General features: G+C 40.7%; 1 protein-coding gene across 1 annotated transcript; it reads right to left on the minus strand.

Annotated features, from left to right (window-relative positions):
- Positions 1-11591: 11591 nt before the first annotated feature.
- LOC308476367 (uncharacterized protein) lies at positions 11592-46111 on the minus strand (the record flags this gene model as incomplete). The annotated part of the gene is made up of 5 exons (XM_081003910.1): positions 11592-11685; positions 22003-22107; positions 37775-37856; positions 38338-38406; positions 46084-46111. 5 exons carry the CDS (start codon positions 46109-46111, stop codon positions 11592-11594), a joined length of 378 nt encoding a protein of 125 aa, XP_080860036.1.
- Between the last annotated feature and the right edge of the window lie 25978 nt (positions 46112-72089).

A 72089-nucleotide genomic window follows, 5' to 3' on the forward strand; every position in this document is an offset into this window, starting at 1 on the left:
ATCAGTAAAAACTTCACGGTTAACTTTGTTGTCCTTGACTTCTACTTTCTGGGTTTTCTAAAAAAAATAATGGAAGGATCAGACTTTATTCAGCTTTAACGGGTATTAAAAAGCAATGTCATAACAGACTACTGTATGATTCTGAAATCAGTACAAACAAGTGGAACCTTAGAAAAAAAATGTTGCTATGTGAAATGCTCCTGTTTAGTTTTAACAGCCAGCCCACCTATCCATTCCTCTTTCCAACAGTTTTGTCTCCCATGTGCCACTCCCAATAGGCACTTGGCATTCTGTGGCTACTAAGCATGCTCAGCCCTCATTGGGATATTTTAGATCTTTTGTTTCATTATCTGGATTTTATTTTATTTTTGGCCAATTCCAAAACAATCCTTTATTTCTGCGTAAAAGCCAACTTCTAATCAAAATCGACCCCCCAGTTCAGTAGGCTTGGCAAACTTACCCTGCTATCAAAGGTAAGGGGTGCATTGAATATATAGCAGGATAGCACCAACATTATTACTGTTAGTGAAATATGGAGGCTGCTGGTATAAAGGAAGTAAGCAGTACTGTGCTTGTCAACCATCAGCTTGAGTAAAATCAGGAAGACCCTCCAATGATAGTCTCACAAATTTGATACTCCTCATTTGTTTGTTCTTTTCCCACCAGACTTCACATTTTAAAGCTGTTTATATTAAAATAGAACATAAAGTTTTCAAGAATGAAAAAAATTCTTAAATGCCACAAACAAGAGAGTGTATGGAACAGTTGAGGTGGCAGAGAAGGAATTATTCTATTTGCGCTTATTCAGTAGACTTTATCTTTTTTTTAATGTAGTTATTCCCAGATGTATCTTTGGTGAAAAGAACGTGAATAGTGAAAAAGCTTGAGAAGTAGGGACAGAGAAGATGACATTGCAATTAGTCTTTCCCCCTCTCCAAATGGCAATTAGTGGAAATTGAATTTTTTTTAAAAAAAATTGTAATTTAATTTCTCGTTTGCAATTGAGTTTCAGCTTCTATATATATAATGGCATCTAGAAGTTTCCAGGTAAAAGAGTATACTATTAGTTAGTAATTACTTCAGAGATCCAACCTTCTTGGTTTCCATTGATATTTGAAGCTCAAACTGTCAGGGCAACTTCTGAGATAACCAGACACCAAATCACATACAACTTTATAGTAGCTTAATCTAATCACTTTGGCAGGGAAGTTAAATTTAAATCCTTAGTATGGGCCAAACCAAGTATCTAGATATCCACTATTGAAATTTGATAGGAAATTCACAAGCAAGGCTTCCTTTCCTCCATTTTGTTCCATCTCTGCTCATTTTGTGGAAGTCAGCAAAGCTGCTTCATGAGCCCCTGGGCTTAATTCTGATTGACTTTCTTGTCACTTAGTGTGCTAAGAGTATGTGGTTTTGGTTTCATAATTTGTGTTATTGTCACTATATAGTGTCATGCTAAAACATTGTTGTTTTGTAGTGTTGGTCACCTTCAGTGTCTCCTCAACCATAGTAAATGAATAAGAAAATAAATAAAACCCTTTGATGAATAGTGAGATATAAATGTTAAAAACAAAATAATTAAACATAAATCATGGGGATCTCTGCAGTGGGATTTAGGGTGTCCACTCCCATTTACCTGTGAATTTTCTCCAATGCTTGTGAGTCAACTTCCATGAGATAGGACTGTTTAAAATATAAAGAAAGTAAAACAACCCAAACCAGAAGCAGCTGAGGAGGCGGGGATGGTAGCAGTGCACATCTGGCCCCCAACATTGGCATCCCTGTGGCTTACTGGGAGGGAAAGTGGTGAGGTTGACAGACATATCAGAAGGAGTAATGGATTGGCTCTTCTGGTGTGTCTATTGAGCACTGGAAAAAAATCAGGATTTGAACTCACAGTGAAGGGACTTCAACCTTTTCATTCATTTTATTAAGCTATTAGTCAGGTGACAAGTGAAAAATGTGACTATCATTTACATCATATGTGGGAAACCTTTTGCCCTCCAGATGATGCTCAACTACACTTCCCAGGCCATCGGCTGGCCATGTTTACTGGGGCTGATGGGAGATGTAGGGCACCATGTGGAGCACCAAATATTCCACACACTTGATTTATATTGAAGAAAGGAAAGTTAATCAAAACTTCCCAAATTCAGCTAGCTTTTGAAAAATATGCAACATAATATGATCCTGCAATGACATTTTTTTAAATAAAGAAAATAACACATTTTGGGATCTGCTCAGAAAATAGTTGTGTAATTCCATGTGAGGAGGGAGCTGTTGGTCCTGAAGTTCCTCTAATAAGCATGGAACACTTCTAAGGAAAGGCAGCAATAACTTGTGATATGTAAGGATAACTGTCTCCTCAAATTCACTATGCTGACTATTGATGTAATGAAATATTACATCTGATTCTTAACCATTGCAACCTATCACAGTAAGTGAGAATGAAGCAAATCTATGTGGCACATTGCATCTGGAAGTGTCAGCCCAGGAACTTGAAAGGACATGTGAAAATGTCATATATTATTGGTTCAAAGATGAAAGATACAAAAATCAGCATTAAAACATTGTTATTAGCGCATGAAGAAACCTCTCAATTTTTACATCCTAGTCAGATGGAATGGTCTTTCTCTCTGAATCCTGACACTTGAGATATGAGATACTAAAATTGTAAATCAGTGTTACTCATCGCATTGGTTCAACAGTACAGGAAACCTACAGCAAGAGTGATGAAGCCTCTCTTTTTTAACCAACTTGATTCTAAAATACAGGAAGTGAGGTTTTGTGCTTTACACTCTTGATCAGGCTTGGGTGTTCTGAACGGGGGGCGGGAAACCTCTGCCGCATGCCTTAGGTTCCCTAAGACAACTTATGAGGAAACTATTGGGAAAGTTTCTCTAGTAAAAATAGTATTTGAAGGCGGCTTTGCGAAGGAGGGGTGGGCAAGAAATTGAGTTTGGTACCTAATTTGCATTTCCCAAAACGATATATGAATTGAATGCAGCTGTCCTTCAAACTTCACACTTTTCCGAATTTCGCAATTCAGTTTTCCAACCCCTGAATGTGTATATCAGGGGACAGAGCACATAAAAGTGCATGCATCTTAGAGAAATAACAAACAGAACTGCATTACATTAGGGGAAATGTGGGAAACTGAATTTAGAATTAGGGTAAAAAAATAAGAAATTGAAACCAAAATTGACAGATGCCCCCAACCCTATGAGGAGTTGCCAACTATGAAGAGTATGCAATGGTTAACCACACCTTTTCATTTTAGGTCTAATGGAATAACATTTCCTGAAGTTTCTTTTTCTTTATCACAAAGTTTCAATCCTCTTGGATAGCAGAGCTTCTAGCTTTGAGTAAGGAAAAAAACTACCCTGCTCCATTTTTTAAAGTGTAATACCTTCGTGATTTTAGAATGAAAACTTGGAACAGGCGAAGCAGACAAAAAAAAAAAGCCATTCATTTTAGTATTCAACATAACCCCCTGGTATTTTATTTAAAACATTTAGAAACCGTGACACTGCTGATGAAAATGAAGCTTTAATCATGAATGTTTGTATGCTCTACAAAAACACCTTGCAACTAGCAATTTCTAATCAAGACAGGGCCAGCATTGAAATACCAAAGGTCTCCTGAGTTTAAATTCACCTTGCTAATGTTTATGTGGACCAAATAATGACAGTAAGTACAGAATCATTTGCTCTGTCTAAACACAACAGGACCATGGCTCTGCAATCATTAATATAATAAATCGGCCACCTTCAAAGCTGGCATCAGAGATTTTTGTGTAGATCTTTACATATTCCTAAGAGAAATTCCATGGTGCCTGTCAAGCCCCCTTGCTCCTCTCATTATTTTTAAAAGAGGTGTGTATATGTGTTTTAGTTGTTGAGGTCTGCCTATTTGGGGGTGGTGATGTCTTGGTTTTTCCCTGCATTTTCATTTTTTTTGGGGGGATGTAAGTTTGTCCATTGTTTGCAGGAATGTCTAATGATTGCCAGTTTTTCTTCTGTTGTGAGTATTTTGTGGTGCCCATGACAGTTCCTTAGACTTCCAAATGTGCCTCTAGATAAAAAAAATGTTCAGAACTTCAATCTAAAGACTAATTAATGCAATGCAGGATGGTTTCTGCATACAGAATTATACAAACTGAAACCAAGATTATCCCATACCAAAACATCCCTTCCACTAAAACAGATTCTACTGGCACAAGATGAGCTGTGGAGACTTGGTGACTTGAATTTCAATAAACCATCAGTGTGGCTCTGGCTGGCAGCACTCAAGTCTTCCTATAGCTGGCAGATCTGAGAGTTTCATGCATTTTTTAGGTGACTGGGCTAACCCAGCACTGGCTTTGCTTATAGAACATATCATATACTTTACAATGTTTCTGAAAGGTAAGGTGCTGGCTGAAATCAGTGGCACCATTTCTGCACATGTGCCTGTGTGTGTCTGTATTTTTGTTTACAAAGTTTGGGATAGCGTGTTCTCCTTCATGGAGAGCACGTGTTGCGGTGGAGGCCGCCAGGACACTCCAAAGTTGGGGGCGGGCTAATTGTTCATTGGCCACTGATGCGATTGGGGCTTCCCTTGTTGTTGGGAAGAAGTTAATGTTGCCATTTGTTGATTGACAGCCAGAAATGCTAAAACTCCTTGCACGAGGCTAGGGCTTCCTCTTTCGACAGTGCATCGGATTGCCCGTCCCCCGCTCCCTAGAATTAGGGTTGTTTGCTTTGACCTTGCTATGCCTCTCATGGGGTCGTCTGCTCTTGGGGCAGGGGCCTGGTAGGAATTTTGTCCATCTGGCTGATTGGCTGGGGCCATTTGGTTTTTGCCTACTGCGTAGCAAATCATCACAACTTGTAAGGTTGCGGTTAGGCATTGGTTTATGGTTTGGTTGGTTGAGGGGAAGTGGTTGAGTGCCTGCCCTTGGTAGGTTGAGTGCCTGCCCCTCTAATGCTGCTGCTGCAAGGGATTCCGTTAAAGGAATTGGGGGCTAACTATTGCTTGTCCACTCTGTCAAGGGGGCTCGGGCCATAGCAATGAACTCCTGGTTGCATTTGGGGTGAGGGCAGGTTCCTTGCTCTGCATAACCCCCAAGTGTATTCCCCTATTCTGACTTTCGCATTGTGCGGAATGTCAGTCTGTCCCCCATGGTGGGGGCAGATAGTCACAACCAATGCCTAAGCAACCACTCACAAATTTGTATTTCAATAAAGTTGTGGCCAAAATTATGCCAAAAATCTTAAACAAAAATTCTGTGTGATGTGTGAGTTATTGGGGTGGCCCTGGGGACCTCGACACACAACTAAGGAAAGGCTCTGTGCACTCAAAATAGAACTTTATCCACAATCAGAACCTCATCTTTGTCTTGCTGTGGCAGTTTTATTAGGAAAATAACTTAAAAAAAATATTTCTTGTTTTTTGGCATGACAAAAACCGGCAACACTCTGGTATACAGTTCTCTCATAAATATGTATATCCTTTTTTTTCTGTGTGCCATTACTTTCAGAAAACTGCTTTTAGAGATACAGAGATCGGGGGGGGGGGAATCTCCATTATATCAAATTGTGCAAACAATAATAACATTTAAGTCAAGGATTTAATGCTTCTTTGGTATAATTATCTCTTTAAGAACTGAAATCAGAAACAATAAAAACCAACTGTGATTAAAAGCAATAAGATGACAGAGGCCAAATAATGCATTATATTTGATTTTGTACAATGTCAAAAGGAAACTGAATTAAACCAACACCTGCAAATCAAATTATGCATGTAAAAATTATATATTAGCATAAATGTGTTGTTAGTATATAATTATGATGGGAGCCATTTGATTTGCCACAGCTCAGAAGTGTGAGGGTTTGGTGAAAGTTTGTCACCTTTCAGATGCATTTTTTCTTCTTCTTTCCCCTGCAATAAGAGACAGGTGTTACATTCAGCGACCAATGCCATTAACAATGGATTTAATTAATTCATCTTGAAAGGTTTCACCCGTGAAATAAGTAACTGTTTACATTGTCTTTGGATTATTTCTGTGACTTTTATACTTTTTAAAAATTCATTTTGACTCATGTTGAATATATTGCACATGTAGTGAGCTAGAATTCTGAACATTATCATCAGCTTAGAACACCAAGAAATATGCAACGAATGGAGTTAGGACTCAGCTCAAAACAGGCAATAACACTGTTGTACCACACAGTGCAAAAGAAGATCACAATGGGGATGTCACATTACTCTGTTCACATGCTCATGAACATGAGGAGAGAGTGGGGTAATACCCACTCTCTATGGATTTGACATAAGTGTGACGGGCAGGGGTGCCATTGAGGGCCCCAAAAAATTCTCAAAGAGGTGGACAGGCTCCCTTAATATTCCATGGTGATGTGCGCATGCCACATGACATGTTTGTGTCACACATGCAAGTCGCGTGGCGCACACGACAAGTCAGCATGTCACGCAGTGTGCGCAAACCTAAGTAGGGTTTGAAAAGTATCATAGGCATGCCTGAGTGCAATTTCTATTATAGTCAGTGACAGTAGGAACTGGTAGACTCTAGTACCTAAAAGCTTAAGCCCTTTGAAATTTGTTTAAGGTGATACAAGACTTTTGGCGATTCCACCTCTGGATGCTGTTAGCATTTGTTTGCAATGGATAAGTAGCATGACACTCCCTCCCCCAGTTAACACACAATTGCCTCACATGCTGTGCTGCAGCAGCTGTCTTATTATATTCCACAGATCTTGCAAGCACTCAAGGCACCATTATGCTTGCAGAAGAGGCTGCCACGGAAAACAATCAGTATGGCAACTCCATATCTGATCCCAAACATAGAACTGCTGAAATTCTGATGTTACATCACATTTTGTGACATGTGGCCCCCTGTGTGACATATCCTAAATAAGCTAGATATGAGCTATTGCATTTTCTAATTTGCTTTCTTCTGGCAACCAGTCCGATAGCTGTGCACAGATTCAAGCGTTACATTATAAAATAAATACTTTGCATGACAAACTTTGACATCGGGAGGTCTGCAAACTATAGGTATTGGGTTAAGTATATATGGACTATATTGTGAACTTGGATACATGAATACAGGGATTATCCTCTACTGTGAAGGTTTCATGCTCTTAGGCGCAAAAATAAACAGTCACAAACATTGCACTGAAAGAAATGAGGTCAAATCTTGCATGTGCATCAGAGCCCCATGGAGACAAAAATCATGCCCAGAAGGTTTAGGTGTGTTAATTTGTTATGCAATCTTCCCTGATTCTGTACAGCAAGGTTCTCTAATCTTTGAGGGTACTTGAAGTTCAAATAAAACAGCTGTAATCCTAAAGGAGATCACCTATTATGAAAGCTGACAGACTAATTTATCATATGCACCCAAAGTACAGCAGAATATTAAGCCCCTTCACCTCTCTGTCATCACCAATTGTATATAATTTCATTGTACTTAGCTGGAGGGGAGATATCTCCCACCCACACACAAAAAAAGTGCCCATAGCTTACATTTTAGAGAGAATTGCTATTGCACTGAGATGTCATAGATTATGGTACTTCACAAATATGCTCCTCAACCCTGGGCTTCTATTTTTAAAGCAGCCCCTCAGTATTCTACTATTGCTTGGTTAAAATGAGATTAGTGGGCAATGTTGTGACATCCTTTGAAAACTTCATGGTCGTCATTGTGATGCACAGCGTGGCTGCTCAGAGCTTCAAAATAGCTCTGTGCAAATGTTATAAGCATATAGAGTGGACAGTCATAGAAAGCTGGAGTTGGAGTCCCAATGAAAAAAGCAGGGTATCCAGCCACTCATTCAAATCTACATTCATAAAATCTGTAAGCATATAAGGACTGAACAGACAAGTTTGTGCCCACCACCATAATCCAAAGAAGAAGGCAGTTTTCTGTTGGCCAAAGCCAAATAACCATCAGATGTAAAAACTGTGCTTCTGTTTAATTTGTTGAACAGTTCACGTTTGTTCCTTATAGGGTGGTTTCTGGGACTCTTATCTTCCTGTGGGGAAAATAAATGGCTCCCAACAACACCAAATTGCCAAGAAGAAGTGTGTACTTACTTTAACTTCCTGTTTTCCCTTTGAGAGCATTAGAAACAGCACATGTCTACAAAAAAGGAAATGCTTGAGTGGTCTTCATGCAATAACCTGCGTGAACATATATAGTGAAGAAAGGACCATTTTACATTAAGGATGGGCTAAGGTACCTATTTCTGAGTCATTTCATATTTGCATGCCTTTCACCCATAATTCTACTCTCTTCCATTTCTTCATTAATCTACATTTTTTCCCCAAAAATGCTTCTCAAGATATTTACTGAAAATATGCATGTAATTAGTTGTAATTAATATAATTAATTCACCCCCCCATGGGTGTGTGTATGGATTTTGGCCGCATACCTGATGAAACACAGGGACTGGGATGATTTAACAGTGAAGTGAGAGGGAGTGCAATTTGCGTGTGTATGTTTCATCTTGCTTTTTTATATTTTCATCTTATCTTTAAACATTTTTTTTAAGCCACATGCTTTGCCAGTGTTGTTGGCAGAGCAACATTACCAGAAAAGCTCTGGTCACTATTAGCACTATGCTTCCTTTCCAGAGTGTCTCTGGAAATGATGTCAGTGTTCCCTCTGCTGTCCTCTAAAACCATTTTAGGAACTAATTGGACCAAGTCCCCTGAAATAGAACCAAAATGTGACTGTGGAGGAAAATAGGGGAAGCCTTCTTTTGGCCCACCTCTGATTTGTTACCTATTTAAATGTTTAATCCCCAACTCCCTAAAAAGAAAGGAAAAGAAAAGAAATTTATTAAATATATTAATTTATAAATTGGGCACTGTATTTTTCCTTCAGGTATTTAACTCTCTCTATTCACTATGTACTTCATTTCCCTATAAATTCACCCAGAAACACAACACACACACACACACACACACACACACCCTTTCAGTATGGATGTTTTCAAAGAATTAATTAAAATATAATTAAATTAACACAATGGTTTAATGGCTTTCCGAGCTAGTTTCATTTTCACCACCCAGAGCTCCAGCAGAGTGCAAATAGTCAGTATCATGAGGCATGAGGAAATGTGAAAGGCAGTTCAATGTATTAATTCTATTTAACTGCAGGGGTCAGCATATCAGTCAGTTATACATCTCAATAAACTTTTCAAAGTAGTTATATAACTCAAACAAATACTCAAAAGAAGCTAATTTCCCCTCTGGAGACAAGGAGATGGAAGTAGCTTTATACGCTATCGACAGCAAGTTTGTAAAAGTTATGAATGCTTCAAACTGTATTCATTCATCTAAAATAGCATCTTGATTACAATAGAAAAATAAGGCCCTTTAGCAGTTATGTCTTCCAGGAAGACAATATTATTTGATATTCCTCAGGCCCCCTTTCAACCTGCGGTTTCAGGTATCTTGTAAAGAAACACATTTTTTTGGCCAGTCTTTTGCTGACCCATAAGTTTGTTTTCTTTTTGTCTGTACGGATTCCCTGAATTTCTCATTTTATTTGGATTATATACCTTTATATGCTTTTGTACTACTTTTTTACTGTTTTATGTTACATTTTCTTAAAAAGAAATTAAGCAGTTTATAAATGCTTTAACTGGATAATAAATATAGAAATTCGCCACTCTCTATGGTTTCCTTTCTATGAGAGGCAATGGGACTCTCCTTCCAAGGTTGATTAGAAAAGAGGAATCAATTCTGCAAATCCGGCAGCATTTTTTATCATTATTTCTCTCTCACTAATACAGCATTGGAAATCATTGCACCTTGGCTTTGTTAAAATCAGTTATCGTTATGCAAGTTGTCATAAACACATAGCACTGTAACTTTTCTTTTACTTCTTTTGACTTTTCAGTTTGCCTTTGACCGGAAGAAACAATTATACCTTATGTATCCTTGATACATTTGACTCATATCAATAGTCCTTGTACAACATCAGCTTTCTTGGATTTACTTAATCATTTGGTGCTGAACTTGATCATTTTTGTAAGGGTGCATTTACACAGCACTTTATTTCATTTTCCTGACATTTCCTTACCTGATGATTTCTGTACTTTCTGTGACCTTTCACACAGCAAGCCAATTTCACATAAAAGTCACTTCTGGGAATCTACTTAAATCTAGTAGAAATTTAGCACTCATTTCTGGGTAAATGGCAGGTGGAATTTGTTCTAGAAACAATCTGCTTAACATGGAAAATCACAGGTGTTTTCCATCGAAATGGTGAAATTCTATGCTATATCCTAGCATATAGTTCTTTCCCAACATTTTAAATTTAGTGCAACATGACAGTATATTGATCCAAAAAGCCAACAGCCAATAATATTCCATATATTCCTTCATGAAGAAACTAAGGTATCAGCTCTGAGAAGACTGGTGATTTTGGAATTTAGATTCTGAGTCAGCTAGATTCAGATTTGTCTTATAAAAAGAACAGATTGCATTAAATATTGTTGCATGCCACCCAAATATCTGAGTGATGTAAAATTCCAGGGATCCCCATCTCTGAATTGTGTGAGATTCCAGGAGTTCCAGGTGCTTATCCAGGGTTCAGTTTCCTTGGAATGAGAGACTGTGGAGTGTGGGAATGTTCAGGGAGGCAGGAAAGGATATATTGTTTAATAATATCCTTTCCAACTTGTGTTAACAAGTACTATGATTTAGCAGAGTAACATTCCCCCTTTTCAAACTTACACAGCTGATAGGTTTGTCAGGCTTGCATAAGCCTCTAAAATAAGTTTCCTGATAATTCCCCTTATATTCCTTCTTAAAAAGAATAGACATGACACAGTCTTGTATAAAAGTATAAAATAGTTTACTCACACATTCTGTTCACAGATGGATCCCAGAAGGCATACATAAGTTACAAAATATATACACCTGGAATCTATCCCATAAGGAGATAGTTCCTTTGTCCTCTCTTGGCTGAAGCCAAGAGAGCATCTCAGGCTGATGCTTCTTTGATGAAAGCAAAATGGAGAAGAGAGACATGTGGTGGCCAGCCCTGTGCTTTTGTTACCTGCACAGGTGAGGTCACGCCCACATCTGGTCACATATAGAGGAAGTTTATCTTCTGGCTGGACAAACATCCCTCTTCATGTCTAAACATGTCCACTCTAGGAATGTTGTATTTGACTGCTCTGTGTTTCACACCCCACATGGAGACTGTGATGTCCTTATACCTGGTTTATTTGCACATATAGACAACATGAGCTCATGATGGAGGGGCTCACGGCATTAACTTCCCAAGACAGTCTTGCTTCTCCCATAGCCATAGTCTTGGATTCAAGCAGAAATCAAGCATGACTCTCAATCTTCTGCCTGCTTCTATCTCAGCTCTCTCACACACTCCATTCTGGCGATTGTCCTTCCCCCTACCAGCCAGTTGAGGGAGGGGTCCCACCCATTTGCCCCCCCCCCGGCAAAAAGCAACTTCCTTTCTTATACTAACCACCTGCACTCAGGGGCATTACCAACAAATTGGACTGACTACTTTAACAATGAATTCCCCAAACCTCACAACGCTGTAGTGGGTTTCAGTTGTCCATGTTCCATGGGATATAAAAAGAAAACAAAAATCCCTCACATTTGTTCCTTGAACTGCTTCCTTCAGACATTCCACTGCCTACCCTGTTGATAAAATCACAAAATTAAAGCCATCAGGAGTTATACTGATATTTTAAAGCCATATGTTTTGTATTAATGCTTATTTTAATTAGCATCCTAAATAGATTAGTTTTGCCTGCTTATATTTAATGTTCACATTTAACTTAAAATGTTATTTTCCCCCCTTTGAGGCCATGCTGATTATTAGCCTAATGTGATTATTATCCTGTTAATGAACCAGTGCATGCCATTTTGAAATCTCTCTCCAAATCGCTGTTTTGAGCTAGAACTTGCTCCTGCCTTTGGCAGCTTCTGACAGAAGGTTATGGCAAAGGTTTCTGAAGTCTAAAACCAATTTATAATTTATCTTAATTCCCAGACTGCAACTGAATCAGTAAAGGGCACTTTCCAAAGCATCATCTAGGAGGGTTGTCTGCTTGTTGCTAGGGTTTCCTTTTGCAACTTTCTCTCCATGCACTGACCAGGCGTGCCCCTGCATGGCTCGGGAGATTTGTCAAGATCAGAGTTTGTGCTGGTAGCGCTGCAGGCAATACATATCGCCAGAGTATTCCCTTTTACTCAAAGCTAGTTGGAATTCTCATTTATGTTAGTGTCTGAAGTTAATTTTTATTTTCTTTATTTAAAAAGAGGTGTAAGAATATGGAAGTAAAGCAAGCATTCAAGGTCCACAGAACTTAAGGTGAATCAAAATAGAGAATGCAGGATCTCCTTTGTAGAGAACTCCATTTCAAAACCAAAAAATGTATAAGTCTTCTCCTTGACCCCAGTATAGGTATTACAGCAGATCAGAAGTTCCTAAAACTCTGCAGCAGCTTCTATTCCCGTAGTGTGTTATGTACTAATCAGAAATAGTGTACCCTTTATAATATAAAAATCTTTACCAAAAATGAAATGGGAAGACATTCTGTGTGTGTGTATGTGTTTGTGTGTGTGCCTGTACACGAGAGAACAATTGGGGACTCTTAACAATACATTTACCCAAGTTCTGCTTACCTCCCCAAACCGCCCACAAAAGGATAAAATACAAGATGAAAAACCCATTTTGAATTCAATACAGAGGGTGTGTGTGTGTGTGTAAGAGAGAGAGAAAGAGAGATTTGGAGCAGAGAAAGAGCAGGCAATTTAAAATGTATTTAGACGCTTTGTCATGGATTTGCTAGTTTCTCTCGCTCTCTGTTTTTCTCTTTGCAAGGAGATTTTTATATGTGGGGGAGCATTCAGGAATGGTGTTTTCCATTTGCAGTCTAAAGTGGAACAATCCACCTGCCACCTTAGGATTTTATTACCTTATTTTCCTCTATGTGCAGACCAGGTCACACTCCCTTTCAGTTCTATATTTCAAGTGTTCAGATATCATTCCTCTCCTCAGGTAGAGGAGTGTTTCAGAGCTTCTTTATTCATTCAGTTGTAAAACCAATTGCTTTTTAGATTTTTTTATTTTATTAATTTTATCAGTACTCAGTAATTTCCTCATTATTCAGAATAAGAGACTTATGTTTAAATTGCTGTAATTGTGCATGTAGAATATTTTGAATTTGATTAATATAATAGGAAATTACTACTGACAGAGATATAGCACACATTTCCCCCCAAATTAGAGTTTGCCAGATTGTAGTGCCCTTTTATTTTTAATCTTCCTCTTCTTTTCAGTTTTTTTAAACAGATGAAAGAGCATAGTGCAAGGTTACCTAATAACACTTGATGCTTCTTTTTTATTTACCATTTGTGCTATGAACAAAAATAGTTAAGGAATCTAAGAATGGAAGAAACAACTAAAATGGTTTCAGCACCAATGGATTAAAATCCCAAAATTAAATCTAGTAAGATTTCAGCTTCACCGTTGATTTGCCCCCAGTCCTTTAATCGAGAAAACCTCATTGGGCTTCTTCCTGGTGGGTGGAGTCAAGCCACTCCATTGGCCAACAAAGTGAAGTCTGAACAAACACAAACCCCTGTGTTGTAAAATGTGACAGTCTACAAAAATGCAAACGCAACACGCTGGCTAATAACTGTTAGTAAATATATAATCGGTATGATGTCATTCAAAATATACGAATAAGCCACTTCAAAATAATATATATAACATACAACACATCTCACAAAATATACAAGTGACTGCAAATTGTTATGTATATCAGAGTCAAACAAAGGTTCAAACAACCAATGAATAGTGAGGAACGCTAAACCGTCTCTCAAAGGAAGACATCTCACACAAGTCTAAAAGGAAGACGTTTCTCCAGAGTCTCAAAAGGACAGTGCATCCAGAATAGTTCAACTGTTTCGAAATAAAGTCTTCATCAGAGAATAATTATCAACGAAATATACACACTAGTGAAGATCATACTAGTGGATCAGTGCTCACTGGATAATGTAGCTGCTGATCAGTATTCTAGCGTGTTCCGTTTGCATTTTTGTAGATTGTAACAAAGTGAGGCCAGCTGCTCCTTTGTAAGGGAGCACCACCCTCAAGGCCTGCTCTTTTGCTTCATTGCAGTGACCCACTTAGTGAGTTATATTAGTGTTGCGTTTTGGCTGGACAGGGAACAAACTTGGGCATAGGGTGAGCACCACCAGGCACCCTCAGGAAAAGGGTCTCTGGCCAACCACCCCACATTGTCGTCCAGCTTAAGGGCTGCTTGGTCTGCTGTTCTTGGACCTGAAGGAGCTGTCCAGTTAAATGTTGGACTGTAGGGACAGGGTGGAGAAACAGCCCACTCCCAGCTCATTTTTATGATGAGTGGAGAATGAGAACCTAACCTTAGTTTAAATTGGCTGAGTAGGTTTGAGCTGTGGTGGCCTGCTCTTTATTCCTCGGAGCCATTTCCAAGTCTGCTGCTATTTGATATGCCTTGCTGCAGACCTTTAAGCTCCTGTTAGCAAAAACTATGCCCTTTACATCAGACACCTACCTCATGAGTCTTCATTCTAGCTATGCTTTCTTTCTTCTCAGTTCACTTTGCATTGCTGTCAGAGACATAGCCAGAAGAGAGGAATCTGCAGAGGGGGAGGAAGAGGCACAGGAAAACAGGAACTTAATTCTTTCGCACAACAAAAGTGAGATAAGCCCTCCTTGCTGCCTGTAAGTTTACGCAGCAGCACAGAGATGAAGGAGCAGGATGCAGGTGGTAGGAGGGGGTTGGATTCAACTCCAGAGGGGTAGGAATTGGCCACACCTGAGTCTCCAAGAAGCAGGAGGTGGAGCAAGCAATGAGAACAAAGGAGGACCAGCAGGAAGGGCTGGGCATATATCTACCCTTGGAAGGGGCCAGAAGCCAATCGAGTCAACTGACTCCGACAGTGAGGAATGAGTTGTGAGAGGCTTAGATTTCTGAATGCCTGTTGTTGATAAATAAACCTCAACTAGTAAAACTGCCAGCGTTTCGTGTCTTGTGTGGGAGAAGTGCTAAACCCGACAATGGCTCTGCTTGGTTGTTAGAAGTAGTTGCTCCTGTTGTCTGACTGCATACATGGAACGACAACCATACCAATATTTTGGTGGGTGCATCTTACTGCCTTTGTGTTCCATTTGATGTCAGAATTTCACAATGTCATCGTTTAGTAACTCTTGGATTTTGTGTCTATTAACATACCAGGAGCTGTGGCCTTGCTCACTACATTCACCTGCCTGCCTCCCCATCAACCCACCTCTCACCAAAACCACCCCCTCCCCTCCATTTATTACTCATCAAAGCCATTCGGCCCTCCCTTTGCACTTCACCAAAGCTTTGTGATAAGTAAAATTACATACAAATGTGCACGGCATAATAACTTCACACTCACAATATGGGACTTGTTCCTAGTGGAAGAGGAAGATGGGGGGGAGGGGGAGAGCTGCCACTTACTAAGCCCTGCTGCCTTGCTCTGGCTAAGACAGAAGCTGAATAGTAGCGTCTCCTCTCCATTCTTTAATTTTTACCGTCCCATTGACCTGAATGGAAGATAAAACAACCCACCAGTTCCAGAGATGGCAGAGTTTCTTGGTCCTTCTGGGGGCATGTCAGGGGTCTATGTTGTACCCATTTTTGTGTACCGCAGAGTACTGCCAATGGTGCAGAAAGAGTGGTGGAAATTTCTGTCAGTGTGCCGGGGGGCTGTATCCACAGACCTTCCTCTCTGTTCCAAAGAGGAAACTCTACAGCAGCCAATGGGCCCTCAGCTGCCTTCCCCAAATGTAGTCTGTGCTAGGCACAGTGATAGTATGAGACAGAACAACTCCAATATAAGCTTTAGTTTTGCTTTGGATCCTTCCAGATAGATCTGTGGCAAAATGAAATTGTTCCTGAGAGCCAGTGTGGTGTAGTGGTTAAGAGCGGTAGTCTGGTAATCTGGGGAACCGGGTTCGCGTCTCCGCTCCTCCACATGCAGCTGCTGGGTGACCTTGGGCCAGTCATACTTCTTTGAAGTCTCTCAGCCCCACTCACCTCACAGAGTGTTTGTTGTGGGGGAGGAAGGGAAAGGAGATTGTTAGCCACTTTGAGACTCCTGAAGGGGAGTGAAAGGCGGGATATCAAATCCAAACTCTTCTTCTTCTTCTTCCATCACAGGAATGTCTCAGGGTGCTCTGCTGTTCTCACAACACAATAATATGGAATGTAGTTTTTGTTTCAAAATAATATTTCATGCTTCTCTAGGATTTTTCTTTGAGAACAATCTGGAGCAGAAAGAAAATGTTTCAAGAGACATGGCTTCATCTGTTGCCCAAATATTTGACACCCATAGCTAACATTTATACATTTAGCAAGCAGGGGAAAGTTGTTGTAGAAGCAGCGATTTGGTCATTGATCCAAAACGTTTTTAATATTCAAGGACAGAGCTGGGCATAGGAAACAAGGTTATAATAAAGAATATTTCTTGTTAAACAAAGTAGCCATGTTTATTCATATTTGCAAGCATACAAATCAAAGACAAGAGCTGTTTATAATGTTTCAAAGATAAACTGAAGTGTGTTCTCAAAACTTGTATTCATGGTTTTGAAAATGTTATATTCATGTTGTATTTTGCATTCCTGTTTATGATCTTCTCCATGAGATAATCCTCAAACCTTTGTTCTCTAATCCTTCTTTATCGTGTCTAATTTGAACTTTCTTTTTGGCCTTCTTAAGGATTTCAGATTCAGAGCTTCCCTTAATAAGATGAGTTTGTTACTTTAACATAAATGAAATTCATTTTTGTACAATGATTTCTCAAATAGGCAATGCCAGCTTAATATTTGGGCTTAGAACTTGCTATATGGACAGAATTGTATTGAATATGCAGTCAGAATATTAAAGAAATTGTTGTTTTAATTCTTGTATTCAAACAACTATTATCATAAAGGCAGCAATGGCTGCTCGTAAATGAAGTATAAGAGGACCTGTTTTTCTTACCTATATATGTTCATTTTGCAGACGTTATTTTGACTGATGGGAAGATCACTTGAACCCCCTGATCTGTTGCACTTGAGTTTAGGAGGAGTGGGAGCCTCCTTCTGTCCTGCCCTGTCCTGCTCTGCCCTTGGTAGGAAAGCTTTATTGGCAGGAAGCACCCTAATATGCTCACCCACATGGCACATGGGCAAGGCTTGGCAGTAACTTCACTGACAATAGCTGACAGAAACTCTATTAAACAAGATGTTTGAGGGATCAGAATGGGGTGGGCAGGTACAAGATCTGCTGAATTCTGCATGGACCCTGCTGCTGTCATGTGACAGCAACAGGTCAAATCTGGGTCTCTTTGCTGTGCCAGCCTGGCAGCAGTGGGACCAATCCAGGCCTCTGGGCTGTGCCAATCTGAGTGGTATAAGCACTGGGAGTGTGAATGCGATGCTAGCTGACCATTCCATTAAACCACTTCTTGTTAGCCACATGCTACGATAGCCTTTTATTGACCTATTCCCAAAAAAATGATAAAGAAAGATTTACTGCTGCATGAATGCTCAAGATCACATACTCTCGCTCCCCTTTCTTGTCTTGATCCAGCCACAAGGAAAAGATGGAAGAAACCTGCTTCCTGTTTTTCACTATTCACAGTTAATTGTTACATTCGAAAAGGATAAACCGTGGTTGGCTAAACTAAATTAAGTAGTCAAGCCTATTAACCAGTATTTGATCCTGGATTATTTCAATAAACATTAGTTTAAACTAACTAGTTTGTTTTCAGATGTAATGATAAACCACCTTTTTTGTGAAAACCAGGAAGCAGACACTTGTGGCACCACTGCAGAGAGAAAGGAGAGGGGCAATATGTAAAACTGAGTGTCATGCCATGCACTGAAGAGACAGAGCTGAGCGCTATCTGCACACTTAACTCCAACTTGCCTGATGGCAGCTCCCAGTGGTTTCAGATAAATGTTAAATAGCCCGGACAAACAATATGGAACCATATGGGACACTAAAGGTTAACTCCCTTGGTGTTAAACAATGCTCCTCTAACTATTTTATGGAATGGCTATAGATGTAGGAGTAGTACTGGTGAAGTACAGTGCCCCACTCCAGTGTGAGCCACTCCAGAAGTATGCCATGATCAATGGTATCAAAATATGAAAGAGATTAAGGAAAATGAGCAGGATCAGTCTTCTCACAAATGTCATCAACCAAGAGAATGAATTTATTAATACGGTCACAGACCAGCGTCTTCAACCAAGAGAGTTTCAGTGCCATGAATAGATCTGAAGCAAGGCTGAAATGGATCAATATCATCATTTCCTCCAAACCTGTCACCACCTTTTCCAAGTACCTTGCAACGTTGTGATGGTTGTTTAATACTTCTGAGTCCTCTTAATATGTGGAAGCCCAATGCACAGTCCATGTCTTTGGGCATCAACACTTAGCTAGTCTATTCATTTTATGTTTTTATTTCAGCACTTAGCTGTTCATAAATATACAGGGGTAATATAGACCAAAACTATTATTAAGCCCATTTTCTTCTAAATAGGGAATAGTTTGGAGATTATCACGCCACAGTATATTTTATTTAAGAGAATGCACAACTACTTATGAGCTTTTAGACCTTTTTTACAGCCTATTTCAGGGAGTATATTGTGGTCAAAATGCTTTTGTTTTCATCTCTTTTATGTCTACTTCATAGCATTATTGGCTTCCTAAGGGCTCAGAAGTGTCTGCATTTAAATCAATATCAAAACTTCCTCTCCTAAAAGAATAAAATCAAACTCTGGGCTTGTCTTTTAAAAATGTTTCTTTTTAAAGAACTATCAATTTAAAGCCACAGTAGTCTGTGTCCTACATAGGAACACCTTCTCTTAACTGTGCCTCAGGGACTATTAAGAGCACCACCCACGGCCTGGCTCACATCCCTGTTTTTCTGCTGTGAGATTTGTTAGGGTTCAAGTGGCACCCAGATAGAGCATTGCTCAGGTGGGCAGGCAGTACATTTGGATCTTTTGTTACTTCTCAGTGATTTCCAATCAACCCAGAAGGGTTTATAGCTCCCAACTGTTTTACAATACCAAAAAATTATTTCACTCTCGCTGCCTTACACTGCTGAAACAAAGCTTGGGGTGCAAGAAAATTTTATATTAAATAATATGTATTTTTATATTAAAAGTCTGTGAGCTCAGCTCTAGAATGGAAAGGTGATTCTTACCTGGTGAATGTACATATGCAAAGTTGCTGTTTGCACCTGGATCCTTTTGGTGGATTTCATATTTCAGTTCGGGGTGGGGGGTGGGGAATAGAACCCACAAAAAAAATCAGTTTGCATGCCTATGGTTTATCCTACCCTTTGTATATTTTTCACCTATAAGCTGAATAATTCTCTGTTTGAGAGTTCGTGGGCTGGCAGAGTTTGAGCTATGCACCTTTTAGTAGTCGGTTGCTGTCTCGGTGTCATCCCCCCGCCCTGCAATTTATTGTTTTTAATCTAGTTTCTATGGTACTTGCATTTTATTGTTATGGGTTCCACTGAGTAATTCTCAGAGTAGATTTGCAACACACAAAGTGCATTCTAGTGCACGAGAGCTCATGTGAAGAGGGAAAGCAAGTAGAAAGAAGTCTCAGGACTATGCTTTTGGCATGGAACCCCACACCCAAATCCTGCACCTGCCACCCAATGGCCACTTAATGCAGATGCTTTGCTGAGTTTGGGAATTCTGTACAGTCAGGTTTCTAGGAATTAGGGAAGCTTCTAGATGAAAAGGTAAGCATTCAAAGACCTCACCTTGCATAGAAAAGCTAACACGTGGATTTCAGACGTGGGGCATGGGATAGCTCTATAGTCTATCTCTCCCCACTTTTTCACTTCATGTGACTAAAACAAGAAGAGAGCTTCTCTCTATCTGCAATCAAGCTCTGCAGAAGGCAGAAACAAAATCCAACCCAAAGAGCTGGTTTTTATATGCTTGTGTTATGTGTGCCTATTCTTCATGCAGCTTGAATTTTATAACCTAATATGCCATGTTGCACTCATAATGATTGTAGCAAGTAGCATTTTGACATTAAAAGTTAGCAACTTGAACAGACCGTGAGCTATTAAATCCAAAATATACAGCATGAGATAGTTTGTCAGATAAACATATATGTCATGGATCCACAATAATGATGCTTACAGAGTTCCCATGTCCAAAATTCTCCCCACTTTCTGATTTTACTGTGATCTAATTCCATGCGTATTTTATTGCCACCACCCACCAAATATTTAGATCCAGGTTAGTAGATTGTCTCATCACACAGACTAATCTGACTGCATATAATGCCCCTAATCCCTTTTTGGCCTAAAGCAAAGAGTCTCTCTCTCTCTCTCTCTCTCTCTCTCTCTCTCTCTCTCTCTCTCTGTGTGTGTGTGTGTACACACACACACACACACACTTGCCCCAACATGAAGATAAAATAATAAAATGAAGGCTGATAGCCCCAAAAACTCTCATTGGCTGTTTATTGGCTGTTTTGCACACAAAACTAATTCACAAACAAATGAATAACTTTCTGTATTATGTATTTATGCCATTTCTATATCACTTTTATGTTAAAAAATATTGTTGTAGAATACAAGAATATCAATTTTGATGTATAATATACAGTGCTTTTTCTGGGGTACGCAGGGTATGCATACCCCCTAAACATTTTGTGAATCTCAGTTTGGCCTCATTGGGGGGGGGTAGTATTTAAATATGAGCAGGAAAATGAGAGTACCCCTAAACATTTTTTTTAGAAAACAGCACTGACAATATACAAGTATGGTAAAACTCAATAGTGACTGTTTCCATATGATACGAGCACATCTTTAACACCAAAAATAGTACTTGAGAAAGGCTTTCAGATTAAAACCCCAAGAAAAAATCCATAACCACTGCTAAGGAGTCGTCTTCTTCTTGGTGATCACTAGTAGCCAAGTAAGATTGTCTTCCATGAACACTGTCTTAACAGTGAGTCTTAAGTGACTGTGGAGGCCAATTCTGGATCCTCATGCTCTTCCACAGTGGAGACATAGGTTTCCAGGCAGGAGTTGATCACGGTGTGGATTTGCCAAGTGGGCCTTCCTCTTAGCAAGTTTTTCCCTTGAGTCCTGAGTTTGAGTGTCTTCAAAGCCCATGACACCTTTGGTAAAGGCTGTTCTCCAACTGGAGTGCTCGCAGGCCAGTGTTTCCCAGTTGTCAGTGTTTATACTACATTTTTTAAGATTTGCCTTGAGACAGTCTTTAAACCTCTTTTGTTGACCACCAGCATTATGCTTTCCATTTTTAAGTTTGGAATAAAGTAGTTGCTTTGGAAGATGATAATCAGGCATCCACACAACATGACCAGTCCAATGAAGTTGATGTTGAAGAATCATTGCTTCAACACTGATGATCTTTGCTTCTTCCAGTACACTGATATTAGGTCGCCTGTCTTCCCAAGTGATGTGTAAAATTTTTCGGAGACACCGTTGATGGAATCTTTCGAGGAGTTGGAGATGGCGTTTATAAGTGGTCCTTGTTTCACAAGCATATAGTAAGGTTGGTAATACAATAGCTTTGTAAACAAGCATTTTTGTTTCCCTGCAAATGTCCCGGTCCTCAAACACTCTGCACTTCAATTGAGAGAAAGCTGCACTCGCAGAGCTCAGGTGATGCTGGATTTCGGCATCAATGTTGGCCCTTGTGAAAAGATAACTGCCCAGGTAGAGAAGTGATCAACATTTTCCAACATTACACCATTGAGTTGGATTTGTGGCGCTGCCAAATGCATTGCTCTCCTTTCCTTTAGACCATATCAGCAAGGCTGAGCAGGGCCGTCTTTAGCATTTGCAGTGCCAGGGAGCAAACATCCTCTCAGCGCCCCCAAATTTAGTTTAGCCACCCCCAAATTAACTTTTATTGAGCTTTTTTGGGAGGGGGGAATCACTCACCTGTAACAACGACGCAAGCAGCCATGTGCTTTTTTGCCACAGCTGAGTGCTGAAGTCCTATCCCAAGTAGTTGGGCTCGGCAGGCGCAACATTGGGATTGCAATCCTGAAGGAGCAAAGTACACACAGATAAACTCTATTTAAGGGCATTTTTTGTGCACGACTGATTTCAAGATACCGTCCTGAATTTGTAAATGCTTTGCACACACTTCACAAGAACTAACTCTAACAAGTGAACAGTTGTGGAAATTTTATGAGTACAAGTGGTGCCTGGAGTGCACCTATTCAGCATGCCAGTCAGCCAACCAGGTCCCTTCCCAGGATATTCTATTCCATCCTCTCCCCAAGGCTCCCTCCCCACCCCAGTTTTTTTCCAGCACTCAGTCATCATTCAGGAGAGCACAGAGTATTCTCAGCTTAGTGGGTTCCCCCACTAAACTTTTTGGTTCTTCTGCTAAAGTTGTTGTGCCATTTTGGGATTGAAACTTGGAGACTGAGTGAGTGGTTATCTGTAGGATACAACCACTATTGCTTCCTTTTTATTTCTCACCTTGAACATAACACTGTTCATTCTCTTCTTTTGACTGATTAACCATTTGTCTAAGGCTTCTCACAAGACAGAGAAAAGGAATGTATAATTTAATTTGGTATATTGGTATTAGAGGTTTGTCTGACTCAGTGTTCCATGTTTTAGCTGGTTTCCTTGCCCCTGACTCCCAGAACTTCCCAGTGCCAAGGATTTTCAACCCAGACCAATGCATCTTATTGCATTCTCATGCACACTTACTTACTGAGTGAGAATAAATCCCACTCCAATCAGTGGAACACACTTCTGAATAAACATGATCAGCCTGCACAAATACTACGCATGCATACAGAGCACATTTTAAATAGTTGCTATACATGGTGTCATTCATTAATGAATTGCTCCAGAGCAACATCCTGAAAAGAAGAGGCAAAGGGGATTTTAAGGCACATGCCCAGAACAACATTTTTAAAAATGCAGCTAAGGCTATGTTTGTACAGTAGAGATTGTCTAATCCTTGGCATAATCTTAATTCTAAAAATGTAATCACAACATCACATGAGACGTTCAGTCAGTTTAGACATAATGTGGAACTCAACCCCAAATAAATATGATCACAAGATTTGGCAAGCCTTAAATGCTGCTGCAGCTAACTAGAATTGTATCCCAAATTGTTGGCGGGAAAGTAGATGGCATCTCTGTGCACTCTGTGCACTCATCATGGTTTCCCATTAGAGCAGAAGCGAGTCATGGCCACATGACTCAGAAACCTGTTGTCTGTGGACAAACGCTGGCTCCCTCGGCCTGAAGCGAGATGAGCGCCACACTCCATAGTCGCCTTTGACTGGACTTAACCATCCAGGGGTCATTTACCTTTACCTTTACCTTACATCAACAGGGCACAGCGCACACACCCTCCACCATTCTGAGAAAACCCCGTGACCTGATTTTTAATTTATTTTATTCTTTGGTAGATTTACAAAAGGAAGAACACATAGCAATAATTTTTTTTTAGAAAGGGGCAAGATGAGGTGCAGATGCACAAAGACTCATTACACTCTGCTTTGCTCCCCCTTCCTTTGCTCCCTTCGCTGCCTGCCTCTCAGAACTGGTGTGTCATGTGGAGCTGGGCCTTGATGGGGGCAGCCTCTCCTCTACTGTCCAGCAACAGCTATGAGCTGCCCAAGGGGGGAAGCTGGCAGCAGCAGCCATGGAGAGGCCATAGAGAGGCCATGGGATGCTCCCTCGCCACTGCCGCCACTTGGTACAAGTGCCAGCTCATCCTCCACCACAAGCTCAATGGTGGCAGCACTGGCAAGGGAAATAGGGACATTCTGGGATCAAATCAAAAGCCAGGATGGCTTTCGTAATTCCAGGACTGTCCCTGGAAGATTGGGACAACTGGAAGGTATGTGCATCTACTCAGCAGGGCTTACTTTCAGGGACATGGCTATAAGAATACAGGCTAAATGGCAATATTGGCACATGACTAGTTAAAGGTAGATTTCAGAGTAAGGGTGGGTTATTATGGAAAATGTATTTTCTCCATTTCCTCTGTGGACAGTTTCTGAGCATGAAAGAATGAGCTGGGATGCAGAATGGAAGCAATGATGGACAACCTCAGGGAAGAAAATGGGATATGGGACCCAATATTAAATGACTATATACTCCAGAAAGGTCTATAAAATTTCAACACTATTTGAGCTAGGTAGAGTGATTTTACAGAAATATTATGACTGTTGGCAGCCAATAGCACTTGCATCCAAATCACTGTCAGATGCAGAAACCAGATATGCACAAATTGAGAAGGAGATGTTGGAAATATTACCTGAGCATGAATGATTTAATCAATACATTTATGGCCAGAAACTGGCTTTGGAATCAGACCACAAACCATTTATTGCATTGCTTAGGAAACCACTGAGTGTGTGTGTTTTACAGATTTATAAAATGATGCTCTAACACTAAAAAAGATGACTAGATTCTGACCTACGTGCCAGCTAAATTTATGCATCTTCTGGACACACACTGGAAGCAGGAAAAAGAGGGACTGCTGGAGCACATGAAAAAGTCCCATATGCACAAAGACATTTTGATTCTTGCTGCCCCTGTGGATCCTGCCATCTGAGACAGTCACCTTGCCTTGCCTCATAGGTGGGTTGGTCCTGCATAGGCCGGTGAAAGGCTCAGTGGATAGCTGCATCCTTTATAACAGAGGTAGAGAACGTTCCAAATGTTCCTAAACTACAACTCCCATCATCCTTTCATCCCATCATCATCATTATTGCCATTGACCATGCTTGCTGGGGCTGTGGGAAATTGCGGTTCAGCAATATTTGTTGGGCCATAGTTTCTCTACCCCACTTTATAATAATGAAGTACAGTGGTACCTCAGGTTACAAACACCTCGGGTTACAAACATGTCTGCTTACAGACTCCTCTCACCTGGAAATAGTACCTCAGGTTAAGAACTTTACTTCAGGATGAGAACAGAAATCGCATGGCAGTGGCGCGGCGGCAGCAGGAGGCCCCATTAGCTAAAGTGGTATCCCAGGTTAAGAACGGTTTCATGTTAAGAACAGACCTCTGGAACGAATTAAGTTCGTAACGAGAGGTACCACTGTACAACCTAGAAAGATTAATAATTGGGGCTGTAATCATGTACACATTAACCTGGGAGTAAACTACACAGAATTCAAGGGGATTTAATTCTGAGTAAACACACAAAGTATTACCGTGCAAGATTTCTAGAACAGACAGATTTCTAGAAAAAGATTGCTGTAGTAATGGATGCATTGTCAAAGACCAGATTTCCATGTTGCTTGTTAGTATACACAGGACCACTGACTGATAAATTTCAGCAATAAATGAGTGCTTCTGGAAAAATGACCAATTTACAGTATTTCTATCATTTACTCTGACTTGGCTATAAATATCCAAAACAAGCTGTGTGGCACAATTATAACTGGCATTTAATTCAAAATTGCAAGGCTAATTGAGTACGTAAATCTGATAAATGTCTAATTGTTATTCACATTTCCTTTATTTACCAATAAAAGGCATTTCATCCTGGTTGCTTAAAATTACCAGTAAAGGTCAACATTTGCCAAATGTCAGACTTTTAGTGTAAAGTATGCAAAATATAAATAAGAAAATGATGCTTTCTACTGGTTAGTTCATGACAGTATGTGCTGCTGTCTTGTCTTTTGCTCACTTTTATGAGCAAGGCAGAAACCTGCTGCCTTCTATCTGCAGAAGGCTGGGTGCAAAATCATTTCCCCCTCCACCCATTCTGCTGCTGCAGGGAAGGACCATCCAATTTCTCTGCTCCTTTCAACTGTCCCTGATTATTCCAGGTGGCCCAAAACTGAATCCAGACCCAGAGCTATCTGGTGCTATCTCAGTCCACCCTAGTGAAATCCTGATGTGGTCCAGGAGCTGGGATTTTGTCAGAGCCAGTGCACAGCCCTACTTTCTGATGCAGAATTCCTATGCTTCAAATTGGGGGTAGCCAACATGTTGACCTTCAGATAATACTGGACTGAAAATGACATAATGACAGGAGTTGTAATCCATCAACATCTAAGGGGCACCACATTGGACACCATTGCCATAACTAAGAAATAAAGTTTGTTGAAACAGATGCTTCGGGTTGCATGTTTTCAGGTTGCACACTGCACCAAACCCGGAAGTACCGGAACGGGTTACTTCTAGGTTTTGGCGCTTGTGCATGCGCAGAAGTGCCGAATCACAACCCACGCGTGCGCAGATGCGGTGCTGCGGGTTGTGAACCCTGTGGGTTGCGAATGTGCTTCCCGCACAGATCACGTTCACAACCTGAGCGTCCACTGTATTATATTAAATTCTTCTTGCTGTATGTATTAGTATTTTTCCACTAGGATCAGTTTTGTGTTTATTTCTTTCATTCTTGGTCAAGTGTGTTTCATGGGGGGAAATGTCACATTTCTATAATACTGCCAAGGTATTTATCTGACAGCTTTTATTATTTGTTCTACATGGGGGAATCTTAGTGCTCTAATAACCAAAGCCTGTGGATTGTGTTTTAAAAGTGTAGCAGAGAAGAATACCCTCTGGGTTATTCCAAGTTCAGAAGGTCTTTCAAATATTACTGAAATAAAAAAAGTCTCTGGAAAAAAATTGGTCAATGGTTTCTGCTCCCTGGGGGACATGAATATCCTAAAACGATTCCCCCCTCCCTTTCAGCTTTATCTAAGGGGGTTCTTTCTCTTATACTACAGTATATTATAGCCTCCATCCAGTATTCTCTAATATGTAGTCTGAAGATTGTTCACCCCCTCATGTTTTTTTTTCTTTTTCAAAAATAAGTTCTGAGAATACAGCATAATGCATTTTATTTTATTGAATAGCTGTTCTAAAAATCCTAGTGTTTATCTAGTTTCCAAAAGCCAGAGGTTTGGGATAATCCTAAAGATGTAGGATGGGCACAATAGGCCTACTTTTCACTCCACCAGGCACCTCCATTCTTCAACAACATTATGTCAGAAGAGGCAGATGGTTAAATCTCTTCCCCTTTCCTCCCATCATTATCTGCTAGCACTCATTTTCTCAACATTTGAGAAAAGTTAAGGGCAGTAACATGTCTTTGACATCCATCTCCACCAGAGCCAGAGTTTGTTTGAAAGGAAGAGAAGCCCAACAGAAAGGGATTACCTCTAAATATTGCTTGTGAAAAATAAGTAATGCACAAAAACAGAGCACATTAGAGTAAATGTGTCCTATAACCAGCTATCTACAGTCAAACTGGATTCAAACTATCAGAGTGAGATGTACAAACAAATACAAATACCTTTATTGGCATTATGAGTTAAAGCATTTCAAAACACTAGGATAAATTTAAAAGGGACAGGAGTGAGGCTGTTGAGGATCACAAGGTACTTGGTTGTTCTGCTTCATCTTGTCTGTTCCCTAGAGGGATGATTAATTAAGAACCCTTTCGGGTAAGATGAAGATTAAAAAGGACGCCACTGGGGCAGTTCCTGTCCACTAGGAGGAACCTCATTTGGCTTTCTCTTGGAGCCATCTGTCGCAGGTCCAACATCTTGCTCAGCATCTGTTTGCGGAGTCTGCTGTGCAAAGGGCAGTCGAAAAGAATATGGTCCAGTGAATCTGGTACTCCCTGATTACAGGCAAACAGGTGAGATTGATAAGGAATTTGCAAGTATCTACCTGTGGGGGTCACTGCGAAGGGGAAAGCATTTAGTCTTGCTAGCATAAAAGCTCTTCGTTGGAAAGGAAGTAGTAGGTCTTTTAGGTGATTGGCACAAAATCCGTCTGTTGTCCAGACATTGCTATGTATGTTCCTTAATTATCTAAGGAATGAGAAGTTCTAGGAGCAGCACTTGTTTATCTTGGGAAGAACCCATCTCTGAAAACTAGAGAGGAGTGAATCAGTCAATTTTGGTCTCTCTCAGTTTCTTATCTTACCAGTCTTAGTTTAGTTATTCAAATTTCCACATCAGTTCATGATTTTTATTTTTTAAAAAAGAAGCTGTCATAAAACTCCATCAGTATTTTAGTGCAAAATTCCCCTAATATACAGATTTTTTTGCCTGGAATTTTACCAAATATACATTATTATTTTTTGCATACAGTTTCCCCTACTGCTATTTTCAGTAATATATGCATATTTATGGACACTATACCCTAGAATACCCTTTTTTTTGGTATACATTACTTGGCTGGTTAAGTGCACATTTTGAAGGTTACCTGTGTTTCAGTTCATGTATTGTTTTAGAAAGTGTGAATTGGGTTTGACTTTGAATGCTAATGGAACTGAATAACTCCCCCATTCCTGGAAACATTGTGCTTTGCTTATGTAATACAGTATTGGGGTTTATTTATAACTGTATAAGCCAGTAGTGGACAGTGTTCTCGAAGCTATCAGCATGAGTTTGACCAAACTGCGGGAGGCAGTGGAAGACAGGAGTGCCTGGCATGCACTGGTCCATCGGGTCACAAAGAGTCGGACACGACTAAACGACTAAACAACAACAAAGCCAGTAGTGGCTAGTGAGGCAGTGTGGATGGAGCTTTGTTGCTCCTCCAGCTTCCCAACTCAGTGGGTCAATGATGCTTACCAAGAGTGAAGGGGCGGCAAGGCAGCAGGTGCTTAGAATTGTGCATGCACAGTGTGGACACTGTGTCAGGTGTATTGGATTGGCCCTGCTGGAGCAACCACAAAATATCAAACTCCTGCTGCCTTGCCCCTGTCCCCCTTGCTAAGCACCAGTGGCCTGCTCTGCTGGGAAGCCAGGAGAGAAGCAGAACCCACCCCCTACAATTGCCTCACCAGCAGCTACTGGTATAAACTGACCACAGATGAAGCCAAAGCACTACTAAAAGGAGCATATCTACTGCTCCGCATCATATTCCGAAGAAAGGCTAGGCAAAACACACAAAAGTTGCCTTCTGTAACTCAAATTTCTTCATTTTTTTACATGAGGAGAGACCTGAATTACATTGCTCCTAGCTAGCGTGGAATAGGTTATACAGTGGTACCTCGGGTTAAGAATTTAATTCGTTCTGGAGGTCTGTTCTTAACCTGAGGTACCACTTTAGCGAATGGGGCCTCCTGCTGCCGCCGCGCCACCAGAGCACAATTTCTGTTCTCATCCTGAAGCAAAATTCTTAATCCGAGGTACTATTTCTGGGTTAGCTGAGTCTGTAACCTGCAGCATCTGTAACCTGAGGTACCACTGTACAAGTGTCCCTAGCTCTTCTGAGTTCTTCCCATAAGGGTTTATCCACCCTTACCTTTTGTCCTGCACTTTCTAGGAACACACCTGAGGTTTAAAGTTCTATGCTTGAGCATATTTCTGCCCCCCCCCCCCCGCTGCTTTCCTTGGGAAAATCTGCTCATTAATGCTGAATTGGAACATACAACAAGTCTGCCTGAATCCTTAGAACAGCCAAGGAAGACCCAGCTATTTCATGACTACTGGGAAAACACTGACCAACCATTCTGGGCCATTAGCCAACAAATTTGCCTGACAGAAGGTATGGTCAGGCTGGCAAGTTAGGCCAGCATCCATAACAATACATGCCGCTCATGGTGAAATAGGGAATGATGGCATAAAACATACTAAATATACCCTCTCAAACACTAACCAGATGGAAAATGGTCTTGCCTGTACTCAATTACTTTTTGATACAGTCAAATTCAAAATGAACAAAAGGAGAGCGAGGGGTAGGGAGAGAGACAGGCAGAGAGAAGGATCACATGAATGAGGGCAGATGAAGTTGGGCACAACAGCAACCATAGTAGCCAAATACGAGGGCTGAGCTTTTAACGAAGCTTTTCACAAAACAGCTTGGCCCTGAAAAAGAGGCATCCATTCCGGTGACCCTTCAGGAGCACACAATGTTTCCTTCCTTTGTGGCAACAATGTTCCGTTCTTTCAAAATCAGCCACTTTAAAGGACAAAATTACTGCATTCTGTGCAGTGCGATTTCCCCTCTATCTAGGCAAATGAGGCAGCAAAAATTATGCTGTGCATAATGTGACCAACTGCCTTCTTTAAAATTACTGTTTCTTTGGCAAAGGAGAACAAGAACACAGTTTTTTAGCAAAAGGCATTTTTGCCCTCCCTCCCGGGGGTTTTATCTTTGAAGAAAACTTTGCATGCACATTACTCAAAATGTAAGCTTTCATGATGAAAAAAATGAAAATTCAGCAAAACCCTATGAAATAACGAGTTCTCTGTTGTCTTCCAGGCACACTTGAAAACCCATGCTTTGGCCTACAGATCTCCAAAGGTCTTGGGATTTACATACCATAGATCAGGGGTGAGAAACATCTGTGGTTTTACAGATGTTGGAGTCCAACTTTCATCATTCCCAGGCTACAGTGAAAGCAGGATGCTAGGCCAGATGGACATTGGCCTAATCCAGCCAATGACTCTTCTTACATTCTTATAGAGTTGAGGTCTCACAACAACTGGAGGGCCACAAGTCCCAGCCCCTAACATAGAGGCTTTCTGTTCCACTGTGTCTTGCCAAGATCTTTAAGAGCATCCAAAAAACCCTGCATTGGTATTTAAAGTTAACCATGGTAAAACAGCTGCAGGTACATATAGAAACCCTCTTTTGGACATTCAGGCTCCTCCTCCTGAATATACTATTGATGAGGAAGAATAGATGCACACACAAGCATACACACTTAGGCATGTTGCAGATGTGCCAATGAGCAAGCTGTACATGGATTCACTGAATAACCACTTGTCAATCCCTTTTATGGCTCTCTCTCTCTCTCTCTCTCTCTCTCTCTCTCTCTCTCACACACACACACACACACACACGGAACAATGAGAGCAAAATCATAGGAACTGATTTATATTGGGTCTAGGAACATGTTGAGAGAGCAGAAAGACATTAAACTCTTCAGATCTGTGCCTTTTCCCTATTCAGTCTGGCAAGCCCACTTTAGACCTTACTGACATAAGAATGCTAATATTGCTTTAGTATTGAGAAGCAGGTATCTGACATCAGATTTCCCTCTCTAAAGTAAAGGATTTCCCTCTGACCATGGATAGGAAGATCTACTCCCCCCCCCCCCGCCAGGACCATATGATTTTAAAAATAATAGTTGTGGGGGTGGTTTAAATAAAAAATGAGCAACAAGAATATATACTTATATCTTTATTTGCCGAATTAATTTCCCTTCCATTTTCTGTATATTCCCAAGCATCACAGCTAATTAGTTTAGTGATAAAAGTACAGAGCTAGTTTATTTTAAAGCCAAATCTTGGAAGAAAAAGGGCTTGATGAAGTCCCCAAGCTTGCAAATACTTCTGCATAAGATTTATTTTACCACTTTGAGGAAGACTATTGAAATTAATATTACTGCTTGGTGTAATGAAAATATGAATGCAACTAATAAATGCTGGAATATATGGCCTCAGAACTGTTTATTCCACAGTTTCAGCCCAGGGTGTGATTGTTTTCATCAAATAATGGTTTCTGATTAATATTTTTGGCAACTTTCCCCCAAGTTGTAGCTGACTAATACAAATGAATTATTTAATGAAATGAGAACAAAACTAATCACATAAACCACATAATAAATAGTGTAGAAATTTAACTAGATCTAGTAACTAATCAGCCTGAATAGAAATCAATACAAATAAATAATAGAGTTTTCATTTTTATTTGTTATTAGAAATTAATATGAATCTTGTGGTATGTTGCAAAGGAATTAATGCATTTTTTTTCCTCTCGTATTTCTAATGGATGGGATGAAGCAAAGATAACCACCTACAATAAATAGCTCAATGCATATACATGGATCTGATACAAGTGAACACCATTTGCATAGCCACCAACATTTCTCTGATGAAAATAGGGATGTCCCATTCCATAATGATAATTTTACTAATTATACCCCACATATTTTACTGGGTTGCCCCAGTCAGTCTAGGCAGCTTTCAACATATATAAAAACATAATAAAACATTACATTTTTTTTGAAAAATTTCCCTATACAGGATTGCCTTCAGACAGCACAGGGGTCAGATAACTCCATACCCTCCAACATTTCTCCAATGAAAATAGGGACATCCTAAGGAAAAGTGGGACATTCTGGGATCAAATCAGAAACCGGGATGGCTTCTTTTAATGAGGGACATCCCTGGAAAACAGGGACACTTGAAGGGTCTGCATTTGTGGTTCTCCACACCTAAGGGCCAAATTAGGAGGTACGTGGGAGATCCATGGGAGATCCATGGGAGATCCTGAGGTTTTGGTTTTAACTTTAAAGAAGCCGTCTGCAAGGTAGGTGAGTAGAGGATTCGTTAACTCTTTGTGGCTGTACTGTTTTCCAGTCTAAGATTGTATTCCTAACCCCACTTGTGCGTAAGACCCAATGAACTCTATAGGACTTCTGAGTTGGCATGGTTTGGAATGCGCTGTTCATCAGGCAGAACTAGCTACAAGAAGCATTAGGACCAGAACTACGGTGTGTGGGACTGTGATGGCCTGGGAATCCGATTCAGAGGCTGAACCGGAGGAATCCCAGCCAGCACAGGAGTCCCCGCCTCCAGGGCCGGCTGAACTGGGGCAGGGCCTTGATTCTGAAGCACTTGCACCTGTGTCGGATCCTCAGGAGCAGGCACCCGGTGAATCCACTCTGGCTCCGGAGGTGGTTGAGGACTCAGTGCCTACAGGTGAGTCTCCCCCTGGGTCCAGTAACCCTTCAGCCTCTCCTGAACTGCAGAGGCTCAGGGCAGAGAGGCGGAGGGAACTGGTTTCTCCCAGGAGGAGTGCTCGCCTTAAGGCCAGGAGAGGCGGGTCTCCTGGGGGCCGGGACCGCCCCTGGCCTCAGAGAAGATAAAGGCCAGTCAGCCCGGTCCCAGGTTGCTGGAGCAACGTCATTGAAGAGCTGTTTCGGCCAGCACCCAGTCCGGTTCCCCCAGAGTTCCTGTCCTTGCCCGGCTCCTCGCTGTGGACCCCGCTTCGCCCGTGGAGGACTGTCTGCCGACCCTCGACTCAGGTCCTGGACCTCGCCCCACGGTAACCTCCCCCCTGGACCAGCACAGGGACACTGCACAAACTTTCCCCTTTCCCCTCCACACCTTCCTCAACTGATATTTGCTTCAGAGAGAAGACGTCTTTGGCACTTGTAAGAGCTCCTCACTCATAGCAAAAAGGTAGCTTTAAGTGGGTGAGGGGGTGGTCATTCTCTCTGTGTATGTAGGCAAGTTATATTCTCTTTTTAATCGCCATGGTCCCAATACTACTGTCCCCTGCATATGCATCTTCTCCCTCTCCCCCACTCTCTTTCCTTCTTTCCACACCACCTGTGAAATGTTGGTCTCTGTCTGAAGCTCCTATTTTCTCTGAAGGTAAAATAATGATAATACCTGAAGAAGCATCTCCACCCCATCGTTCTGCCCGGACACTGAGATCCAGCACCGAGGGCCTTCTGGCGGTTCCCTCATTGCAAGAAGTGAGGCTACAGGGAACCAGACAGAGGGCCTTCTTGGTAGTGGCGCCCGCCCTGTGGAACGCCCTCCCATCAGATGTCAAGGAAATAAGCAGCTATCTTATCTTTAAAAAACATCTGAAGGCAGCCCTGTTTAGGGAAGTTTTTAATATTTAATGCTGTATTGTTTTTAACACTTGATTGGGAGCCGCCCAGAGTGGCTGGGGAAACTCAACCAGATGGGCGGGGTATAAATAAATTATTATTATTTAACAACTATGACCAGAACTACTATAGAATAAACAGCATCTTCTCTGGAAAATTCCATAGGGAATTGGATTGTGCCCATTCCCCAGTGTTGCTAGAATAGCTTTAAAGCAACCACCACAACACTGGGGGATCTAAGAACAGATATCCTGTATGAGATGTAACTAAAATAATTCCCATCCATCTGTATATTTTTATATTTTGTTAGTTGAATTATAGGGGATAAGAGTAGTACCAGCCACTTGATCAATACACAGGAGAGGGAAGCACCAACTGGATTGAATTTGTTCTTCCTAATCTGGGATGCACATAACATAAAAAAACCTTGATGTGTTGGTCTGTCAATATCCTCAGATATCAGACTGGGCAGGAGGTCTTGATGTACCACCAGCAGTGGTAGGATATTAATATTAGTACTGTGACTGCAAAGTAAGGAGCTCATTCTGCAGTTTGTGGTGTGTGTTTTTTGGTTTTTTTAAGTAGACTAATATTTTCCTCCTCTTCCTCATGTTATTTGTATTCTGCTTTCAATAGTCAAAGCCATGCTCAAGGCGGCTTTGCAACATGCAAAAGATTTGCATAATTAGAAAAGTAGTCATAAACAATAAATAACACATCAAAAAGTACACAACAAAATTATTTTTTTATATTTTAGGATTTATATAAATTAAAATGCAAAAAATAATCTCAATAACAGGAACAACAGCAGCAAAAACCCCTAAACAATACCCCAGCCCAAGGGACTGTTCAGCAGTCTCAGCTTTTGTAGCTTGCATCCAGTCAGGATCTCATCCTCCCTGGCCAGGTGGAAAAACACAAGGAAAGCAGGGAGCAGATCTTCCAGGAATTAAAGCCTGTACTTTATAAATGGTATGTGAGTTGCTTTCAGTGTTTTGATTTGTAGCTTACTCCACTCTGGGATCATATGTTGAAAAGCAGGCTAACATGATTGCTATTGCTATAAATAGTTGAAAATAAATAACCTACAACCTAGTTTGGAAGCAAGTCAACAAAGCTTTCTATGACTATTCTTTGCAGCATGAAGAGCAGAGATGTGTGTTTATTCCCTATACTAATCCCCACAGCTTTCTTCTGTGCTGATGAAAGCCTTGTTCTGTCAAATCTAACATTTACCAATTAAGAGTGATTAAACAGAAATGAGAAGAAAAGATTAGCAAACAAAGTGCATCACTCAGCATCTCAAAAGCATAAGGAACTCAGTGGCAGGGGGAAAGAGAACTTGAGGATAAACACGGCGTTCCACATTTGCAATACTCCATTTGCTGGCTCACTTGTGCTTCCGAGAGTGATTATTCATCATTTCTTTACCTATTAAGGCTCTAGCCCTTCATTAACTCCATGACCCAAGCAATAAGTTTTGCACATGTCCTTACAACATTATCAGGAAATTGTCTTGTTGACACACATTGCTTCAGTTGCTCACACAGTAAGCTTTTCGTTAGTTCAGATTCAACTATTAAGTGAGAGACCTCGACCTAGTAGCTAAAAGAGCAGAAATATATTTTTTTCTTGTTGTCTGTTGTTATTGTTCTATCTGGCGGATGAGTAAGCAAACATCACTACAGTTGTAACTGTGACCATAAAAAGTAAGGTAAAGGTAAAAAGTAGGCAACCATCGATAGTAATGGGCATTATTTATCCCAAAGCGGAGCCTTCTGGTTTGTTGTAGAGCCAATCTTGCGTCATATCTGATATCTCCTCAGAAAGTCAAAGATGGCAATGTAGTCAGCAAAGCCCCAGTTGGAGCAACACTGTGATGACTGTGGAAACTATATAAAACACACAAATTGTATTCTTGATATTCGAAGAAAAGGGAGGAATTTGTCATTTTGACAAATGGCTTCCAGGGAACTGAGATGACACTCAACGGAGTTCTGCAGCAGGGCTCCATGGACACAGAAGGGTTGGCCGCTTGTGGATTCACTTGAACTTTGCTTGCTGCAGCTAGTGCTCCTAAGAGCCCCACAGTGGTGGTAGTGGAGGCAGAGGCAGCGTGAGCAGTGGGAATGGTGGCATCCCTGGCTTGGCTCGCATTGTAGGGAAGAAGGTGCAGCTCCACTCCACGCTCCACAATAAGAAGCTGGCCAAACTGGGCCTAGTCCAGCTCCATGCTCCATTTGGCACTTGGCCTCCTCCACCCCCTCAATATTGAGGGGTGAGTCCCCTGCTAAACAATATTGAGGGGAGCAAAGATGCCTCAGCCCTAAGGCGTTGGTGCCAATGCCTCTGACCGCACAGCTCAGTTTGTAATCATTGCAGGGTTTGGTTTTGTTTTTAGTGTGTGTTTTTTTTAAATGATGCTGTTTCTAGGCTATCAGGTGTTCTTGGTTTTAGCATTAACTACAGTTAAACCAATGCCAGACTTCCAGTTAAGCTATGTAGACCATGGGTAGCCAACGTGGTATCCTCCAGATGTTATGGATTACAACTCTCGTCATCCCTGACCGTTATCCATACTGGCTAGGAGTGATTTACACCTTAGCCAGATGGAAATTTACATACATATCAATGTGAAAGCATAAACAGGGAAACAAAGCAAATTGTTTTGCAGCTGGAATTATGACCTTCAAACCAAGCCCACGTAACATTACATTTAGAACTGAAAATAGTTTGAACCACGTTATCTGAAAATCTAAGTAAGAACCTCCACTAAACAGGAATACATTTTGAATTAATCTATTTTTTTGTTTTGTTTTAGATGCATGTAGAAATAGGCAATATGACATAATTTATAATGTATGATATTCTTCAAAGCACGAGAGATTAAACCACACTTCCAATACAAACAATATTTTATCCTAGTTGCTGTGGTATGATTTTCGTCTACTGGTTTGGGGGGGAAATGTCAGGTATCCTGAGTTCTCTTATATTGTGTGAATGTCACATAGTGTTATTTATTTTACTGAGAATGTGTGACTAACCCCCAAATATTCTGTTGAACACCTAGGGCATATATTTGTAAAGCAAAGAAGTAGAAATATTTCAGGTAAAATAGTTTGTGTGCAACACTGCCCAGTGAGGCTTGTAAGGAAAATCAGTCAGCTCATACATTAGGAATAGTTGTTCAAATCTGTCCACATACTTGCTATGTTTTATATGGTAATAAAAAGAGGAAAACAAAAGGTTCAGTAGTTTCCCACTGTTTATATATCAGCTGTCATCTGAACCTCTGTGCCAACAGAGAAAATGTTTAGCAAGATGCAGAAATATGCCAGGAATTTAGAGAACTCACTGAAATGAAACAAATCATATTTATGGTGGTCTGTATATTGCAACCTTCTGAATATACCCTTATTTCTCGAAATCCCATGATACCCTTGCACCTGCAGGCAATGGTGTGGGGTGGGTGTGCTCATCTGCCCAGGTCACTGCTGCATCCTGGGATGGAGTGGGGGAGAAGAGAAGGAATGGTGAGGTGTTAACATATAAGCAGGAGCACTAGATTGGCCGAGCCAGGTGAGAAGAGCCAGCCCACCTTGTTGACTGCTAGTGTGTCCTCAGCTGGGTTTTCTTGTAAACACAAGACTGTGGAGAGGCTGCCTACTGACTGCCCAGAAGTTGTTTGTCAGTTTAGGAAAGTGAGGTCTTCTTACTCTTAAAAAACAACAGTTTCTAATATTTCTTTTTAAAGGTAAAAGCAAGGATTTTCCTTAAAAAGAAAGTAAGCTAGTGCTCTGATCTCATGTATTCAGTAGGCAATTGCATCCTCATCTTAACTGTGCTTCAAGAGAATACGTCATGAAGTAACTCCACCCATGAGGATTTCAGAAAACAGAAGCAGTCGAGAGGTTGCAGAATGCCCAATAAATGTTTAATGCAAATAAAAACACCCATATCCACCTTACAAAGATAAAGTAAGTTCAATTCTGCACTCATCAATGTTCTAAATTCCTTGTCGGTGACTGATCAAAGCGAGTATGGGGAGTGTTGCTCCCCATCTCCTCAAAGTATGGAGTTCATGAAATTTTAAGATAGTAGGAAATGTAAATGATACCTTACCAATTGTAGAAGTAAAGTATGTAATCCAGAGAATAGTTTGCAATTGCAATTTGCTCTGAACTGCAAAGACACAGTGATTCTTCTGAACTGCGAACACAAGATTAGCATTAGACATGGGGTTATGAGCTCTCAGTGTTGCATTCTGTGGCAAAGGAACATTCTGTCCTGGCCTTTAAACTTTTACCACTCAAGCAAATATGAACACCCCAAGTTAATGGTACCAATTTTGAGAAAGATGAATTCTTTCTAGATATTTACAGACAATTTATTGCAACTCCTTTGTCTAAATGGATGATTGTCTCCCATCTGAGGGGCAGCCATTAGGCTGCTCCAGAGATGTAGTTGAATAAGACCAAAACACAAGTGTGAGTGAAAGCAGGTCACAACTTTATGGATTACAAGATAAGCAAGGTTGGCATGACATTTTGGCATGGATCTGTTTTTCCCTTCAAACTTTCATTCTGATGTTTGAGAACACCCATCTCATGCTACCAACCCAGGCTTCATTCTTCTGATGATATCAGGGCCTTCTCTCCTCATCATTTATGTACCATCTCACTCACCTTCCAGGTGGACTGCTGAGTTCAAACAGACCAGTTGCTGCACCTGTTGTTGTTCACACAAAGCGTGTTCTCCATAACAGAGAGCACGTGTTGTGGTTGGGGGAACAAGCCACCCTGCTGTTACTGGGCAGATTTTGGGAGGAACCCAAGCCTTTAAGTGGTTAAATTGGGTTGCTGGGGAGTTTTGATTGTTGCCAATTTGGAGGAGGGGTCAGAGTCTTTAAATACAGGAAGCCCAACGTTGGGCGTCCTCTTGGCCATTTTGCATCGGATCACATGGAGCACTTGGACAATCTTCTCATTGTCTGGTTACATTTCTTTATTTCTTTATTTCCCCTTTCTTTTAATCCTCTCTAGTCCCTTAAATAATTTAATTCCCCCCCTTTTCCTGTTCAATTTCCCACCCCACCCCTTACCCTGCCCTGTGGGAAGATTCTCCCTGTATCTGCGGCTTGCCTTTCCTAATAGGGAGAGAGCCCCATTTAGGGGCTTTCTTTCGCAAAAAGGTTTCCCCCATTTCTCTTGTTGAAATTGTGGGGCTAGTCAGGGCTGTTCCCAGCTTAGCTGGAATCACTTTCGTTTATAGTATCCCCGAAGGTTGGCTTTATTTTGAGTGTGTGCAGCGCTGTTGGCCAAATTTTAAGCTAGCCTTGGGCGGGAGCACTATTTCGAGTTCCTTTAATATTGCTATGAGATTAAGATTTTCAAGAGCAGAAGCTATTCGGCCTGCACATAACTTCCAAGCCTAAGTCTGCTACAGGTAGCAGTTAATTGTTAAGTCTCTGACACGTGACTCATTCTCGCTATAGGAATGTATCTGCTTGCAGGCCCAGTTGCTGCTAATGTATATCTGAGGCAGACAGAGGGCCCCAGAGGCTCTCTGTGCCTCCAAGGACTATGAGGACTCTGTATATGCTCTTGAACTATGCTGTTTCTGAACAAGTTTATTTTCTTTAAGTTTGTTTTGCCCTGATAGTGGCGACTGCCATTTTAGAGATGAGCCATTGTGGCTTAGTGGCTAAAGTGTAGGACTAGGACCTGGGAGACAGGGTTCATATCCCCCTCTAATGACAAGCTCCAAAGCAGATAAGGAAAAGTCCTGAAGCAATAAGCCTCCAGACTCTCAGCCCCGTGCTGGCTCCAATAACCATTTCCCCAACCCTCAGTGCCAAAATGCAATGGACTACTGAAAGGAGTCTCGCCTTGATCTTTAACCAGCAGACAAGTTTTTACTTGTTACAGATACTGCATAGATAAAAATTGACCGACTTCCTGCCCACTGTCCTATGAGGTTGGAGCCTATTCCAACCTTCCAAGGCCCTGCGCACTACAAACTTTATACAAGGGTCTCTGAAAATTAAAGCTTCAGTGTAACAGACATTGCAGCGGACTGAATTCTGATAGTTATAACAGCATGCCCAACCTGCAGCAGGTGGACCAAATACTGCAGGATCTGCTCAGAGGATAGGGGCCAGTTCATCTGAATGGCCGAGGACTGCCAGCTTAAGGCTAAGAAATCCATCCAGGCCTTCCCATAAGAGCTAAAAGCAGAAGGGGAAATGGAAGCTGCTGCTCTCTATAATTACTAATTGTTGTCAAAATGCCACAGGTGGTCTGGAAAAGTCTGCCAGTAGCTGAGTCTGGAGCCCAGGATCTGAAGCGCTTCATCTGAAAATGGGATAGAGTGTCAGCGACATCATTAGAGGATCCCGTAATTTGGAGAGTAGAAGCACAATATTAAACCCGTGCAGCGCCGTGTTTAAAAATAACAAATAAAATAAAATAGGTCCTTGCTTTAGGTGGTTCTGTAATATTCCACCCTGCTATTTTTCTTCAAGGCTGTTGCCCTCTTTAGGGCAGATGAGGTGCATCTTTCCCCTATGGGGAACAACACCTGGCTGGATGCGATTGCCTTGGGATTCATTGCTCCCCCACAATGTTTGCTGGTACTGACGATATGGTGGGGCCCAGTCGTCAGTGCTGCCCTGCTGAGGTCAGGTGCAGCTAGTCGGGAACCAATGCCTAGACAAACTACCACCGAGGAGGCTGGAAAGCGTGTTAATAAGGCAGTGGAAAATAAAATACAGGTTGTTGGAAATCAAATGCATTCAAAGGTTATGTTCGTTAACATTATTGGTGTCTTACAATTTTTGCTTGTTTTATCTTAGGTTTAGCAGCTGTCCGCATCTGGATGGTGGGGCACAGCATCATGCATTGGGCTGGCATCAGTGCACGGCAGTCCGGATTGCGACCGGGTCTCGGCCTTCCTCCACATGTGCAGTTGTCTTGGCTGTCCAGACGGGGAATGCGCTGTCCAGAATTCCTGCCGCTGATTCGGAGGCAGGTGCTGCTGGAAGGGCCGCCCACTGCTGTTGTGGTGCAGCTGGGTGAGAATGACCTGGTTTCCATGGACTGTTTTTCTCTACGTGCTGCAATTTTGAGCGACCTGGCGGAGCTGCGGGCACTGGTGCCGACAGCAAAAATATTTTGGTCAAAGCTTTTGCAACGGCGCATTTGGAGAGGTAGTCATTGCCCAGCTGCCACTGAAAGGGCCAGAAAACGCCTCAATTCTGGGCGGCCCACTGCTGTCGTGGTGCAGCTGGGTGAGAACAACCTGGTTTCCATGGACAAAGCTTTTTCAATGGCGCATTTGGAAGGGTAGTCGTTGCCCAGCTGCCACTGAAAGGCCAGGAAGCGCATCAATTCTGCTGTGTCTAAAAAGATTTTTGAGCTGGGTGGAGATGTGATTTCCCACCCTGAGATTCTTTTTCAGGCTGAATCCTTTTTCAGAGATGATGGCGTGCAGCTTTCTGCCTTAGGGAATAAGGCTTGGCTGGGTGCGGTGGTGGCTAAGCTGAAGGCTTGGTTGGGTCTGTGAGTGGTTTGGCGGTGAGCTGAAGGCTCCATGGCGGTTAGGCATTGGTTAAAATTGGTTCTTGGAGGGGTATGTGCCTACCCCTCCAAATGGTGCGGAAAGGGAATTCCGTTAAAGGAATCCAGGGGGTTGCCATTCTTTTCGTCCTTGTCCCTGGCATCGGACTTGGGCCGTGCAAGCCCCACAGGAACATGAGGGTGAGAAGTGAGGGACTGATGCCCAGCTTCATTTTCTCACCCAATACTTGTTTCCCACGCTGGCTTCCGTTGGTGTCCGGAAGGCCAGCTCTGTCCCTGAGGGCAAGGAGAGATAGTCATAATCAATGCCTAAGCAACCACTCACATTTTTTGTATTTTGAATAAAGTTGTTGCCAAAATTATGCCAAACACCTTAAACAAAAATTGATGTGTGAAGTGTGAATTTTTTAGGAGGTGGCATTGTGGGACTCAACACGCAACACACACACAACTATGCCACTTTGCGGAGTCACCCCAGTGGACCAGTTGAATAAAGTTCATGAACTACTGGTGCTCCACAGACATCACTTGGGACCCTTGTATATATTGGGAGAAATTTGCTGTTGAATTTTCTGAACAGCAATAGTGCTCACAGCCCAGGATATTGTGTTCTGCACTAGCTGCAGTTTCCATACTGTCTCACATAGACCACATTGCAAAAATTATTCTCTTTTGCTTTATTTTTGAAAGCCTTCTTCAAGGAGAAATGCAAGGGGAGGAGGAAATAAACTCATAGTGATCCTTAACAGGAAGATTTTGTGCCTTAAGCTTGAAGATGTTTGAGTAGGGGGTGCAATTATTGTGTGATACTAAGGCCTAACCATTTCTTTCCAATTTCACATCATTATTTCAGAGCTATGACAACAGGGATTCTTTTGTCCAAGCCTTTAAGAACATAGCAAAAATCATCTAATTATTTGTACAACAGTTGTATTAAAATCCATAGCCACCTTCACATGTTGTCATTTTCACCTACATATTTCCTTAGTCTTTTACTTTGGATCATCTTCTTTGTTTAACCACAGAGTTAATGCTTATATCTAGTGGGACTAAATTAAAGCTTTCTTTCCCCAAGTGATCATTTTGATGTCTATGACTCCAAGCTGCATCTAATGATGCTTGGATGTTACATAATCCTGCGCTTCATAAAATGCCTTGATGAGATTGCCTTATTCCATGCACTGATTATTACGGTTTCTAACCATTGTCCCTGTTATAAAGAACGGAAAGAATGGAAATCAGAGGTCAGAGGTTCAAAAGTTGATATGCACAGAACAATCTCCGTCCATCAGTTTCCATATCTGCATATTGGCAAGCGATCTCAGAAAGAGCTCTAATGCTCCACAGGTAATTACTTTCCTAATTTTAAATAGGACCAAAAAAAAGTCATTTGTTTTCTAAGCTGTTTAAATGCCACTGCTTCACGAAGAATAGTGTTTTTTTTGTGTGTGTTTTTTGCAGAATTCCATATAATGCTATGTTTAAGAGATACTCATCCACACATTGCCCTAGCCAGAGGTGCCATCTTCTCAAGATGATTGAGGGGGCCTGACACAATATCCTGAGGTCACGTGTAGAGTCATCAAATTAAATTGATTTGCAATACACCCAGGACAAAGTAATGTTTGTGTGGAATTTGCTGCTACAAGTCCACATCAACGACTTAGGTGGCTTTTAAAAAAGAATGTATCAATGACTTTTCTGTGACTCTTTATCAATGACTTTTTAGCCATGGTAGCTAATTGGAAGCTTCAGCAGATGCAATATGCCTTTAAAGGCCAAACTAGACATGTCATTAATTCAATCAATGCAATTAACATGTACACTTGTTTAAGGTAAATAGCAGTAAATGGAAAACTGAAGCAGCTCAAGGAGCATGGACTGTTCCAAAGGGAAGTGTAAGTTTTCTTTTCCTACCATGATCTGGATAAAAGTGATTATATCGTGAGCCACCACTTGAATTGAAAGTTCTGATTGACACTTGAATTCCGGCTCTTCCAACCCAGCCTAGGAGCTCTTCTTGCAAGAGCTGCTGGCCTATATGCATGCCTTTGAAAGTGTGCTATGCTCTGCCAGCATAGTCGGAGTCAGTATGCTTCTGAATACCAGCTGCTGGACACTGCAGGAGAGGAAAATGCTTTTGGGTCCGGTCATGTTTCTGGACTTCCCACAGACATCTGGTAGGCCACTGGGAGAACGGGATGTTGGACTAGATGGGTCATTGTTCTGATCCAGCAGGACTTTAAGTTCTTATGGGAAAAGATCCCTGCTTTGCATACAGTTTGTGTGTTTAGGCTCTGTCTGAGGATTCAAATAACTACATGCAGGGCAGGGGCAGGGGAATGCTGTTGCAACCCCTTTTTCTCGCCAAGCAAAACCTCTTTGTATGTACAAACATCAGAGGTCCTTGTGTTGTTGTGTTAACCAGGGCACTATTACCAGCTCATATACAGTTCATTGTGCTACCCTGGTATGAATGGAAAGTGCTTGAGTGGAAGCACCTGTACACGGCAATCTGAAGGCAATTTGAAAACCACAGGAGCCACAGAAACTGCTACACAACTAGGCTAGTCCATCAAAATTAAAATTAACTGAGCAGTGCTTGAATTATGGGGGAAAGGGGAGTGACGTTCATGAACCCCCGAAGTCCCATTCCTTGATTCCCCCACTGAAATTTAGTCATCTTATACCCCAGAATCTTCTAAAAAAAATGGTAGCTTAGGGCATAGCCTCTTAGAGCAGAATGCCTCTTGGGTCCCTGTAATTCAAGCACAGGATGAAGTCATTAGAGATTTCCTTCAATGTAGGGCAGAAAGTCTTGGAACAATTGCAATAGCTACTTATACCTTTGCTCCTTCAGCCAATTTATTTGACTGGGGGTCCCAAGATGCACACCACATACGGTTTTAAGACACACAAGAGTTCAATTGATGAAAAAGAATCTATTCTGGGTAGGGGGAAAGGCGGGACTTCAGTTCTTCCAGCATAAGAAGTGCAAGGAACAGTGAAGGGTTTTGATTCATATCAAGAGAATCAGTTAAAGCAATGAAGAGAAGTGGTAGCAATTACTTGGCTTTCTGCAGAGCTGCTGTTGTAAAGCATTGAGTTACTCCTAACAGGAATAAGTTCTTCATTTTTCCCCTCTAAAAAAAAAGTGTCATCAGATAATGGTTCACCGTACATCTATATGATATGATATAGCGGCAAATGTGGTTTCCAAAAGTGACCTTATCTTATTGATACAACACAGGCAGTGTGCACTCTACACTATCAAGACAGCCAAATATCTCCTGATATTTCTTGTTTTCCTATTACTTTCTCCCATTTTATTACTTGCTGTTACATTGTCTGATTATAATCAAAAGCTTTGTGCTAGGGTTGTGAAGAGTTAGGGATTAGATGGTCTTCTCTTTTATTAGCAGCAGCAAATAAGCTCATATGTGTTTGCCGTCTTCTCTTTAATCTCAAATGAGATTGCTAAAACGTGCTGAGTTTCTGTCTTGCTTAATTATATCCACCTTCATACTTGCGCTTTAAGAACAGAATGAAAAAACATTAAGAAAGGGTAGCTTGATAGAAACTGTTTGATAATACATGGTATTCTCAGTAAATTTATGACTGCATTTTTCTTCTCGTTTCAGCAGAAGGGGGTGGGGGGGTTGCTTCCTTAAGGAGTTCTCTTTGGAGATAGGAAAACTTGGTGATTAAAAATACACTTTTCCTGATATGACTTTTCCTTAAATAATGTTATTAACTATAGTCTTGGATCCAAAGTTATGCCAGTTGAACTCTGCCCATGCAATGGGACTTTTGTACCCTCTCCTCCCTTGTGTCCACTGAAATGTTGCTCCAAAGGATTCATTAACCCTCTGCATGAGATTATTGCAGATATAAATATTGCATAGCTTGGAACAACTTCATGCATAAAAGCTTACTCCTATTGGAATAAAACATTGTCCAGACCCATAAGTATTGTTCAAAACTTTACTTGCAGAACTTTCTTCAAAACATAAGAAAAACCCAAAGATACAGCCAAATAATTCCATAAGACATGTCTTTTCAAGACATAGGTTCATCTTCTTAGAAATAAAATAATTTATAATCAGAGCTGACAAACATAGCTCCCCCCCCCCTCATAGCCTGCATTCCAGCCCAAGGCTGTTGAGCTCCTTAGAGTAAGGGTCATTTACACATCCTTCTGCCACAGAGCATGAGAACAAAGACTTAACTCACACAAAATGGAGACCCACAGATTAACATATGCATAGAGTGCAATTCTATCTCTTTCATGTGATCTAAGTCAGGTATGTGACAGAGCAGAGAATGTCAACAGTTAATTATCAACCCAGCTGCAGACTTAGAGGTCTCCCAGTGTGCTGGAAACTCCCAAATGCTACCAGTATATAGGCATTCCCTATTTCAGTGTCAGTTAAACAATTATACTTAACTGGGATGTGGTGCATGTTGGCTGCAGTGAGAGGGATCATTGAGGTAAACTGGATAGGAGGACCTTGCATTAGGAGCAGAATTCAAATAGATAGCACCAAATTCTTCCAAGTTCATGGCTTTCCATTATGGCTTTCCTCACTGACACAGGACAATGAAAGCCTACATAATATATCAAAATTGCTGTAACTTTTAACTCTGATGCCTAAAACAAAGACGAAACATGTCTAGGGACAAAGAATAGCTATTGCCAGTTATCACCCAGGGACAATTACTATATACAATAAATACATTTTTCAACTTAAGAAAAAGTTGCAATATTCAAATCATGGTCCATATTTGGTTTGATAATATTCTGCAAAATGCTTATACTTTTGAAGCAATAGGCCAGCCATGAAAGAAGCTTACCTGCAGCTGAATCACAGCTGGCATGCATACTGGATGATATGTGGGTTTCCTATCTCACTGCATCACACGGTTGTATTTTTCTTCACTTTGAAGCATGAAGGTAGATTGGAGCTTTTGTTGCATAATTAGTATGTGTCTATTTAAATGATCCCATTAATTTTAATTGCTAAGTAAGATAAACAATACTCCTGCAAGAAATCATAATCTACTATTAGGAAAAATGTTGGAGTTTGACTAGGGTGGTTGTTGTTTTTAAGAACCATCACTCATTCTAAGTCTACACACAGCTTTATGGATGGTATTCATGCCTCTACCATATTCTGTGTTTTATCTTTCATGATTTGAGATCTCTGACCTCAACAATTGGCTAATTTGTGAAGTATAAAAACATCACCTTTTAAAAGTTCCTGATGTTATTTGTTACAGGTCTCTGTATATTCTGAGTTAAAGAAAAGTTGCTGAATTTTATGTTGAGATGGAATATTACTGATAACTTAAAATTTCTTTCTTTAAAAAAGCATTTCCAGCTCATAAGATTTCAAATATTACCTTGAAATATAAGTGTCTGGTGAATTCTCAGAAGGTGAACTTTGTAGAATTCACTTTGTAGAATTTACAATATTCAGAGTTTAAAGTTTGAGTTTGCCTTGCTAGATCCAAACATTATTAAGGCACACAACATTTTGATTTTCCAAAATTCAAAGTGAACCACCACATAACAGGACTTCCTGGAGACAACAAAATGGTGGCTGCTGTCCTGTGTGGTGTATCAATTGACTTCTGCAAAAGAAAGCCCACCCCTCCTAGCCTGAAGCAATAGCTAAATTAAAACAACTGGGTAAAATGGCTGAGAACTAGTCCATGTCAATTTACTACAGATACTCTGTAGAAAAAAAAGGGAAAGAGATCAGAAGATGAGCATATTGGAATACAATTATTCTTCCCCACAGAAGATTTTGCGTAGGTTAACTTGACAAATGCCATTGCCATTGCCCATGGTGATAACAGATTCAACACAGTGCACCACTAAATTAAAATAAATGCTACATTTCTTCAGTTGCAGTAATGGAGCAATGAAACTGAGCTGTAGAGCAATGACAAAGTCTGCTCCTTCTGTTATTGTAGTTCACCTTTCTTTGTCCTTTAGAACAAGCAACCAAACTCTGCTTTATTTGTTGTTTTGAGTGTAATCTTCCTAAGCTGTGTTTTGCACAGATATCCCCCCCCCCAAGCCTACCAAACCCAATGTAGAGAAAATGAGGGAAATGATAGCCACATTTGCAAAACAGAATTTCCTAAAAGACACAACATGAAGTATTACAGGTAACAAAAGGTAAGAAAGTTTTATTCTATGCCATTTTCGTAGTCTTGTTTCCAAGACAACTATATATATATTTTTTAATGTGTTAGTGGAAATCAGTACAGAAACACAGAATAACTGATTTCCCCCTTACAAAATCACTTATACCTGTTGGGAAGCCAATTAATGAGCCACTTTCTAGGACTGACGCAAAGGGGGAGCACTTTCTATTAAACATTCAGTAGTGAAAAGCACCCCCTCCCATGTCTAATGAGTTAGAAAAGGAGGGGAAAGTGTTCACCTATTCACATTGAGAGGAATACGATAAAGAGAGTTCTGTCCAATTTATCAGCTTCATTTGTCCTTAGTGATATCATCAAACACCATGTGAGGCTACATAGGTCACATCTACATTATACATTTCAAGCACATGTAACCCACATTTCAAGCATACGACTTCTCCAAAAGAATCTTGGCAACTGCCGTTAAATGTGCTAGCGATTGTAGCTCTCTGAGAGATAAAATACAGTTCCATAGATCCATTGGAAGGTGAACCATGTGCTTTAAATGTGAGTTAAATGCACTTCAAAGGTGAAGAGTGGATCTGAGCATTTTGAGGCTGTCTGAAGATGAGTTGCTTTATATGAGCAGCTGCTCATATGCCTGTGCAATCACTAGGGATATGGGATAAATCTTGTTCAGTCCTCAGTTAAAGGCAACGCTACACAATTTACACTTTCTGAAACAATGTAGAAACTGAAACACATCTTTCAAAATGCACATTTCTCTGGATTTTGCAAATCCAGTCAAGTAATGTGTACAATGTATTTACTGTGGTAGTGTGCAAAATGCATAGTGTTGGGAAAACCTGGTTTGCAAAAATGTGCATATGAGGCAAAACTGCATACAAAAATGTGTCTATTAGGAGAAACTCACACTAAAATGATGAGGAGGACTTTTTTAAAAAAACAACAACTGCAAATAGATGGAGAAATGTAGAGAACTGAACTTAAAACTGGAAAAATGAGAAACTGGATGAAACAAAAATGGACAGATTTGCCTATCTCTAGCAAGCAGGTTACATGAATACATGCAAAATACATAAATCCTGGTAATGTGTGTGGATCAAGAAGGTGTAAAGCTGTCATTTCCCAATGAGCTTATGCTGGGCACACTGCCTGCATTGGCATACCAGCTCCGTGGAATGCAAGGGATGCAGTAACAGGGGCTCCAGATTCAGGGGTTTAGTGTTTGTGGGGTGTCTCTGGCTCAGTGGTCAAGCTGGGGCTTAGTGCCTCCTCTGTTAGTATCACTGGCTTCTTAGGCTCTGTGGCTCTGTTGAGGTGACTTCAGTGTCATGACATTGCTTACGCATACGAGTTTCTCTTCAAATATTCATCCTTAATGGTTAGACATAGGGGGTAGTCATTCAACATTGGGAATATAGGGACTGGCTTGGCCTTGATCCCTTTTCTAAACAAAGGTTACAGAAATCCTCAAATTTGCTGAAAGACTAAATTATTCCAGTGCTGGGGTCATGGGTGGTATTCAGTTAATTTTTATTCAGAGTGGACTCACCAAATTTAATGAACATAGCCAAAGGTGGGACTCAATGAAGTGCTAGGTGGGGTATGTGAGCAGAGACCAAGGTCTACTCACATAATGAGATTCCTCCACACCCACCTAAGGTATCTCTTAATCCTGGATTCTGCCCCCCCCAAAAAAACCCCCCTCCAGAATACATTTAGAGGATGCAAGTCCCAGGGGATGTGCTGTGTTAGGCTCATTAATTTCAGCAGGTCAATTCTGAGTAAAGCTTAGCCAAATACCACCCTAGGTGACATTCAATGTAGCACTAATGAGGACACTCCATCAGCACAAGCATTTCTGTTTGCCTGATGGAATGATCTCCCTACTCATTCCCAGCGGCATAGCTAGCTGCTCGGGTGCCTGGTGCGGCATGTCCTGCAGCCAGGGGCGGGGCTAGCTGCCCTTAGGGGTGGGGCACACTGTGTGGAGCCTCTCTGCAGCCTCCCCCTCAGCTGTAGGGGCCACGCTGCCATTTCAGGCAGCACCGAGCCTGCAGGCACTCAAGCCACCATGTCACTCCCAGGAGAGATGCGTGGCTCAGGCCCTATGGTGAGTGCTGGTCCCGTGATGTGGCGCCCAGTGCATTTGTTGAGTGGACGAAAAAATTTTGTGAACCCCCTTTTTTTTTTTTACCCTCCTTTTTACCCTCCTCAGTGATGACACCTGGGGTAGCCCGCACCCATTGCACCCCCATTCCTCCACCACTGCTTGTTCCCCTGCCCACTGTTCTGGGGTTCCTGACCCCTCCCCAAGCCAATTTGGGTTGGTGGAGGAGAGGTGGGAAAGACCCATTGCAAAAGCAGGACTGATTCTGCTAGGTCTTGCCAGCACCACTATTTAGTTGAATCTGGCCCCTAGTTTTTTTTTTTTTATTAAAAAATGAATTATATCTTATTATATATTATTATGCTCTGTGCTTAATTTATTGCCATGCTGGGGAAATGTTTAACTCCTGATGGTTGTAATCTGATACTGCATTTTATGTCATTATTGTACATTTTGTCTTGGGCGCATTTGGTGGTGCTCCCTTCTCATCCTACTGCTTCTATTATGGATACTAATTTGCACGAGCTCTCTTCTTTCCCTCCACAGCTGTTAGCTGTAGTCCAGAGGATTGGTGAGAAGAAACTTCTTCGTAAGTATAAAATCAATGGTATTGTGCTGGAAGGCTTGATTGACACAGGCGCAGACGTTTCTGTAATTTCTAGTAGTTGCTGGGACCCCACGTGGCCCCTTGAGTCTGCCTCTGCAGTCTGGGGTGTGGGTGGCCCCCAAACCTCTTCCAAAAGCGTACAGTGGCTGCCTGTTTCTCTGCCTGATAGCTCTGAAACCATTGCTTACATCCAGCCCTGTGTGCTGAAAATCCACCTCAATCTGTGGGGAAGAGACTTGCTACAGCAATTACAAGCTACCATTCAATTTAATGAGTAAGCTTGCACTTCCCCTCAGCTGGAAATCTACCAGTCCTGTATGGGTGGAACAATGGCCCATAACGGGAGAAAAGCTACTTGCTTTAAAACAATTAGTGAATGCACAATTAAAAGAAGGCCGGTGTCCCAGCCTCACTTTCCGAAAAGGAAGGCTGGCTGGCCAGTGTTCTCTTTACTCTAAACCATTTGAATGTTTCCATACAGGATCATCAATCTTACACTCACCTGCAGAAGCATTTTCAACAAACAGAGATACTCCCAGCCCCACTGGTCCGCTATAAGATATTACCCTCCAACGAATGGAGTGAACCTGTAAAACTGATCACCTGGGGAAAGGGTTACGCTGCAGTTTCTACTCCACAGGGTGCTCGCTGGGTTCCCGCACGCTGCATCCGCCTATACCATGGCGTGGCGACAGTCCCTACCAAATCCGATACCGCAGTTCGACTGCAAACTACGGATCGCCCAGGCTGCAACGCCCAGCCCCCCCAGGACTCGCAAGCGGGGAAATCATAATGGACCTGTGACATGGGGCCAAATAAAATCACTCTCATGTCAGGCTGAACAGCTTAGAAAGGAAAAGCAGCTTGAAGCAACCCCTGAGAATTTGCTTCTGTGTGTTATTTCCTGCCTTAACATTAATTCCATGATAGTGCTCATTCTCAGTGTTTTGTTTTTGCCTCTTTCTGCTTCCACTCCTACTAGTGACACCCACGCACCAACAAATGTGTGGGAATCTTTTGCCAAGACACTCAATATTTCTTCTTTTTGCCTTGCCCAACAGGTATCTATAGGGGAAATTCTTGGCTCCTGCCTTATCCCTGTTTGCCATGACCCTTTTGATATAGAAAATGATACCTGGTTTTTCTCATCCCTACCCACGAATGATTCTCTCCGCACCCTTGGTTATTCCGGTTATTATGTCTGGGGTAACCAAGTGCGCCGCCGCCCATCTCTGGCCATTGATTTATCGACCCCATACGTGGCTTCCTTTAATGTCACTTGCGCCCGTATGGTGAATTGCACAAAAGCCAACTACGTGAAAATGGCCACTGATAATTTCCACTGCTCTGATTATGTAAATATTTCCTACCTGTATAAATACACAGAACTACCTGCGGGTTGGTTCTGGTTGTGTCCTGGCTATACATTTAATTACATTCCTGCAAACATCAGCCATGGAACACCCTGTTGTTTAAGTCGTTTGTCCATTGTATTACCCAAAAAGCATCATTTGACCCCTTCTCGACATCGCCGCTCTATTGAATTAACAAATGATTGTGATGATTCAATTTCTCTTCCCAGTAGATCTGAATATATCTCCTTAGCTGTCTCTCTCTTAGGAGTTCCTGGATTGGCTGTACGCAATAGTAGAAATATAAATTCTCTAGCTTGTTCTGCAGCAAAAGCGCTGAACTATACTTCTCAAGCCCTTCACCTTTTGAATAAAGAGCAAAGTGAACTCCAGCATGGACTTTTACAGAACCGCGCCGCTATAGATTATTTGCTGATGCTTCATCATTATGGCTGTGAACAAGTGAATGACATGTGTTGTTTCAATATTACTGACAATTCTAGGGCCATTCAAAGCCAAATCTCTCATTTGCAAAATCTTACACATCACATTAAACAGGACGTTGGATTTTCTGGCCTCTGGGATTCTTTCACCCAGTGGCTTACTGCTTGGCTGCCTAACTTTACTTGGCTTCGTAGTCTCTTTCAATATGCTATTTTCATAATTTTTATTCTTATTTTACTATGCTGTTTCCTTCAATGCGTTCCTAGCCTCATGAGTCTTTTCTCTCGGCTTCTCTCTCCCCCTCAACCACCCAGTAAACTCCTTGCTGCTTACTTTGCGAAATGTCAACACCAACAGTAAACTATAGGGGAGATGTGGGCGGATTTATTTTGGGCATGCGCTGGCAAACCACGTATCCTGAAGTATTTTTGTCCCATCGACCCTGGCAGGCTTATTTCGGGCATTCGCTGGCACACCACTAATCCCGAAGTATTTCTGCCTTATCTACCTAGAACGCCTCGCAAACAAGAAAAGAAAGGGGGAGATGAAGGGAAGTTTTCTTTCTGCAGTTCTCTGACTGCACATAACTGTGGCATTGTGGGAAGTCTTGCTATGAAATCTTGCTATGAGAACTCTTGCTTTCCTCTTGCATTCTGGGAAGTCTCGCTCATAATCTTCTCTCTGCTTCTGCACAAGAGTCTGAGAATGTTCTGAACAGTTCCCATTGAGTTCATGAAACAGTGTATCCTGACCTGTTCTTAATGCATTGCTGACCACATCTACGGAACGTGATTGTTGTATTCCTTCATGTTATGTTCTCTCAATATCAATCTTTAGTTATAATTTAATTAGGAGGTTTCATGCCTGTCTAGTTCCAGCTCCGTTCCCAGTCTTTAATCTATCAGTGATTAATGTAATATGTAATCCCCGCCTTGTACCTATGTTAACCAATCAGCAACAAGATGCTTTGTGTTTGTATCAACCAATCAGCCACAAGTACACCTGTGGCAATGTTTGTAATATTCAATAAAAGAGAGTTCCCGGGGCTTGCCCCGGCAGACGCCTCTCCTTTGACACCTACCACTCGTCTGTCGTGATTTCAACCCAACAGTTTGATGTTTAATAAGTTTTAAAATCTCTTTGTAAGCCATCTTGTGAGGGGAAATATCCCTTGAAGACAAGGGAGGTAGAAATGTTTTATTTTATTTATTTTTTTATAAATATTTATTAGGGTTTAACATACAAAATAGATATAATAAACAATGTAGCATATGTCTTAACATAGTTTCACATCTTCTTTGGACTCCCTCACATCTCCCGCTCCCACTTTCATCGTTATAACTTTTTGCCAGCAATTTATCATCTTATTTGCATTCTTATGTCCCATCTATTTATTTATAATCTTGTAATTCTCGAATAAATTTATATTTTCTCAATCTCACAATATCATCTTAAATCATCTAATTTAGTGGTGCCCAATTATTTATGATCTAGCATCCTGCTTAACATTCACTCAAATTACAATATTTTTGTAGATAAATCTTGAATTTCTTCCAGTCCTCCTCCATCCCTGGGTTTCTCATTCCAGTTTGTAATTCCAATAGGAGAAAGGTAGCTCAATACAAATAGAAGGTGCCAAATCATAAACTTAAAGTCCTTACTTTATTTGAAAGAAAGTTCCGTGGGTGCTCAGATCAGTAGGATTGAAAGTTCTTTTTGCGCCTCCACTCCTCCAGCTCTTTGCTTTAATGTTCAGTGGCAGCGGAAGACGGACTTCCTGTTTCCACGTCTCTCCGCTTTCAGCCAAATTCAATATTTTAGTCTCAAATTAGGAATATTCAGTCTTTACTCACGGATTGTTGCTGTCTTCCAAATCAGAAATTTGCAGGAAAAGGGATCAGCGCTCACCGGCAGCAGCCGCGCGGCTTCGCTCCGCAGATCGCGAAACGGCTCACAGCGCCGCTACCCCCCTCCACGTTCCGGAGCCCCTTACGGGGTTCCTTCTGCGCTTTGGGGGTCGCTTCTGGCGCCCACCGAGCCTCAAGACCACAGGCTCTTGCTGCCTGTGGGTTTCCAAGGTGGGTCTCCGCTTTGCCGTAGCGGACGACCCAGTTTCTGCGGAGCCTCCTCCTCACTAGTGGAAGAGGACCGCCATTGCCGTTCGCGCCGCCCCCGGAAGTCGGGAGGTAGAAATGTTTTAACTAGATGAATGGATATCTGCAGGACCACCTTCCTTCCTTCCATTAATTAATTTCCCCGCCCTTTAAAAATCCTGCCTGGACCAAACTATGGATATTTTCATTGGTACTGCAGTTCGTAAATGAGCAAGTGAAATTTCTGCATGTTTTCCTTGAAAGGTTATTTTGTGAGATTGTGCTTTTTTCTCTGTGACTTTATCCCAACTTCTATTGGTGTGGAAGAGAGGATTTCCCTTATCCATTAATTTGTTTTTTCTGTGGTTTACTCTGCCCATCATTTCACTTCTACTGAATTTCAGTTTTAACTAAGAATGTCTAAAATTAATTCTGAAATGGAAGCTCAGAGAAAGGGATGCTAAATAATGCATAGAAACAACTCTGACATCAGAAATTCGGGGAGTGTATCTGGAGCCAAATAATATGATTGTTTACAACTCCCTCTTTACAGTTATGTGCATATATAATATATCTGTAAACTGACAATTGTATTTAATGACCCATGATGTGGATTCTAGTCTGCAACAGTATATGCCATAATAAAATGTTAGTCTTTAAGGTGCCACAATATTTTCTGTTGCTTTTGCTGCAATGGGTTTACAGGGCTACCTCACAGGAATCTGAGTGCATATACCTCCTCACTTTTGACATGGTCTTCCTAGCACAGAAACTAATGTTTACCGGTCTTGCTATTTAGCCACTGCTTTAAGGGCAAGCAACTCTCTGTCTATAAAAGCCGGCTCATTACTACTATGGTTTTTGCAATTCTGTCTAATGAATTGTCCCTCACAGCTGTTGTCTAGTAACTCTGGTTGATCATAATCACATTTTCTCTCTCCTTTTTTCATTAAAAGGGATGAGAATTATTGCTTTTTCTATCATAGGCTTCTGAACTCCAAGGTGATTGGAAACCTTGAAGTATGCACAGTGAAATTAGCCACAGGTACTTAGGTTTGCCATATTTCATAAAGTGAAAATCCGGATTTTTCTACAAAATCTCCCAAAAAAATATGTTTTAAAGCCAATTTTTAGAAAATTCACCAAAAATAAATCAACACTTCCAATATGGGCTGCCATGCGCCTAGGTTTTAGAAATCTGCCCAGACGTCATTTTCAACTGACAAATCTGATTATGGCATTTGTCAGCATTTTTTCTTGCTTTTATGATCATTTCCTTATCTTAAAACAGATAATGCTTTAGCACCCCAGAGGTACACTTTAAGTTTTGACTTAATACTCAAAATGTTCATCGGACACAATCCTTGTTTACTTCATTGGCAGATGTCTGCTCCAAACAAACAACAACAAAAATTGGGCTCTGTCTCCTATGGAAAAAAACAATAACCCACCAGTTGTGAAACTATTGTCATTAACACAGGATCCACACCACCCCCAAAGATCAGACAAACCATACCTTTCATTTTCAAATCAAGCAAAGTACTGAAAACAGAATGCGCCCAATTTGGAAAACACCCCTTTACTCTTGATGCCATATTCCATTATCCAACTGAACAAAAATCTCAAGGAGCATCCTCTTGATCCAACAGTTGGAATCTGTGGCTCTGTAATTCTGACACATTTGTCTCTGCCTATTTTCTCAGTAGGTAGCATTAAGGAAGAGGATGTGTTATTTTCCATGTAGTCTGTAATTTTGTGATGGGCCATTCATATGTAGCAGTCAAAACAAGAATTTTCCCTTTCGTACTCCATCATGGAACCAGTTTCTCTTTCCATGGCCAGGCATAAGTGTTGGATCACAAGAGAAGGCAGATGAAATTTCATTAGGCCTGGGTTGTGCTACTTTGACCCATCACTGTGAATATAACCCTTCAGTCTGCCAGGAAATTGATACCCACTCTGATTTCTGAAGTGCAGCAATATCAGGTACAGTGGCTGATCAGCTGCATTGGTTGTGGGTCACAAGTTGTACAGGCTGTGGGTGTTATCTGACAAAAATCAATTGCTTGCTAGCTGTGAATGAATGTTGCTAGTGTAGGTTGGTTTTTTTAGAATTGGAAAATGTATTGCAAGTTCTTAGGAACATTTTTGAATTGGTGTTGACCTGTACGTTTGCAACACCACAATGTATTAGTATATTACATGCGCAGCACAAGGCTATGCATGTTTACGCAGAAGTAGGCCTACATCTCCCTGTGTGCAGTGGGACTTACTCATAGGCATAGGATTACAGCCTAAGGGGCTAAAAGCCAATATCCTTAATTATAAGCAGGGATCTTCTGAGGGGGTCAATCTAGACAACTAGAATCTGCATAGACAAGAAACTCTGGTGATTTGGAGGGAAGGTGACTGATGGTCAGCCTGCTCCTTCTTACTGTTTGTTGAACTGAGGAGGATGGGAACAAAACCAGAATTATTTAGTTCTGCCTAATATTGTGTCTGTCTCCATCAGTCATTTGCTATGGCTCCACAGACTGTTGGCCTCCGTGCCTCCTACTCTACACATCCTGATGAACACCACTCTGCATTGGTGGTTGTAGAAATAGCCGCTTGGGTGTGAGTGTTGGGAACCAACTGTATTATGCCTGTATTATGCCTACAAGAAGGTAGGATGTTTTCTGGAAAGATCTGGGCCATCCTGCCTTCAGTAGGTACCCTCCAGATGTACATGGAGCCATCACTGTGCTCACAAACACTTCTGCAGTGCAGGAAACAATCTAAATAACTTACAGACTTCTAGATCAAGAGCTATCTTGTTACTTTTTCCTTCTTTATCTGGATGACAACCAAAGAAAGCTTTATGATGAAAGCAGAAGGCATCACATTGGAAATGATATATTCTTAAGGTCAGATGATACAGGTTGAAATAGTATATTTCACTGGGTTGCAGATAGGACTAAGCACATTCTCCAGCAGCTTAGCTTTTCTAAACACCAAACAACAATCACTGATCCATACACGAGCCCATTTAGACTGAAGCACAATATGCTGCATTGGTACCATTTGTAAATGTTGACTGGGTCACCTTCAAAGCTAAAATGGGATCTCCACCATAAGACATTTGCATTCTGTATGTGAAATATCTGAGTGAGTCAATGGAAAATAAGAGCAGCATACTAATGTTGACACAAAGTCCTCTGTTTTCCTAGCTTTCTGAAGAAGACTTTCACTATCTAAAGATGTCAGTCACTTCAAAATAGAAGACAGGAGGGAACTATCATTGTGAATAGCTCTGAACATTCTTTTCTGGAGGGGGAAAAAATACTACAGCTTTATTTTCAAAAGAATAATCTTTTAAGAAAAAACTATATAAAATGCAAGTACATGAAAGGGTCGAGACCAGGCAGCTTTAGTTTTTATTGTTTTATTAGCAGTAACATACGGTGTAAGCTTGAGAGAAAGGTGGGATATCAATTGTAAGAATAAATATTATTGTGCATGTGCTCTTTAGTTATGCAAAATATTCCCCTTGTTTCATGAGGTTTTCTTTTTCTTTTCTTTTTTGGGAGTGTGTGGATTTTGATCCAAGCAAAGGATGAACTTGTAAAGTTTGCCTCTTTTCTGAAGTGTTTCCCTCTCTCCTGGTCTTGCAAAGTTATTCTCTGCAGCAGGTGCAGCTCAAAACTGAAAATTACATCAGAATAACTTAAACAAATCCATAGAATTGATCTCTTTGAATTTTAGAGTTACAATTATAGACAAAATCTTAATAGCAGGAAACATTTCAACTTTCTTGGTTTTTGTAGCAAGAACAGAATAGATGATTATATTGTCTGTATGTACTGAATGATTACTAGTTGAGGAGGAAAGACCACACAATACCCACCCCCACCAGTAGCCATATATGTTGTGCAGAATGTAGATTCAGAACTGTTGTCCCTCTTGGTTCATGGTTGGCCAGAAGCTGAAGTGAGTTACTCTTCCATCAGGCCACTTCAACTTTAAGACAAGTATAGGTGAAAGGAGTACCACTGGTGCCAGGACTTCAATGCCACAGATTTTCTAGACGAGGTACAATGACTTTTCTGCCTTTTGGCAACTTTGAACAATTCATTTATTCATGATCTGAGGAAGGTCAAGGGAGTTCAGTGACCAAGACACAGACATTCCCAATTACCCTTTCTATCCATGATATTTAAATACCAATGGATAAAAAAATATCTGGCACTAAAGTAAAAATCACATAAATTGTGCACTGATACTAGGATTTGTCAAGACTCTGAAGCCACATCAGAATACTGTAGGAGGCAAACTTAGGTAGCGTTATAATTTAATGTGAAATGAGCAATCAAAATAATTAGATCAAGCAAGCAGTCATTTTAAAGACATTAATTCTATCATAGTGTTATATAAACCTGAATATATATGTTGTGAGTAGAGCCATGGCAATCAGCTCACCAGAGACTTAGACTTTGTCAAACAAGTCTATATAAGACTGCTTAAAAATTCAAAGTTAATTACCCTTCCATTCAGCTGTTATGCTTAATTCAGGCTTGCAGTTAATGGAAAACCATGTCTAGATCTTCCTTAGTGTGGTGCCTTGCTTGTATTCCATATATTGTACAGCTAAGTAGTACATTTTTTAAATACAGGTGTGAAAATGTAATTTTAAGTGGAAGTAGAAGCTTTTAAATACAAAATACCACAACAAAAGGAAGGCCTGTGTTGGAACTAAACCAGCTAAATTTAAATAGATATGATGGGTAACCTACTCCATCCCAATTACATACCTTCCAAAATCCTTCTAATCAAAATCAGGACACTAGTTTTTTGGTCCCTAGCTCTCAAGGGAGTCAGCTGACTCATGCCAGGGTACCGGACAAAAAAATGGGACATTACAGGATCCAATCAGAAGCCAGGATGGCTTCTGTAATTCCAGGATGTCCCACTTAAAGCAGGGTGGTTGAGTTATCTTTTAACTGATGAGTAATAACCTGAGGAATTTCCTGAACAAAATTATAAATCACCTGTTCTTATTCTGAGTTAATCTGTCATAAAACAAACTCCATCCCACTGCCAATTGGTATCACAATAGGGCTTGACCCCTTCCTAGCTACCTTAAAACTTCCCAATCCCCTTGCCTGTAAGCTTGCCTTCTTACCCAGCCTTATGTCTTCCAGCATCTACACATCCAACCACCTGCTTGGCAGAAAAGGGGAAAGAAGTCTCTTCTCATGCCCACTGCCTATTGGTAATATGGTGATATGCCAGATGCCACAAGAAAGAAATTTCCCCAAAGGTAACCAATATCAGGATGCTTACAAAGCTACATTTTGAGGCAGTTCTGACACACCACCTGTTGCTGTAGCAGCACTGACACCAATCAGGCACCAGGGGATGAGGAGAGTGGGAGAAAAGTGGTACCCCTTCCCTTCCACTACCAGAGTTGGAGGAACAACTGCAGGCACAAGGTAAAGGAGTTGATAGGAGGGAAGGATTGGAGGGAAGTGTGGTTGGGTGGTATGGAGGAATAGTGTCCTTCTCTAGCTCAGATTGAAACCTGAGCTGAAGATGACCAGGTTGCTGCATCAGGTGGAGGGAGGCAGACATAAAAGTCACCTTTTTATTTGAGAAATTATTAATAAGTCACTGAGATTAATATTCTGCACCAATGAGTTATCTAAGAGGCATTTATATATCACTTAATCATAAGTATTTCTAAGCGGTGAATTATGAAAGTTAGAGGCATCTCACTAAGACCTAATTTACATGGTAATGTCTTAAATATAATGATAATTCAACACTGTAGGTCAGAGCTGGCAGCAGTGGTACTCCTTGCCCCACCTCTTTAAAAATCACTCATATCCCTTCTGATTTGGATGCTATGATTATTGCAGGTTCATTGTTTGTAGATTCACTGCCTACTTATTCAGTTTGTCATGCCTAAGAATCCACCTTTTCATTGAATGGAAGTCTTGGAGAATTGGGACCTACGATGCTTGACACTGTCCTTCCTCACATAAAACCTGCAAGAGGGGGACTGGCTGTGTGGACAGGGGAAAGTGATTGATGCCTTTTTGTGAGATGTAGATGTTTAATCTTTAGGGAGAGTTTTAGGTGTATGTTTGCTTTTTAAAAACCCTCTCTGAATCTTACTGAACATTTCTGACAAGTCTCTGATACTCACTTTCAGGCAAGATGTCTGAATGCATATTAACATCACATTTCCAGCTTTTTCTAGTTGACATGGATTATCTAGATCCATTTCAATATGATTTTAGTTTCCATTATTGGACAGAGACAGCATAATTCACTTCTATGAATCTATGACAGGAACATGAGAAGAAAAGTGTATCCCTGTTGGTTTCGTGAGACCTCTCAGCATTTTTTGAACCCATTAGCAGATATCCTTCTCATGGTATCCTTCTGCAAAGTATTGTACCCAAGCAGAGGTAGCCAATGTGTGACCTCCATATGCAATTAGACTCCAGCTCCCACCAGCCCCAGTCTGTATGGTCAATGGTCAGGGATGGTGGCAGTTGGAATTCAAAAATGAGGGCTCCACATTGGCTAGCCTTGGATGAGAGCTAGTAAAATACATTGTATAAAATAGACTTAACACAAGAGATAACAGAAGCTCACTGCTGGATTTCAGTTCTCTTTCAACGGACACATCCCAGCCAAGCAAAAGCATTCAAGGGAGGCACAGAGGAGGACTGTTCAGAGGCCTAGCCTGGAGATAGGAACTGTGAACTGAGGAGGGACAGGCCTGGGAGATGTTCTGACTCTGAAGTTTCCCACCCCTGTTGTACTTCTTGTGTCAACATGTCACAGAACGACGTCCTACTAGGTCCAGAGGGACTCTCTCTCAAATACATGTGCATAGGTTTGCTTCAAAGACAGAAACTGGCACAACCTCTTGTGAGTAGTTGGCTAGCATTACATTTTATGCTGAAAGCTACATTGCCTCCATAAGAAATAATAGCTGGAAAGAAAGCAAACAACAAGCTTGTGATTTTGGAATATAATAAACATCAAATTGTACAATGGTAAATATTCATGATCTCCAGTGTTCAGCCTTTCCTGTTTTTCCCTGGCAGCTGTACCAGCTGCACACTGCACATTGTTTGTGCCTACATTGTTTTGTCAAATCAGTGTTTAAAAAAGGGCTCACGTTCTGAAATCCATCCTGTTTCAAAGATGCATTTGTTTTCCAATGCACAGTGCTATGTTATCAACACTGATAAAGCCCACAACATCAGCATAACGTTTTGTTTTGCACATAGGCTCTTCTGTTTGAATAAGGATTCTTATGAGAGAAAGTTTGACTGTGCTAGCCAAGGATTTTGCAGCACAGCTCCTCTTCAAAGAAATGGAAGACTTGAATGTTTGAAAGGTTCTAAAGATGCACAAGGCTCTAACAATATGGCCTTGCAAGGCTGTGGGTGGGTGGTGCGGGTGTGAATAGATGCAACCAAAGCAGCACATTTGACTCCACTGCATGTAAATTTTGGCAACACACACAATTTCTTGTTAATTTTAAGTATGATGTATCGTATTTATAATGTTGCTCTGTTGTAAGCATCCAAGGAATATTTATTGATATGTAGGCACATAAATTTAATAGTTAAATAAATAAGTGGATATTTTCAGCCAGTTTTCCCCCTCTAATGTCTTTAGATTGCTTTGGTCATATCCATCACATAGTCAGGGGGAAAGACTATGTTCATCTGTTTCAGCAAAGTAAAAGCAAAAAGCAGGAGTCCCATAGCAATTTAAAGGCTAACTAATTATAGTATAAGCTTTCATAAACCAAAGTTCGCTTCATCAGATGCATGGAGCGTTAGTTTCAGATGTGGACAAAGAGAGAGGGAAGTAAACAGTGGTGTCAAATGTCCTGAAATGCAAAGGTAGCCTGTGGCAAATTGGTTAAAGTCCGACAGTATACAAAAGAAGAACACTGCCCACTCTTTGATGATTATGTAGCCATCTCAGCCACCTTAGCACTTGTAGTAGGACAGAAAATTATCAGTTAAAATATAATTTCCCTGTCTCTCAGCCTCCCAAGCACTAGTCAGAAGAAAGTATGAACAGTAGAGGCTGGTGTAGTGAAGTGGAGAAGAATAGACAACAGCATCCTAGGCTGATGGTCATAGGCTGTAGAGGCCATTCATCGACAGTATTAACACAGTGCTCCACCAGTTTACCAGAACCCTTCATGCACATACACACAGTGAAAAAAAGAAGACATTTTTGTGTGAATTTCAAGATAGGACAATTTTGATTAAAATATTGTGGTGTGTGTGTGTGTGGCTTTTTATTAATCTTGTTATGAAGTGGCCAAACTGTTTTTTTAAAAAAAGGTTGTAATGCTGACCAGTATCTTAGTAGGCAGTGTGCTTTCTGAAATGCTCATGGGAGAACTCCATGGCACAGTCCTAGGTAGCAATGGCAGTCAGACGCAAACTATCTCCAGCAGTGGAGGCACAACATAGTAACTATGGCTAGCAGCCACTGATGTATCAAAGTTAGTGGCCATCACTATTTCTTGGGGAGTGGGAATTCCATAGTTTGATTATGTGCTGTGTGAAGAAGTCCTTTTGTCTATCCAGAATCTTCCAACATTCAGTTTCATTGAACACCCTGAAGTTCTAGTATTATGGGCAACAGAGGAAATGGAAGCAGCTGACTGAGAAGCAATGAGATGAATCAATAAAGCTTGCCTAGGGTGTAAGGGCAACTGGTCTTGTGACATGTCAGACCAGGGAGAGGTTAGTGAGTTGAATTTTCATATACTTTTTTCCAAAGTAAAAGACAGCATCATTTATTTCATATGGGCATTTTATGAAGATTGCCAATGAAACTATCATGGACAGCTTGTTTTAATTTTATTGTTTTGCTTCTACATCATCTACTGCATATTCATGCCTTAGCTCTCAAGATTATGTTTTTAAAACAATAACTTACCCATTTCAGCCATTATTCCCTTTTGAAAGCACAGACTTAAGCAAAACTGAGAAAAAATAATGATGACTCTTGAAATAAACTTTCCAGTGACTTGTGAAATGAAATCTCGTTTATTTTGTTTCTTTGCTCATTAATATTCAAAGAAATAATGTGTAATCTCTGAGAGATCAGCTGCTGCAAAGAGTGCTGTGAGCGTGATGGAACTGAACTTTGCACATTCAGAGACATGTCTTCAGGGGTCACTGTGGTTGAGGGAAACTTCACACATTACATCTACAGAGAAATAATAGGAAAATGTCTTCATCCATATACACAGTCATCTGTGAAAAATTGCATAACAGTTTATTTCAAAAGCATTTTGAACTGACCCAGAAAAAGTAAGTCAGTGCAGATGCTTCAGAATGGTCTATTTTTTATTTTATTTCAAACCACCACATTCTGTAGTAGTGGAAGTTTCTGAAGTGTTTTGAAAAGTTGTTCCCCACATAGAGACTGTGTTTGGACTAGTGGGTTGTGAGTGGATTGCTGAATTGTGGCAGCAACCTCCACCCTAACCTACACACATTCACCAGAATATCTATAGAGAACAATCTACACATGTACACTGGTATTAATGGAGATTCTCTACAGATATTCCAGTGCTGGTGTGTAACTCAGGAGGAAAACAATTGTAATAATGCCACACCCTCACAAGGCTTATTCACTGAATGCCCAAAGAACCTTTCTATACAGGTCTGGTGGGCAAATGACTAATATTGGATCCTGTTGGCAGTCATTTTCTTAAATACTCTTCTGCTTCTTGGAATGTGAGACACAGTTGTCTTCTAAATTTCAAAACCACATTTGTGAAAAGTGAATAAAAGTACTAATAAATAATTCTACTGTATATACTTGAGTATAAGCCGACCCGAATATAAGCCGAGGCACCTAATTTTAGCACAAAAAACTGGGAAAACCTCTTGACTCAAGTATAAGCTGGTTCACCACACCACAAACCTGGTGGTGGTGGCAGTGGCGAAGGAAGAGCAAGCAGCCCAAAAGGGCTCCTTTTGGGCCGCTCATTCCTCCACCGCGCCTCTGCCACTCATAAGAGCAGGCATAGGAGCCGCGGTTGGGAGAAGCACAGCGCAGCGCTTCTCCCAACTGCGGCTCCTGTGCCTGGCCTTGCGAGAGGCAGGCAGTGGCGGGACCAGTGGTGACAAAGGGATCCTTTCGGGCCGCTGGTCCTTCCACCGCCACTGCCCGCCTTACTCAAGTATAAGCCGAGGGGGGCTTTTTCAGCATAAAAAATGTGCTGAAAAAGTCGGCTTATACTCGAGTATATACGGTACTTAAGATTTTGCACAAAAGGGACTTTTTATTTCTCTCTCTCTCTTTCATTTTCACACTTGTATTTAGGTGCAAACCTTTCAGAATATAATTATTTTTTTAGAAGTCTTTTTTCATGACCCATCTAGTCTAGGATCCTTTTTCTGACAGTGAAAACAGTTACTGGTCTCGCTTCTTCAGTACTTCTGAAGCTTGAGTTTTCAGTGTTTTCAGTGCACAGCTAGGAATTGCTCAATAGTGATCTCATTATACTGGATCTTCTAAAAGTTTAGATTCTTTTATGTAGTTGGTAGTTCAACCCCTTTCCTCTTTCCTCAGCAGATTACTTCAGCATTAATCTGCAGTAACCTCCAGAATACAGCTGACCTTCTCAGTTACAGTAAGAAAGCTTTCCTGCCCCACATGAATGTAGAGACATGAATGTATACATACATCTTCCACTAATCTCCATATCATTGATGGCTGATGGTAATTTTTATCATCTGAAATATAAGGCAGCTAGAGAGCTGGACTTGGGTAATGTTTTGACTAGTTGTTCATTATCAGCATTTTCATAATATTGTTGGTGTGCCATATGTGTGCAGCAATGGAATAACATATTCTTGGTATCTGCCCTACAGTTATTTCATATTCTGCCCTCTGAGACTGTCATGAATGGGCCACAGTGCTGCTGTTTTATAGGGCTTGTAAAATGAAGAACAGCCTGTAGCTGAGTGTGTACTTTATAAAAGTATTCTGTTTCAAGTTGTTATGTGTTATTTATCCACTGAATGCTTTGGTTTGAAATGTATTACCAACATAATAATCACAGCTTGGATCAAACTTGGGAAACAATTTAGATATTATTAATTTCACATATTTATACAAGATTGACAAAAGTGAAAAGAAATATATATATATATATATATATATATATATATATATATATAACCACTTTGTAGTTTTCAGCTCTGTAAGCAGTGTATAGTAGAATACCTTGAGGCCTTTCAAAATCTTGCCATGCGCTTCACCCCGTGCTGTGTGACAATATCCATCCATCTCCTATGACAAAATATACTTTGAATGTCTTGCTCCTAGTGAAACCTTATATTTAACAATACTGTAGTGTAATTCCTCTTGTCAGTCCTGTCACATTACTGAGAAGTCACACTGGAAGACTAATCATGGAATAATTAGCACTGGTTGACTTGGAATATTTTGCTGTTAGCCTCCAGAGGAAATAGTTCAGCATCTAGAATTTCATATTACAAACAGGCAAATGATGGCTAATCATGTTCTTGGGAAAAGGAAATCACCCACTAGTTTATATATATTGCTAAAATCTAAAGCCACATCACTTTTCAGGCAAATGTTTTCTGCCCTATTTGTTGCCTTTAAAGCCCTTCTAGAAGGAAACAAAGTTGTAGGGATGGAAGAATCTGATTTAAGCTCTTGCATTAAGCTCTTTCTTAAGTCTGAGCTACCTATGCATTGTCAGATTCAGGGTTTTATTATTATTATTTACATGTAAAATTATATATGCAAAAACGATTATATTACCAAAATAAAAATAAAAATAGTCAAGTCCCATGTGGTAGTATATTTTTGCAGGATAATTTAAATATTGTTACATGCCATCCCCAATATCCAGAGCAGTGCAAGATTCCAGGTACATTTTACCCCAGGTCTGTGTTTCCTTTTGGAAATGTGGCACAGTGGAGACTGAGGTGTCTTTATTTTGTATGGCTTATTTACACATCTATACAACCTGAGCCTGCTGTGGAGGGGTTCAGAACATCAGCATTCCAAGAGAGCATCCATGCCTTGCTCCAAGTTACATCCCAGTTTCTTTTCTCTCTCTAGCCTAATCCCTGGCCTTTTGAAACACTGGCAGAGGCCCCACTCCCTTTGATCCTCTTGTTGTGTTAATGACCCATTATCCCAAGCTAACACCTAAAAGGAAATTATTTAAGATAATTAGTTTCTAACACATGTAGATTCCAAGGGATTAGTGAGGTGTCCAATACACAATTTAGGAAGTTTGCCTCGCTAAATTGCCTAGCTTTCACACATGCTAATTAAAGGATTAGAAGCATCTAGTGTGCAGTTCAAATGCACACATGGATCTGATTATATTCCAACTCTTGAGGGTTTGATACTCAGCTTTAACTCCTGAGCATTAATTAAATTCTAACACCTACAAACCTATGACAATATTAATACAGTAATATTTTTATTAGGGTGTGCACCACATTCAGCCAAGTACTGAGCCAAACTGGGCATATTCAAAAAGACTAGTCAGTCATAGACAGTTGGGTTGAATAAACCAGGGTGGAAAAACCATGTGAATGGTTTGAGACCTACCTGAATGGTGGCTATGGCTTCCAGGAGCAGATAGGCCCAATGCCATGGTTCTCCTTCCTGCTTGATGCTCTACTCCACAGAATCAGCTCATTGATCCTGTTGGGTTGCAGGTGCTACAGCATAGCACAGGATATGATCTTACCACTCATCAGCTGCAGGGTGCCAGTCATTGCTTCTTCATGAGCAGCTTGCTTCGCTTACATGAAGGGAAGCAGCTCACAAAGGATCAGCACTACAATGGAACAGAGCCTATCGCTTACGTCTTCAAACTCCTCCCAACCATATTTTTAAGCCCTGTGTAAAGCACTTTACTTGGCAAATTGGGTCCTTCCTTAAAGAGGGCAAGTATTGCAATGAGACCTGGACAACCAACACCCTGTGCTGTGGGTGGGTACGATTGGTCAGCCACAACACCCGATTGGTAGGTCCCTCAAAGCTGGGTGCAATCTGGCCAATGGGACGCAGTCTAAATGGTTCGAGGGACCTATTTATGCCCATGCACGTGATCCAGAGCTTCCTCTTTCGGCGCATGCATTCGGAACACCCACCCACCTCTCCCTACTTTTAGGGCTTTGCACTTGACCTTGCTATTCCATTGTGTGTCATCTGTCATTGGGACACGGGCACGGCAGGAATTTTCCCCACTTGGCTGATTAGCTGTTGTCATTTGGGTTTCGCCTGCCACGTAGCAAATCTTGTAAGGTTGTAGATAGGCTTTTGTTCAGGTGATAGGGATGGGAGAACGCTCTCACCATCTCTATGTGAATGGTATTCCGTTAAAGGAATCCAGGGACTCAGTGGTTTGGTCAACCCCTGAGAGGGGGTTGTGCCCGTGCCTGAGTCCAGGGGGACATTTGGGTGGCGGAGTTAGCCCATTCCCAGTTTTCTGCTTATCCGGGTGTTTACCCTTGGCTGACCTGTGCTGGAACCCTGGGTCAGTGCTACCTGCATGGCAGGGAGCTAGTTGAACCAGAGCCTATGCAACCAGTCACTTTTCTGTAATCAATAAAGTTGTGGCCTAAATTCTGCCAAAAACCAAAACCAAAATTTGAGTCTTGTGTGAATTTATTTAGGGGGGAGGTTTCTGGGTCTGAACACGCAAAGATCTGCCACACAGGAAAGATTGTTGGTGTGGCAGCTTTGACAAGGATTGGAACCTTGCAACAGTAGCATAAAGAAATGAATTGTTCCCTCACAGAAACACCAGGGATGTGCTACTAAAAGCCCAAGTGCAGCAGCTCAGAGAGTTGGAACTTTAGGTTTTGTCTGCCTTGGTTCCAACTATTTACTTGTATATTATATTGAAGAGGCAAAAATAGACTCAAAACTATACGCCAAAAAGCATGGTGTGGTATGTAATGCACCTCCTAATAGACAAAGTCATAATCTCCCATGTCGTTTTATAATACTTATACTGAAATCCATAGCATGATATCATCAAGATAATTAAACCATGAAAAGCCCTCCAAGCTATTAGAGGCCATTATATCTCTATTGTACCCATTACATGAATGAACAGGATGTGAGAAATGGAATATTACTTCCACTAATGTACTAAAGAACACCAGGTTCTCCATGTTAGATAATTCCACATTCATTTTCAATAGCAGGTAAATGTAACCTCTACAGTTTAGAAGAAATGGTTCTGATCTTTAAGAGTAAATCTTCTTTGTTTATTTGTATCTAAGATGATGATAGCAAGTATCACATTTATGAGCCAAAATACAAGCATATTAGTCTCTTATAGTTTAAGGAGCCATTCTCTATAGCTGGTCTGAAGTCAGAGTCTGGGGCTTTGGAAAAGGAGAATCACATCACTACATAAATATTGCTATTTTACCCAGCAAAACACCCCCCCCCAAAAAAAAGATTCCCTATAAGAATAAATGATATAACTCATGTTGCCTCATGAACTTCTGAAAGATTTTGAAATCAATCACCAGCAAGTGCTATTTCATTTGCATCCTGAGTATATGATATATACAAAAATATTTTGGAAGAAATTGCTCTTGCCCACTAGTGAATTTCAGATATCTTCTAAAGAGCTTCATGGCTCAGGATCAGAGGCAGCATGTAATCACTAGAGGAACATCAGTGAATGAAGGCTAATTTTTGCCCTCATATGGGCAATTAATATTAGCATAAAAAACTGACACTGCTTGACCCTCTCTCTCTCTCTCTCACACACACACACACACACACACACACACAATGCCCGTACGGTTTCCTCCTGTTATTTTCTTTGCTCTTCTTTGTCAGGTTTTGTGGGCTGTAAGACTTCCAATACATTTTGATAATAAATAAGTGACTTCAAAATTTGTAGGCACAAAGCAGATCACAACCTTCAGAGTAAAGGTTGTGGCAACCCATTCATCCTCATCTTTGGAGAATTGAAGGAGCCGAGAAGGTCATTAGACAAAAGAAAGGTCATGTCCATTCCACATACCACTCTTTTCTTTTTTGTTTTTTAGGTATATATTTAAAATTGGTGTAACCAAAGATCCTCACATGCATGCATGTGGTTTATATTCTTGTTGCAAAATGAATAATTCCTCTGATACACATGTTAATTATATATTCTGTACAGGACTATGAATAATTCTATTAAGTATGTTACCAATTAATGAACCATTAAATTTAAATTGTTCCTGCTAGAGGTACTATTTATAAAAATCCTACTAAACAGATATTTCACCTCAATAGCTAACATAATATAGATTCATCCTGACTTTAGGGAAATAATGAAAGGAATTTAACAAATGATACTAACACCTACGCTTCACTGCAAAGATAAACTTCCCCATATGCAGGTTGAAATATCAGTATTCTAGTTGAGGAAAAACTGTTTAAATAATATTTCATGTAACACCTGATAATTGTTGAAGTGTAAGCTCAAGTAATGATTTCAAATACATCTTTAACACTCACACAATTATGTATGTTTGATGTACATCTGAAGTTCTTCAGTCCTGCGTTTGGAAGAGTTGTGCTCAAAAAATGCCTCTTGAGGCAAGGAGTGTATATTGGAATAGATGGCTGTATTCTAATTTCCAATCAATTTCTGCATAAATTTGTGAGTTAAAAAAAAAAATGTCTGAAAATTTGAATGCATTTTCCTGCACATTTCTCCTTATGGACTCATCTTTACATGACATTGTGCAAGCAGTGTCCATTGCTTTCCCCCTAATATGAGTATTCTTTGCATGAAATTTTCACTAATATTCATATTTTGTACACAATCCTTGGATGAAAAACTGCTTTGCAAAACTCAGAGGAGGGCGACTTTTGCAGGATAGCTTTGTTTCACTTTGTCAGTTGATTCACACAGTTCAAAATTTGCAAGGTTCACATAAAATGAAAACTAACTTCACCCCCCGCCTCGTGATACCTAGCTGTGCGTTGGTTCATTTGTCACAAACTGAAAAGGCACAAACCAAAAACCATTCAGGTTTACTCTGATCCTTCTTCTGCAAAGGTGTAGTTCCCTTTGAGAGGTAAACAAATTTCAGTAGTAAAATATATATACTTAATGTGACATGGAATCATATCCATAGAAAAGATCTAAGTTTATTTACTATAGCCATTGTGGGCCACGCATACCATGTGACATAGAACACTGTGTGCTATAGAATCAATGGACTCCGGAAACTACTACACACAGCTCCAAATAACACAAGGAAGCCTAGACATTTGCAAAAGTAGATTAAAATGTACCTTGATATACCTCGTTGAAATGCCCAGTTTACTTTAAGGTAGACTGCTGAAAATAATCTTTACCTGCAAGGGTTTGATAATGTGACAAGATAACATGGGATAAGCATTTTCTAACGCATTGCCTTTTTAGTAAAAGAAAAAAAGACTCATTTTATATATTTTTAAAGAAAAAATACACAGTATCAATCATCACATCTCTCACTACATTTTTATAACATAGCTTACATCAACAAGTTTGAATAGAATAATTGAACAGAATAAGACCAAAGAGAGAAAACTGTAGAAACAAAGAAAAATACATTTCATTTGACTTCTACAGTTTTATAAAAATAAAATTGAGAGTGCTATACATCAGTAAGCAACCAATTAGTGCACTTCTGAATGCACCTGTTACACTCTGATGCAGAGTATGTCAACATCTTTTGAGGTTTTATGTATTTTTGTCAGCATCTTGCAGCTATTTTGGCTCATATTTGCATTTTAATATACTATGGAAGTAATGTATTTTCATTGTGTTCATACCTATTTGCTAGTTCTATATGAGACACTTCAATGAGAATTCTTTATAGGTGCTGGCTTCCTGTCATTTGTGTTTTCATAATTGCATTGTGTTATGCAAATATTCAGTTTGACATCAGATCTGGAATTTTAAAATGGTCTCAATAGTTATTATAGAATTCTTTTCTTTTCCTTCTCTTGCTTTAATAAGCTAACTGGCTGAAACAAAGTAAGCCAGAAAGCCAGTGTACTCTGTACAAAAATAAAGAAAAATGAAGTATAAAGGGAAGTAATAGTTCCACTCCATTCTGCCTTAGCCTGGAATACTGTATCCAGTTGTGGGCACCAAAATTTAAGAAGGATGTTGACAAGCTGGAATGTGTATGGAGGAGGGCAACCAAGATGAGCAAGGGTCTAGAAAGCAAGCCTTATGAGGAACGGTTGATGGACCTAGGTATATTTAGCCTGGAAAAGAGGAGACTGAATGGAGATATGCTTGCCATCTTCAAATATCTAAAGGGCTGTCGCATGGAAGATGGAGCAAGTTTGTTTTCTCCTACCCTGGAAGGTAGGACTTGAACCAATGGTTTAAAGTTTTGAGAAAGGAGATTCTGACTAAAAATCAAGAAGAACCTTATGGCAATAAGAGCTGTTCGGTGATAGAATGGACTCCTCAGGAGGTGGTGGACTCTCCTTCCTTGGAGGTTTTAAAGCAGAGGTTGGATGGCCATATTAGTTGAGATTTCCACATTGCAGGAGCTTGGACTAGACGACCATTGTGTAGCTTCCAGCTGTAAAATTCTATGATACTTTGATTCTAAGATGTTTGTGTACACAACATGAAGAACTATAATGGCTTAAGGTGTGGTAAGAAATGATGCCTGCTAAAATGATCACATATAATCTGCAGCTCACTAGAGTTTTAGCCTTGCTAGAGTATAATGCCATGGGGATGGAATTTTATGAAAGTTTTATTTTGTGGTCATATTTGAGGCTTTGCTGGGCCTCATCTTATAGACGAAAAAATCTTCAATGTGTTATACCAACCCCCTAAATCTTTCACCCTGACTTCTTGTATTTATCATCATATTTTTTTAATTACAGTGGTACCTCGGGTTAAGTACTTAATTTGTTCCGGAGGTCCGTACTTAACCTGAAACTGATCTTAACCTGAAGCACCACTTTAGCTAATGGGCCCTCCTGCTGCTGCCGCGCCGCCGGAG

The sequence above is a fragment of the Podarcis pityusensis genome, assembly GCF_964106645.2.
Source record: "Podarcis pityusensis genome assembly, chromosome: 4".
NCBI classification, from domain to species: Eukaryota; Metazoa; Chordata; class Lepidosauria; order Squamata; family Lacertidae; genus Podarcis; species Podarcis pityusensis.